The sequence below is a fragment of the Cervus canadensis genome, chromosome 21 (assembly GCF_019320065.1).
Source record: "Cervus canadensis isolate Bull #8, Minnesota chromosome 21, ASM1932006v1, whole genome shotgun sequence".
NCBI lineage: Eukaryota > Metazoa > Chordata > Mammalia > Artiodactyla > Cervidae > Cervus > Cervus canadensis.
Window position 1 is genome coordinate 52,499,423 of NC_057406.1, and position 72,089 is coordinate 52,571,511.

Sequence of the window (72,089 nt, forward strand, 5' to 3'; positions counted from 1 at the left end):
TGTGTGCTTATATGACTTTAATTCAGTATCACTTTTGAAATTCATCCACATTGATGTATATAGATCTAGTTCATTTGGCTTTATTTCGCTCATCCTGGATTACATGAATACAGAGATTTAGTCTGTTGATAAGATCTGGGTCATTCCCAAATTTGGGATGGTGTGCCTAGCGCTGCTCTCGCCGTCACTGTACTTGTCCCTGGGAACGTGTGTGGAGTGTCCCCGGGCTGTGGGTCACAAGTGAACCTCACTGGTGCCAGGGCCAGCTCTACCTGCAGGTTCACTGGAACAGAATGCCAGGCTGTCGTCCCATCCCAGAAGTGCGCGAGGAGACTCCCATTCCCTGCCAGGAGCTGGATTTCTGCAGTCTGGTCAATATCGTATCTGTGTGGTTTTAATTTGCATTTCCTTTTTATATGATTGAACATATTTCTATTTGAGTCTTCTTTTTCCTGTGAAATGTTTTCATGACTTTTTTTAAAATTAGTTTCATCTTTACTGGATACATACGGTAGCTCTGTTTCATCTTTTAAGGAACTTTCATACCATTTTCCATAGGCTATACATTATTAAAACTTTTTAATTAAAAACATTGATTTTGTTTTATTATGTAGATATTTTATACCCTGAATGGTTCTAAGCAAGAATTCAGGGGGCTGTGGCTCTTGAAGCTTGTCAGAACTTACTCAGCTATGAGCTACTATGGTTATGCTATGATTTTATGGTGTATACTTTCATACTGTTTTGACCAGGTTACTGTGTTCCTGATGGTGCCAGTTTAATTTTGAGTTACAAAAGTTTTAATCCATTTTAAAAGCAGCACCTTTTAAAAATTTGGCCTTGATCACGTTATTCCACTTACCTTGCATAATACATACCCTCTGCTGTGATTTCATTATGTCCTGGAGTTTGGTTTTTGTTTTTTTTAATTAACTGTTAAAGCTACAGAAACAACTTTAGTTTGCTTTCATGGATGTTGTAGAAAATAACCACAAAAAGAAACAGAGTGATAGTTTTTATTTGCTAGCATTTATTGCTAGGTTAATTTATTACAAAGACAGTGGTATTTCTGTTGAACTTGGTTATAATTAAATACACTGCATCAATTAAAGATCATTATGCTTATTTCCTAATGGGCTAGGATGTCTGGAACCTGTGTGTCAGGGTACTTTTCTACCAAGCCCCACGGCCAGCTGTGCTTCAAGTGAGTTTAAAAATTCATTGGTCCCTTCTTTAAGGAGGGTCTGGCTCAGAAGAAATATAGAGATTGGTAGAGCTGCACACTGTCCATGGTGCTCCACCCCTAAAACAGTATCTAAAGGCCCATACACTCCAAATGCTGGTTCATTAAGGTTCCACTGTAAAATCAGACATCTTCTGTGGTACTTATCTGCTTGTCTTTTTGTTGTGTGATGTTTGAACAATCACCAAAACTAGACCTGCGTTCCTGCTAGTGCTCGGACTTCAAAGCACAGGGCTCACCACCTGACTGCACAGATTAATGCTGTTAGGTCGAAATGATGAGACAGACTTGATTATAAACAGACCAATTTCAGAATGACAGGCACTTTCAGTTTCATTAAAATACAAAAATAGATTATATTAATAGGAAATACTTAGTGTCTATCAAATTATAAATCTAGACTTTTACCATTTTTTTTAAAGGATACTGGAAACTGAAAAGAGATGACATTGAAATAAAGTGAACAGTGTGTTTTTTTCATAGCTTTCATTCTGAGCACTGAACAATGCAATCTAAGAAAAGGACTTACCACAAAGCACCTAAAATAACATTTGTAGATGGGTATGTTGTCAACCATTCCTTACTGTTTCCCTCCCAAGTCTCAGTACCAAGGCATCAAGAGTACATTCCACAAGCGATTGTCAGCATTCTGAAACCAGGTGGTGTGCCTGTATGTATCAGAGAAGTTGAAAACCCTTAAGGAGGTAGCTCTCCTTCCTGGGTGGTCTTCACCCAAAGGCGCAAGGAAGTTATGCTTCAGATTCTGCGCCTCTATTTTCACTTGGACTTCCGTCATTGTCATCTGGTTGATCGTTTAATAGTACATATTTTCCATCATTGGTTAGTGGTATGGACAGCATTAATTGAGCCAGTGCTTCTGGATCCTGAAGTTACGGGAGTTTAAGAAGGAGAAAAGAAAACACTTAAAATGCACTTAAAACCCCTTTGGTTTGGCTGTCATTATATTCTGTAATCTAGCCTCATTTCTTCTGACTCTTGTCTTAGGTATGCCTTCTTGCATCTCTTAAAAAAAAACAAAAAAAAAACCACACCTCAGTTGTATTACTTCTCCCAAAAACTAGGCAAAGGTTCTACCTGTCAGCCAAAATATCATTTACATAGCAAACTCAATCATTTTTGTGGAAGAGTCCAGAGCGGAATTTTTCACAGCCCTGACCGCTGTCTTTAAAACTCCTGTTTTTCCTTTTACTCTATTTCCTTTTACCAAGAAGTGCCAACTATGACTGGTTGGCTCAGCACTTGTCTTTATAAAGTTTTACTGGAATATAGCCACGCCAGGTCATTTACGTACTATGGCTGCTTTCGTGTTTCAACAGCAGAGTTGAGCAGTTTGGCAGCAGAGATGGTGAGCCTGGAAAGGTTTGGCCCTTTACAGAAAGTTTGCCAACTCTGACCTACACCATAAAATACAAACTTGCCGTGCGTGCTCCTTTTTCATCATGTTGGTCCTCGTCCTTGACCTGCCTGCCCCTCCCTGTACAAGTGTGATACCCACTAGCTACATGTTTCTATTTACATTAGGTAAAACTAAAAATTTCAGATCCAGTTCCTTAGTCACACTAGCCACATTCAATCTGCATACTAAACAGACCGTCTCTGTTACTACAGAAAGTTTACAGAAAGTTTTGCGGGGCAGTGCTGAACTAGAAGCCCCTGGGGGCAGGAACTGTCTCTGACTCACTGCTATAACTGCAAGGATTTTTCTTACACAGAATCTGCTATCAAAAATTAGTTGGCTAAATGAAAGATGATAAACTACTGATAGAGAGGTCTGAGAGTCTTCACTTCCAGTTTCCAGATAACATCTCAGTGTTGCTGGGCCTGTGGCCACTCTGGGGGGTGAGGCCTTAGAGCACACGGCAGATACTGGTTGGTGTCCTTTAATCTGAAACAGGAGACCTAGCCAACCACCGCAGGAGCTGTAGCCGTGGTATTTGTTAGCAACGCCACGTGTTTCCAGTGACAGAGGACCCCAGCTGACCAAAAATGCCTGACACACAGAAGGCCTAAAAGGAAGCCCCAGACGTGGCCACCCTGCCTACTGAGCATCGTTTTTGAGAGAAAGATAAGTGTACAGATAACTTTTGAGTTGTTCAGCCAGCACTAAAATGAACCTTACCTTCTGAACCTCAATGATTTCTTTTCCCAAATTAATAGCATAACATATCTGCAAAAAAAAAAACAAGAAAAGCAGTGTTTGGCAGAGAAGGATAAGAACCTGAGAAGATGATGTGATCCTGAAAGTACAGTGAGGTCACAGTCTGCTTCCGTCACCGTGGAGGCAGAGGACCTGGCTGCAGGAAGTTGGTCAGGTGGGGCTTCTGAACACCAGCATCCACCTGTACTGGTCTCCTGTTGCCACTTTATGTTAAGTGAAAACTGACGTTATTAAATAGTCTAAAATTCTTACCGGATGCTTTTTTCCTTTCTCTCAACCATATTTAGCCACTGCATGTTCATACACACAGTGCTTAACAGATACTTCCTGAAAGAAGGGTTGAATCATTTTGATTACTTCTAAGTAGCAAAGGCAGCCACAAAGTTTCATACTAAAGAAAAGAACAGTTAAGATGTACTTTCCTGACATCTGCTTCCTTGGTTTCCTCCCTGAGAAAAGATTTTCTCCACTGTAACTTTTAAAAAAAGAACAAAGTTTAGGTGAACTGCCTTTTAACATTTCCTGATCTCTCCTAAGCAATTGTATTTCACCCTTAAAGTTCTTCACTCTTTCGCTTGATATGTACTTTCCATATGGAAATTTTACTCCAGTTTTCAGTGGGGACCTGAAGAATAGTTAACTAAATGTTGAAGAGGTTTGTGCAAAATAACCCTTTAAATATCTATTTTTGGACTGAAATATTATGGCATCTTCAGTCTAATGCTCTCCCAACTGAGCTGCTATTTTGGCCACCTTTGCAGCATCTTAAGATGAAGAAAAGAACAAGACCTTTTCGCCTTCTGAGTTGCTTTCAAAAATATATGTGCTCAGAGACTCTCCGCCTGTGGATTCAGGCAAGCGGACCACAAAGCCAACCAGTCTCTTGTTTTCTTGATGAGCAGCAAACTGGGTGACACTGGTGAGTTCAAACTAGAAAAAAACAGGAATAGACTGTTACGACGCAACAAACTGGAGTTAGGGTCATTCTCCATGGAAACAGTGCACACTACTAGTGACGTTTAATCTGGCAAGTAAATTTTAAGTGCACACTGGGTGTTTCCGGTGACTTAAAGGGGAATTAAAGAGTAATCACTGCAGTTAGCACGCAGCAGGTACTTACATTGGCCCTTGTTACTTGAGTCTGGGGGTCTATCAACCTGAAATTTTAATAAGAGATTCATTATATCACAAATGTTGGATAAAATTATATTCTTAGATGAGTCGGTAGAACTTCAGAAGGAAACCATATAACACTTTAAACATGAAAACATATTTTCACATGTTTTTGTCTGGTTGAGGGCAAGGTGAGCGCACCCTGTGACCATCAAAAGGGAGCGGAGTGCCCTGGTTTCTGCCTTGATTGCACCTGTGCAGTTAAACCTCAGGGCATCTTTAATGGAAGATGATGGCAAACAGTGGGTTTCACGGCATTTTAGTGCTTATCCAAAGAGGCAGCATTATAATTCTCCAGAAAAATTAATGTGGATGGATAATACTCTGCAGCCGCCGCCTTAGAAATTCCTATCAGCCTGTTTCCCGTAAGTATCAGAAACAGATGCTTCTTAGTTTTAAGAAGTTTTCTCAAACACATGGGGTAGAGGTGAGACCAGTTAAGAGATTTAACGGAACTGTTCCCAAATTTAACCAAACTGTCAGTCTGGGTGTAGGAGGAGTCACTGTAGGAAGGCATTCTAGATACTCTCAACAGCACTTTAAGCGTCATCCATATCTGATCTGAGAAAACTATAGAGAGTTTACCGTCATTTTATAGATACAAATTTCTACTTTCTAAAACATAGTATTGTGTATATAAATTATTATTGATGTGCTGTAAGTTTCATAAGTGAAAGTGAAATATCTATTCTCTTTATTAAAAGATGGCTATAATTCTATTTATATGGAATGTCCAGAATAGGAAAATCTGCTAAGACATATTAGTGGCTAGAACTGAGCAGGTTGCAGGGGAAAGGGAGTGACTGCTGATGGGTCTGAGTTTTTTGGGGGGATGATGAAAATGTTCTAAACTGTCTGGGTGACAGTTGTGCAAATTGTACATACTAAAAAACACTGCAAATCGGTAAATTGTACAGTATGTTAAGTTATATTTCAATAAAGCTGTCCCCCACTCCATGGTAACAATTTGAAAAATATACACTTATATTTGTTAAAGCATAGGATTTATCATCAGAGGGCTCAAGACTAAATTCCTGCATACTAACTTCATGATCTTATGCAAGTCACCCTGCCTTCTCTCATCTGCTTTGTAAAACTGGGATAAGAACCTCGGTAAACTTCAAAGAGGTGATTAACAAAACATGCATGGAATTTTAAGCTACAAAGCTAAATAATTACTTATGTCTTCATTAGTGAGTGGCTCAGTAATTAGTGGTGGCTTAGAAGGTAAAGCATCTGCCTGCAGTGCGGGAGACCCGGGTTCGATCCCTGGGTCGGGAAGATCCCCTGGAGAAGGGAATGGCAACCCACTCCAGTACTCTTGCCTGGAAAATTCCATGGACTGAGGAGCCTGGTAGGCTACAGTCCATGGGGTCGCAAAGAGTCCGACACGACTGAGCGACTTCACTTTCTTTGACTTTCATTAGTGAGTATGAATTTAATGATTTTTAAAATATACATCATAAACAATTTCCCTCAAGTTGGGATAACCAAAGTATTTTGTAAGTTTTCTATAAATGGAAATTTAAAACTTTTAGTTTGTTGTGTATATCAGGTAACCTGTATTTGCTTCTTAAGATCTGATTTCTGTGTGACTTCTAAAAACATATGAATTCCCATACAAGGATGTGTGTGTGTATAGTGGTAAAATATACCTAACATCAAATTCACCATTCTTGACATTTAACACAACACAGTATTGAACAAGCATCACCACTATCTAGTTCTAGAACAACTTCATCACCTCAGAGGGAAATTCTGTATCTGTTAGAGCAGTCACTTCCCATTCTACTTTCTTCTCAGCTTTTGGCAGTTCTCACTAATCTTTGTCTCTGTAGATTTGCCTATTCTGGATATTTCATATAAATGATCATACAATAATATGTGGCTTTTTCGTGTCTGTCTTTCAATTAGTATGTTTTCAAGGTTCATCTGTGTTGTAGTATATACCAGTACTTCATTCCTTTTTTTAAAATTTATTTTTAATTGAAGGATAATTGCTTACAATAGTGTTGGTTTCTGCCATACATCAACATGAGTCAGCCACAGGTATACATATGTCCCCTCCCTCTTGAACCTCCATTCCTTTTTAAGGCTGGGTAGTACCCCACTGTACATATATACCCTATTTTGTTTATATATTCATCTTTTTGATGGACACTTGGATTATTTCTCTACCTTTTGGCTATTGTGGACAGTACTCTTATATGAACACTTGTTTTAAATTCTTTTGGCTATCAACCCAGGAATGGAATTCTATGTTTAAGTTACAAAGGAACTGCCAAATTACTTCCCACGGTGGCTGAACCATCTTACATGCCCACCAGCAATGGGTTCCAGTTGCTTCACATCCTTGCTAACACCTGCTATTTTCTTTTTTTAAAAAATCTATAGTCATCCTAGTGGGTATGAAGTGGTTCTGGGTAAGATTTACATGTTATTCATGACATGAGCATATTTTCATGTGCTTGTTGGCCAATTACATATCTTTGGAGGCAGAGATAGTCCTCTGTCCATTTTTAAACTGAGGTTTTCCTTTGTTGATTTGTGAGAGTTCTGTGTGTTAGATAAGGAGGATCTGACAATGTTCTCTCCCTTTCTGTGTGTGGTCTTTGCCCTTTTTTTGGATCGTGTTCTCTGATGCACTACTTTTTCCTCAGTGCTTTTACATATATTTAATCTTTTTGGTGGTGATTATAAGAACAATGAGCCAATGCCTATGAAAGGTCCAGGACATACTTGGAGAAAAGCTTTAAATAAATGTAAGTTTTTATTCGTAAGAACCTCAAAGCTGGTGCCCTGGGACAACCCAGAGGGGCCGGGGGGGAGGGTGGAGGGGGGTTCAGGATGGAGGGACACATGTACGCCTGTGGCTGATTCAGGCTGCTGTATGGCAGAAACCACCAATTAAAATGAATGAATTAATTTAAAAAAACCCTCATTCTAAGTAGGTTTGTAACAAATGAAAAGGACTGATTTTAATAAATGGAAGAAACTATATTCTGATTTTGCCAAAGTACTGGTTAACTGTTTTGAAACTTACCATTTATTGAGCACCTTCTATGTGACAGTCATGGCTGTATTTTACATGAATTAACTCATTTATTCCTCATGACAACACTATGTGGTGTGGATATGGTTGTTTTCATTTTATAACTGAAGAAACTGAGGCACAAAGGTTAAGTAACTTGCTCAAGTTCAAACAACTAATAAATGCCAGAGTCAGGAATAAGACTCTAAAGCAGTGCTGCTGTCCCATAGAAATTTAATGTAAGCCTTATATGTAATTCAAAAATTTCTAGCAGCCACATCAAAAAAAAAAAGTGAAAGTGTAATTAATATACTACTATAATAGATCAAAAATCTTACCAGCCAGAGGTGTTACTAACATAACAATTACTTTGCTTTCTCTTTGAGGTGGGTATGACCCTGACCCTAACCCTAGTATGAGAGCTTAAATATTGGCATGTGTTTTACACTTCTCAGCTCAGATGAGTTAGGTTTCAGATGTTCATGTAGCTGCAGCATGGACAGTGCAGGTCTTAATAAAACCTGTGCCAACCACAGCTTGACCACTGTTTGCCATCATCCATACAGATCTTATTATTTGAAACCCCAAATCATGTAGTTGGTATGGCTTGACTTTATTTTCAGCCCAACAAATATTAACCAGATTTTCCTTGTGGTGGTCTAGTTATCTCAGGCAGGCTCATGTTCTGTTTTCACAGTTTTTAAGGTTTTATTAAACAGTACTCTGAGCTGAGGTGAAGGAAAAAACAAAACCCCTTTCATTTGCAAGCTCAGAGAGAGAGTACACTCAAAGGACAGCATCTTTATGCACAAGGGGTGGGATTCACTCACCACTGAAAATGCCAGTTTCTAAAAGTACCAGCTTTCATCTTAAAGGGCACTTCTTTGAGCCAGTGTATCTTATGAAATCGAAATGTATTATAAAAAGCAAAGCAGAAATATGAACCGTGTCTTCACTTAATCCAATCAAACAAGTATTCTACTGTGAACATTCTAGATGGTTAGACGTGCCTTAACAGGGAGTTCGTAGAAGCTGTAGGAAGTCTGAGAACGAAACTGAACGCACCTCAGGGCCTGACTGGTGACCATCAGGTGGGACTCTGTCATCCGGAAGATGTTATGAATAGCCCGAGCAGCCAGTACTTGTCTCATCGCTTCGTAAATCACTTCCGTAGTGTTGTCTGTTTTGACTGCCATTGATCCCAAAAACCGAACTATAAACATCTGCTGCAAAAGAGAATCTGCGAGAGAGCATTTTCCGCTCAGGATCATGTTCCTTCCTGCCTGCCGACCCACGCACAAGAGGCACACGTTCTGGTCTGAAGACAGGCCAGCTTCAGATTCTCCTTGCCTTCTGGAGGGCTTTCTAAAGCCAAAACTTCTCAGTACTCTGATTATGTAAACCACAAACTGCCAAAGCTCTGAATCTTCTACTGTCTACATTTTGTCTGTTTGGAACTATTCATTAGACTAGAAAAGCACCTCTTTTTCTTCATCTATAAAATGAAACCAGATGAATGTCCTTCTAGTACTAAAACTCTAGGGACCACATGTAAAAGAAAGTGTATCATCTTCCTTTTGTCCGAAAATGAGCTTTTCCAGATAATAGAATATTCATTCATTACTTTGGCCTGCTGATAAAATCCTCTTATATAAGAAAATTTATTTGAAGACCTGATGTTGGATCTCACTCAATTTATGCACATCATCTATTACTGAAGGGCAGTGATGACATTCCATAAACTCTGGGAGATCTCACTTAACTTATTTGATGCTGATGAGCTTACAGTATTGGCTTCTTGATAATGACACATAACCTGACAAGCTGAGTGACAGCAATCACAATTGGAAAATCATGAAGAAGGTTTGGAAGATCTTATTTTCTGTAAGAACAACAGTTCTCCTTTCTACCATTTGAAAGTAAGCAGCCTACATTTTCTTCACTTTTCTTCCCTTTTAGTATCCTAGCCCCTAAAAAATAACTAAATGGTTAAAAAACAAATTAGGAAAATATAACTGACATGTTATAAATGGTTACTCCCATATGAAGATACTTTTTACAAGTTTGATGTTTTCTGTATAGACCGGTAACAAAGTGTGGACTGTGTGAAAAGTCAGCTAGAGAGTCAGATCTGAGGCAGAGCCTATTTAATAACATCATTTTTCCTTTTTCTGCCTAAAGCTGTGAGAAATGCCTCTTCGCAAGTCCTACTTTTAAATTTACATAAGTGGCATTTCATTCTAATGACATTCTGTGGCTTCAGTCAGGAAGCTGTGTTAAAACAGAAGGCCTTGCCAGCACTTCTGAACTGTCCTGGCTGGGAGCCGCACTCTGTGGAGTAGCAGGTTATGGTTAGCTCTATTGGGTATGTTCTTATGTACCTTACAAGAATGTAAATCAGACAACAATCTGAGTTACAATGAATTAAATACCTTTTATCCCCCCCCATCTTTCATATCATCTTCAAATTAAAGAATGAGTTTTTGTGCTTTTATTTTTCTAAAATGAAACAGCCTATTTATGACGCATCTGGATTTTACCCTCTTGGAGTTTGTTTTGCAGTAACATGATAGCAGATTTAGATTCGGCAACATTGCTCTGCAGGAGCTACAAAAAGGTTATTGGATGTGGCTAGATGGTACGATGCTTGCAGAGAATGTGTCAGCCACCCCTAAGTTTCTACGCTAGACCTGTCCTAACATGACTTCACATCTTACTTCAAGGGCCCTGATAATTCTGTGCTGGGGAAAGAAAAAGCACACAAAACGAGCCACTTACCTTCTGCTTCTGGAAATGTCGCATCCTCAGTTTCACCAAAGGGGTTGGTACGCCTAGGGGGACAGCCAGAGTCAAAACAATCCCGAGGGCTTCAGTTCAAACAACACTTAACACCTGAACTCTACGCCAGAAGGGGACAGTCTTTGGGGAGGGGGGGCGGGGGGGGACGACATTCTCCCAGAGATAACCCCCCTTTTTAGCCCATACCTGCCTCCTCTGTTCTGATCAAGGAATTCTGTAGCGGGAAGTACAATGTCAAACTGAATAGGTGTTCCAGGTGCAATTAGTTGTTCAGCTTCAGGTATAATGACTGTTGCTTTTGGAACTATCTTGTCATTTTCCATCTCTGAACTTTTCACATTCTGGCTAGAGTACGAAGTTGGAAAAAAAATTTTTAAATGCCTCTTGACCTTAAGTTTTTACAATCAAATGAATACATGTCGAATGCCTATGTGACTTTTACAGGTAGATAAGGGAGAAGATCTAACTTACTCTACCAATAAATCTTTTAAGTTGTCATTCACATCCGTGGTTAAAATTCGTTAGATACGTTCTGTGCATGACATTCCACATGATGCTAGACTGCTGCTTATATTACCTATTAATTTCCTGTATCTTTCTCTCTTTAAGACAGGTTTTTGAGGGCAAGAGCTGTAGCTAAATCATATTTATTGCTTGGTACACAGTAGGCACTCACAAATGTTTGCTGAATGAATACTACATTTTGGCCTAGCGGTCACACCCTGGCTGTCCTTCCTCCGGAGGGCCTCCCTCTCCCCCGCTCAGCGCACCCTCCACTGTGCTCCTGCCAACTCTGCCTCAGTTCCACTGCTCACCCTCTCCTGCACTGCAAACATCGGCTCAGACCGCCCTCCGTCCACCAGGCCTTTCAAGCCAGCCCGACCCTCTCCCTCTGCAGCCCTGTGGTGCTTCTCAGGAAGGCAGGAGGATAGTCGTGGACCTCCGTGTGCCTCCGGGGCTTAGCACTGGACCCACACATGCTGTTTGGAGATTGTGGCCAGAACAGTAGAGCACTGTCTGAACAGTGATTCACCCTGTCTGTCCTCTTCCAGTGTCAGCATGCTGTAATTTAACCTTTCGTATGTTTATAATCTTTTCTCCTGAGCTAGAGTGTAAGTGCCTGTGAGGGGCAAAGAATGTGAAAGTATTTTGAATTTCTTACATTATTTGAACCAAAAGAAGACTCTCAGTATCTTTCCATTCATTTGATATTTTGTGTATCAGTATTTCAAATTTCTCAAGTATGTCAATAACTTAATACATTGTAAGAACTATTTTATAGTATCATCTGACAAATGAGCATAATGAATGGAAAGTGGACAGAGATACAACAGACAGAATAGTAGATAGTCACTACAAGGAGAGACACTTAGTTTAACCTCCACTGTTAACAGAAAAGGAATCCACAGCTTCTAGAGAAGCTGATGATCCTGAATGCACTCGGTTATCTGGTGGGTGAGCTAGATTAAGAACTGAGTCTTTCCCACAGTGTCACACTGCCTTAGTAAGCAGAATGACAGAATCACACCTGCTGTTCAATGCAGTCTTTAAGGGGGAAGTATGATACAAGTGACTCACTGGAGGAAGGTGTGAGTCTGACTTCCTTTACAATCTGTCCCTGTCTCCCTCTTTCCCAAGTGCATCTCCTCTCTGGCCTCCCTTGGCTGACCATCATCTAGTTACACTGATATCCTTTCAGTTCCCAAAAGACACCAAGCTCTTCTCTGCCATTCAGCCACCACAGCTGATGTTGGGAATGCAGTATGTCTGGCTCTCTGCAAGAGAGGCTACTTCTCATCTCTTACTTCTCAGTTTAAATACTATCTCCCCAGATAGGCCCTAAATTGGTCTACTCTTTATTCTTTACGACAGCATTCTTATCTTGACCATAATAGTGCTTTCCTGTATTTTAACTTATTTACCTCTTGCCTGTCTTTCCCTACGAGTCTGTAAGTTTCATGCCCTAGCTCATTGCCTGGCCACATACTGGACATTTAACAAACGTGTTGAACAACAGGATAAATGAATGAATATTAGATATAAGTAACTGCAGAATAAGTGAAGGCCACACATGAGATTTGCTTGGAAGTGAACAGCAATTTGTCCCCAAGAACACAGTTTGTCTGCTTCATCCCCTCACTGTCATCAGAACATTTCTTTATCCTTAATGAGTTGACCCTAAGAGAGTACCCTGCCCCTCCACTGCTCAGAGGCCACCTGGCAGCCACGTGTCACCCTGCCAGTCTCTGGGCTGATTCAGCCAGCTGGCTACAGTCATTTTTTTCTAGGGATTCTTCTATAGGGTCCTTTCTAAGAATGTAGTTTACATATTCTAGAACAGAAGAGAAAAATCAGTTACTGAATCTGAGGCTGCAAACTGTTTTTTCAGAAAGCCAATCACACCTAATTACTAACAATAACTGAACTTTGGCACCCCAGACAGTATTTTAAGAGTGGGAAGAGGCCTCGGAGGTGGTCTAATTCATTTCATGTCAGAGTCAGGACAGAGGCCTGGAATGTTGATAACTCACTCAGGGACATCCATCTGTGTTCAGAGCAGAGCTGTTGGTAAGACCACGTCTCCTAACTCCAGTCTAGGGCATGTTCTCCACTCTGTCCCCCTCACACTCTTGTCCCCTCACACTCGCATGGCTTTACAAAGAGAGGACAGACACTGACCCAATCCGAGGCTCAGAGAGGAGCCCCACTGGCTGGATCTGGATTTCCATTTCCATTCATAAAGTGCTTTCCTTAAAGCTGCACTTGATAAGCATGCTACTTGTGTGTAAACTGGTATCCTTAAATTAGGGCACTGGAGTGTTCTCAAGACTTGCTGCCTCTTCCTCATTTTCATTCCCTTGGCTCAGGTTCTCCTCACAGGACATCGCATGGGGCCCTCTGCCCTCCTCCTCTCCCACCCCACCCACTCTCTCCTAGGAAGGGCCACCAAGCAGTCTGGCCACGGCGTTCAGACTGCCCCCCCTTCTCAGAGCCTGCCGCTGCCATTCTTTCACGGTTGGACTCAACCTGTCTTGTTTCACCGTGTGCTCTTCCTCCTCCCGTCCCCGTGCTGGGTGTGTGAACACTGGCTCCACACTGCACCAGACTGAGACCCTGGCAAGTTACTTAACCACTCTGCGCTTTCTGACAACTGTCTGCTGGAATCACTGGACAGCAGCCGTAAAACACATAATGGGGTTCTTCCTCCCATGCCACTGAAGATGGGTGCCTGATACATCCATGATTTAACTCACCCCTTGATACCATGCTTTCATCAGCATAACAGATAAATCGGCCTGCTATTATTTAACCAGTGGAAAATCCCGTTTAGATAAAGGGCGGCATTCCTAGAATAAATCCTAATGCAGCATTCAAAACAAGAGGATAGCTGTCCATGTGAAAATGCTCACTATAAATGACAACAGCAAGTAAAGGAAGGGAAGACAAACCAATGTACTCAAACAGACAATAATAATAATTGATGGAATAGTGTGGAGTTAAAGGAACAATTATGAAAAAAGTAAAAATATGTATGTGAAACATGCAGATATGAAAATACCACTGTATGTGCTGAGAAGGCCTACAGCTGTAACATGGACACACAAAAGGTGACTTTCTTCCTTATTTTAAAAAATTTTGTTTTGGTTCCATAACTCTGCTGATACTGACACCAATGTGGGGAGAACTCCTGACTAGCAGACATGCTGGTCGGTGCACGTGCCATTTGCTCAGGCTGTAGCCACGTGGACCCAGGGAAGGCGGCCGAAGTTGAAAGCAGGCAGCTTTGAATCATGGCTTGGCCCCCCATCTGTGGTGTGACCCTGAGCAAAGTGTTTACCCTTTCCTGGTCAGAGTTACTGTTTCTGTAGAACAGGGCTGGACTGGGAGGTCTGGAAGCATGAAATTTCTAGTACATGTGAAATTCCTAATACACAGTTTGGCTCCAAAAAGCTACTTTTCTTTTGTCCTTTAGTTACCTGGGGCATGGACTTTCTTGTTTTTTTGCAAAGCTTGTAACTGGAGTCACTGCTTGGAGAGCCGTCTGATTCAACTTGATGGCGACCGCCTAAAAATCCACAGGAAGACACACTCAGGTCCAGGAGGTGGATGCTTACCTTTCACACTGAGAAAAGTGCTGAGATGCAGGCGGGGTGGCTGTGAATTACCTCTGGGTTGTCAGTCAGGTAGATCTGTCTGGAGATGTTGTTTATTGCACATATCCACTGCAGACGACATAAAAAAAAAATCCTGCTGAATCCCAAAGTCACCCACCATACTACAACAGAATAGAACAAATGAAATCTTTACCTCTTCGTTTTCCTTTCTGCTTTCTGCCTGGAGGATTATTCCCCTGAAATAAAGAACATCTAAGTAAGTGCCTCCCAGATCTCTGTGACTGGGACATACTTCCCTCTCCTGGGCCTCAGGTTTCCCATCTCTACAATGAACAAGCTGGACTCAGACCTGCTAGCCCAAGGTCATGATTCTGCAGCGTGGACCATCTTGTGGCCCTGCGTAGATGATCCAAGGTGGCCAAAACTCTGGCCTCACCACTCTTCCAGCCACACCCAAAGAAGAACCAGCAGCCATTCCACACCTTCCTAAAACTGAATAGCTGCATGCCCTGGGCTGGGAGTAAGACACAAGTCACACTGCCCTAACTCCATAAAGGCATCGCTCCTAAAGGGACTCCACACCTGCCGGCTCATGTGTTCCTCATCTCATCTCTGGGAGCTGGGCAACATGGATCGTATTTCTTACCTCAGGGAAGTGAAGCCCAGAGGAGTTATGTAACTGCCTGGGACTGTGGCTAGAATCCAGAATCTTCATTCCCAAGTCATTCCCCAACACCCAGGGAGGAAGGATGTCTAAATATGCTCTGCCATTCTGGGAGAAGAGACGGTCTACACCATACAACACTGCCCCTCCCCTGAGAACGTCAGTTCAGAAGCCCAGTGGAGAAGGGAAATGTAAGCAGAGCAGTTCTGAGCACAGGGCCGCTCCTCCCACAAGCAGGTGAGGCCTGGAGCACCTCACGGGGCTCCGGACTCCGCGGAGCAGTTTCAGAACAATGCTCTAAATGAGAGGGGATCCCGCCTGGACAGGGTCTACTGTGATGACACGAGCCTGCCGCTGTGTAAGTGTGTGGTCTCTTCTGGGCCTGAGGTGCACAGCAGTATGTGGGGACAGCGGGTTAACGAAACAACACTGCTGCAGCTGAACGTCCTGCTCACATCAGCTGGGTCAGCTGGAGGAGTGGACTCCTCAGGCGGGCACCCACCTTCCCCTTCAGCTGCACAGCCAACCCCCATGATGCAGACACAAAGGCTTGTCTAGTAACAGGAAGAGCCTGGCACCACCCCTCTCTCTGAGCTGCTACTGATCAATAGCTCCTTCCATCGCTCTCTACACATGTAGGTCACCCCTTCTCCAAAGTCACAGACAAGTCCTGCCTGGGACTTCTTCTTTTTGGCTGCGTGGCATGCAGGATCTTAGTTCCCTGAACATGGATCCAACCTGCACCCCCAGCAGTGTCATAAGCATGGAGTCTTAACCACTGGACTCCAGGGAAGTCTCCTCCCTGGGACTTCTTATATAAGGCAGGCTGGACTCTAATTAACCAAGGACACAGGACCATATAAAGAGAACATAAAACCAGCCTCTGCAAAGGTCGACATCACTCAGAGCGGGGCCTCCCCCAAGGAGGGCCACCTCGCAGAGTGACCTAGGAGGCCCTCACAGAGGCGGACTCTGCCCACTCCTCCCGCAGGAGCCCATGTGGCCTACGCTTTTCCATTGGGAGTGGTGATCTGGAAGCAGTATCGCCGATCCTCACAGTCCACCGCCATCACAGAGCAGTTGTCCAGGTCCTGGATCAGGCCCCCGGCCACGGCGCCCCGGGGCTGGCACATGAGATTCCCGCCTTGGGTGAAGAAGTAGAGTCTCTCCCAGGTGGTGGAGACCAGCCCTGTTTTACTGTGAGAATTGAATTGTGAAAAGCCCGTCAGCGCTAGGAAGCATGAACAGCACCTCAAGAGTCTTGCTGCCTCTTTATGGATATTGGTAGTGTTTTAGAAACAATGGGTTTCTTGACATTAAAGCAAAAGTGCTTTGAAAAGAATTCAAGTGCAAAGACTGGCAGGGGAGGGGCCACGCGGCCTGAACGAGTGGGGAGAAGACAGGCTCTGCTGGTCCCAGGGCCAGCTCCAGGATGTGTGCGGGTAGACTGCAGGCACCTACGCCACGGCAGCCAGACTGCTTCTCAGCCCAGTGTCAGCCATCGGACACTGAAAACCTGGATGGCCACTTCTCTTAAGACTCAGAGCTGAACTGCTCGAAATCTAGTTATAGAGTTACCAGGGTCACCTCAGCCCACAGCACATACCCCAGAATCCTGGGTGCCTTTTATCAGACTGGGTTTTGTTCCAGCTTAGGTGTTATTCTTGTTTTTTGGGCTGTTTACAAGAGAAAAATCCAGTTCCTGGCCAGTAACACCAGAACCTTGTGGCGTTTTCTGTACAGAACTAAAGGAGATGTGTGGCTTGTGATCTTGACTAGCTTTACAGACTCTCAAAGCTCTACCCTGGAAGGAAAACAGCTGGCTATTCCTCTTCATACACCCTCCATTTGGGGGGCATTGAATATATTTACTTCATTCCGTGTGTATGGAGTGGTGACTATGTATGGGACACCAGGTTTCCTGCCTCAATAATTACAATTTCCAAAAATGGTAACAGCTAACATTGGAGTGCTTGTACCTGCTAGGAATTACCTCAGTTAATCTTTGTAACAATTTAATGATGTAGGTTCAATTTTCAGCTCTATTTGACAAAAGAAGTGACGGGGCCCGGCCAAGCCAGGGCGTCTGACCAGTGGGAGTTCACCACTGCACCTGCTCTGCTCTCAGGCACAGGTAAACCCGAGTGTCTCTTTAATTTGAAACGGGCAATTGGAAGACCTGAAGGTTAAATGTGAGATTCAGTCGATAGAAATCTAGACGACTCTGAAAGGTTCCTTGCCCTCAGACTCTGGCCTCAGTGCTGGGCCACTGGCACGCTGCTCTCACCCACTGCGGGTCTGGGGAAGGGTCTCAGTGGTCTAGGACGATGACCGGTAGGCGCTGTCTACCTACAGACGGCCTGGAGAGCAGGAGGGGGTGGCCTGTGGTGTCCTGGACTAGGTCTTACTGGGTGAGCCTCCCGGGTTCTCACTCCCACGACTGTTTCAAGCCCACCTCTCAGCACAGTTTGGGACCCGGCCCAGGTCCTGTGTCCCAGGCAGGAGGGGCGCCTGGTGGGAGCTCTTCCCCACCCTCACACACCCTCACCCTTTGATGGGGCACGTAACAGGTGCTCTTCACTGCTAGGGAACACAGCTTTCAGGAGGAGGCAAGCAGAGCACTCTTACTTTCTAAGATTAAGGTAACCGGCCTTCTGGATAAGGTTCCTGTTGATCTGGGGCGCAGCCACATCAAAGTCTGGGGTGTAAACAGCTTCATCCAGAGAAAGTAATTCTTGCTGGGATGCCCTCATCTTCTCTGCTTCCACTTCTAGTTCCACCTGGATGCTTGGGACAGAAGGTGTCAGGTCAGCTGCTTGTCACAGCAGACGGCTGCGCCTCCCCATGGCTTCCTGCCTCACACAGGGTACACAAGGCTCCACCTGAGGCCCTGAAAGCTGAAGACCACAGGGACTCCAGTCTGTGTTACCCCAAGTGTCAACAGGACTGCTGTTTCCAAACAGAGCGTAACTGGGCAAGGCCTGAATCCAGGTAAGCGGTTACTCTGCCCACACAGCGGTGTCCAGGCTCAGAACTACCAGCGCGAGCTTGAGAAGGCAAGCCCATCCTCGGGAGCCACAGGTGCTGGCAGCCGCGGAAGTGCCGGAGAGGCGAGGAGGAGACGGCCGTCACTCATGCACCCACCTACCCGCCATCTAGGCAGGAGTGGAGGCCCAAACACAAACGCAAGGCCAATGCTTCTGCCTTGTGTGATAGCTACTCAACTGCTTTTGAGTTGAGACGGCACGGGCTGGCAGGCCAGTTTGCCCATGGTCTGGCTTTCATTTCCTTGTGCCCTGAAGTGTGGAAAACCTGGAAGCTTTACCTTGAAACAAGCAGCTGCCCTTTCTCCCCCATAAGGTGAGGCCTCAACAGCTACCCCACCCAGTGAGGACAGCCTGGGTTATAAAGTCTTAAACACAATCTGCCAGGATGGTCCCTCCACCCAAGAAAACAAACTCTGGAGGTACTGTTCCACGTCCCCACTGCGGTAAGGAGGCAGGACTGAACTCCAGTGTTGGTTTCAGAAGGAAGCCTGGGGGCCAGTGAGTCCAGGGTTTTAGAGTGAGCTCCTCAGCATTTCCTTTCAAAAGCGTTCTGCAGGTGAGTGAGCTCGGGCTTGGTCATTCCACATTCTCCTCTCAGAGGCTCACAGTGTCTACTGCCTGGGTCTTGTTTAATGTTGCCCTGATACAAGCAGTCAGTCTGAGTTAATTTTGGCTATTGAGACATTTGAATGGAATGCCTGGGGCTCCACCAATGAACCTCATTAGTTTAACCTGCCTGTCACTGCCAAGGCTGAGAGAAAGAAATGAGGGAAAAAAAATTAAGCAGTAAGGACATAGAAAGAGGATATACAGAACCTCGTAGGCTCATCAGCTTTTGTGAGAAGCCTCTGAAGATCTCATGAAAGGTAAGCATGCCTTCCCCCAGAAAAGCCCTCATGTGAACCAACACAGCATCGTGCGCACATCTGCAGGGAGCTTTTAGTAACTGCCCCCTCCCCTCCCCACCCATGTGGACTCAGGCTCAAAAACTGCGCTAACGCAGGAATTCAGAGAACAGGGTAGAAAGGTCACCATCTTCATATGTTCCCTTCAACGTTTTTTGTTTTTTACAAAATCATGTTTTATTTAGTTAAAAAGTGTGTGAGAGGAGAAACCAAGAAAAAAGGCTGAAGTGTTATCACTTGGAGTAGGCATTAAACGCAAAGCCCCTGGCACCAGGGGTGGTTTGAAATACCACCCATTTGGGTTCAGGCTAGGTTCTGAATCCTCTCACTCCTGATGGGAGCCCAGGCGTCCATCTCCCGGGGGAGCCCTGCAGAGCCCAGAGCCGCCACGAGACACTGCTCGGCCTCTCAGGTGGGCTGGCTGCTGACACACGGCAGGCAGTGCAGCGGTAAGACCCCTCCCGTGGGGTGGCGGGGGGCAGCAGTACTTATCTACTCACCAGAAGAAAACGGAAGGGACAGGAAAATGAGAATTCTTCACTGAATGCTTTCACTGTTTGAACCAGGAGGTGCCGGGGCTCCCGGGTTCAGCTGGGAACCCCACCTGCTGCCTCCGTAGCAAAATGCCTCGTCAGGCAGCAGAAACGTAACGCAACTCACAAAAGTAGACCCAGCCCTTGGGAGCAAGCTGTGTGGCCAGGGCCCAGTCACGAGACTCTGGGAACAGCTGGTGCCCTGGTGATGGTTCAGAGAGAGGCTGACAAGGAGAGAGGACGCGAGCACTGCAGCATGCCGGAAACGGACACAAACGTCCTGCCATCTGTTAATATAAAAATCTAGTCCACGAGAAAACCCTGAAGCACAAGTAATTCTCGCAGAGACACAGAAAACCACGGGACTCTGAGAGTTAAGGCAGGATGAGAGAGGTGGCGAGATAAGGGAGAGAGCGTTTTGCAGTGAGAAGTTAATGGGCTCCCTATTTTCACTTTCTCCTGACACTCCTAGGGGCTCACAGTCAAATTACAAGGCAGGAAACCGAATTCAGATTTCACAAGCCGCTCTCTAGCATAATTATAAACTTACCCTGCATCCAGAAATTGGGGTGGGCCGGGGGGGAAACAGCTCAGGGACTTTCACGAAGGAATATATGCTTTCCTAAACCACAATTCTCCTCGTGTTGCCCAAATAAATTCTGCTCCCTGGCCTTTTAAAGATACTTTGAAATGCAATGTCCTCAAGAAAATGAACAACTTTCATTTTTCCACACAACATAAGATCCTATACTTTTTTTACACTGACTTATCAGTTATACATCTATATATATAGAGAGACAACATTTCTATATTCCAGCAATCGTGAGGGGTGCTCAAGGAACTGCGCGTCTGTGCTGTTAATGAAATGAGCCTGGTGTTGGCGGTGCCTGGGCGCCTTCCATGAGCTTACTACCGGGGACACTGATGGTAGGAAGCAAGGAGACTCCGAGCAGCCGCAGCCTCAATTAAACGTGGGCAGGACGGTCTACATTTGCAAGGCTGAACTGCAGTCTGTTAAATGAATTTTAAAAAGGCTTAATGTCTTATTTATCTATTTGTCATTCACAAATGATGCCAAGTTTCCTGAAAAGCTGCAGCACTTCTGGCTGATAACCCCATTAATTCTCAAGAGAAAAAAGCAAGCATCTCTTCTAAACCGAACTTGCTGGCTTATAATGTGAAACTTGAGTATTAACAAAAGAAGATCTTAAGAAGAGGAACTTGGACTTAATGGGAAAGTACCCTTGTGGACGTCTTAATTTTTATTTACAATTTGTAGTAGATAGGACTCTGGCTCCATACAAGTCAAGAACTGAAGATATCATGACTTTCCAAGCACTACTACTCACAAAGAGCACAGTGAAGAGATGGGTGCTGTCTCTGAGCATTTACGGAGTGGAGGCGGTCGGGGTGGAGGGCTCTGGGGGCCCTCCCTCCACCTTGCAGAGAGACTGACTCAGGAGAAAAGACAAAAGGCAAAGGAGACTCAAACCAGAGCACAGCATTACCTTTGAACCATGTCTGCGACGGAAGATAAGAAGCCGTCCATACTCTGGGAAAACATCTCTGCTCCCTTCTTAAAAAAGTTAATCTGAAAGATACAATTATCACATTCTGAAAACTGTCTGGCAAAGGTGATTGATAAAACTCATGAAATGTGAGCTTGACAGCACCAGGGCAGAAGACACTAGCAGGCCCTCCTGCCCGCAGCACTGGCTGCCTTCTAGCTGAGCCCCACCTCACCAGCTGAGAGTCACTCCCAAAGCCCTCAGTGCCTTGGCAGAGGGAGGGGGATGAAGCCTGCTAACTCGCCGAAAGGCTGTGAAGACCAGAGGTGGTGTAAGTGCTTGGTGCATACTCCCCTCATCAATAACTACTACTGATAATTATTTAGATATTATCATCCACCTTTTTCCTGTGTGAACTTAGAGTCATTTCTTCAGGGTCAGTATTAGGTCTTATTCACCTCTGAACCTCCAGCAGCTACCACGGAGAAATGCAGAGCACCAGCAAGAAGCAGAGGCAGTGTGTGGCTCTCAGTGAGGGGCAGGCCACACTGACCGCCCTGCTCACCGAGCCACGTGTGGCTCTGAACAGGCCGGACAGACGGTGACCTGGCTGCCAGCTTGCAGGGGGAAAATGGGGCTGAGGATCCTGAAAAGGCCCTTCCAACTCTGACATCAACTTAAAGGGGATCGTGCATGAGAAGGACACAGCAGGGCTGTGGCACTGCATGGGTGCTGGACCCTGGGGGCGGGGTCCTCCTGCTCCCCTACATTCTCATCTGGAAGCAGGTCTTGTCTGGGTGGTGGGCATGGAAATCGACCTCTCACCTCGAAGAGGCTAGGAGGTGTCATTGGTACAGTCTGGCATCCTTATGCCTGGCCCCCCAGACGCCCTGCGGAGGTACGTACACCAGTGTACTTAGCTCTCACAGCACAGAATCACAATGCTCGGGGTATTCCTAACGCAAGGGATACCTGCAAGGAAATGCCCTGGCTCCATGCCCATACAGAGATCAACATTGTAAATGCCACTCTGAGTCCCAGAAATGTTAAACTAATCAAAGTCTGTTAAATGAGCACTCCACATTTCTGAGGACACAGCATGAAGGTGGTTTTCCTCTGCTTCCCCTCCCTGAACTCCTTGGAATTGATACTCTAAGTCCATACCTCAGCTCCTCTACTATTCCGTAAATGCCGAGGGCAGAGGCTCATGCAATTCTTAAAAAAAAACCTGATGGAAGGAAGGCATTCGTCACTGGCTTCTACAACCACATGATGTACAACTCACCCTGTAAATACAACATTTTTTGTGTTCTCATGTGCCTGTACACAGATGGCAAAACCTCAATCTGTAGGCAGGCATCAAGCCTGAATCATGGCTTAACTGGAAAGCTGTTTACTGAGGGCCAGAGAAGGAAAACATGGAGTCAAACCACCCCTACTAAAGTGAGTGGTGCTCATCTGGGGCAACGTCATCCGAAGACCTCAGTTTGTGGCCCTTTGTGAACAACAGAAGTACTGTGGTCATGTGACCATCGCTACCAAAGCAGGTGCTCCGTGGGCAGTGGGTACAAAGGGCTGATGAGGCAGGAGGACAACGAATGCTTCAGAATCATTCAAAGATTCAGTGTCAGGCAACAACTTCGTTTATAGGAAGGAACTATAGTTTTTATCAGAATTTAAAAGTCTGCAGGGTGAGACTTTCATCCAGCCTTCTGTCTTGAAATCTGCATACTTTTCATATAAAAAATTAAACATGCCATCCTCAGTCCTCAAAAATGATGCTGCCACCATCAAACAAGGATGGTGTGTGCTGCTCTGCCTTCCTAGGTTCGAGGGCTACACCAGCGCTACTGCTCCCGATGTCTTCCCCTCCGCGGCCAGGTTGGGAGACGTGCTGGAATCCTTGGCGGTGAGAGCCAGTGAAACCAGCCAGTATCAAACCCATCCTTCTTCAGGCCTTGTGAGGACCCTGCTCTGACCAACCCAGCTCCCCAAGCACTGACCCGTCAGGGCTGGAGCTGTTCATCTTTCTGAGATGCTGAGTTCAGGTCCTTCCCTGACTCGGGGCCTCTAACTGAGAAGGAATTACTGCTCCAAAGACAAGAACTGCTAATCAAGGAGGTCAGATGTAAGAAGAGGTATCAGTCAGAGAGAGCAGGGAGTCCTGGCATTGTCTAACTATGCCAGGACAAGGGCAGGGGCAGAGGGGCAGTATTTAGCAGGAGAGGGGAGGGCAGCACGGTGTGAGGGAGTATACACGAGTAGACACACGTGCCCCTTCGAGGAAGCTGGCCAGCGCCCAGGGATTTGCTGAGGATTGGAGCCCACAGCTGGACAGCGCCAGTTTTTGGTTTAATCCAGCTTTACTCAGCTGACACACAGATTATATTGCTCTAGTTAAATATTACCTCTGAAGACATAAGCTGACCTTACTGTCCCCACCACTAAACAATGTAACAAACGTATTGAGAAGATAGCTGAGCTTAAATGTTTGAAGGTTCTTATTCTTTTTGTATGAAATGAATATTTTATTTTTTGGAAGTATATGTATTTTTAAAGTGTATTTTAAAAATAATAGATGCTCACATGTGGGGTTTTTTTAAAGTTGCCTTTTTCCTTCTCAATGTTTTGCTTCCTCACATTCCCTTCTGTCCCTAGAAGGTTAACTGAGAGGATTCCCAGGTGTGTTTCTCACTTGCCCAAGTGAGGTTCTGGAGCCAAGCTAAGTGGGGCAAACGCAGGGCAGGGGTGGAGGGTGAGGGCTGGTGCCCCAGGTCAAGGCCCCACCCTGAAACTGTAGCCTCCCTGCAGACAGTGTTCAGCAGCCCGTGAAGTGGGAGGAAGAAGCTGGATCAGTATTCTACAGAGACTTCATCAGGCAGTGGCAACGTTTCCCCATGCCCCAGAAGCCAAGGTGCTGGCAATAACCTCAGCAAGGTTATCTTGTGAGAAGAGCCCTTCCCACACAGAATACAAAGGAACATGCAGAGTCCTGGGTTGCAGGCCTAGCTCCACCAATCTGGGAGTCAGAGGCTTCTCAGAAAATTGAACCAGGCCTGGCTTTCATTGGAATCAGACACAAAGGCCATGCTGGCTCCTCCCCACGGGAGTCCTGGGAATGGGCCATTGTTTCCTGCACATACAGCCTAACAGGTCCAGCTACTGAGGACCCAGCCCCTCTGGAAGCTCTCCAAGTGCTGCATCTAGTAGCTTCCAGGAAGGCTGTGCACCTGTGTTTCTTTCTCTGATGATGCTTCCATGTCTCCTAGGGGCTACGTCAGCAGAACACCACGCTGTTCTCCACAGCTGGTCAGGTCTGAGGCCTCGGGGCAGGGGGACCGGCCTACCTGTCCGTGGGCGAAGCCCAGCATGGGCTCCATCATGGCCACGCGCTTCCTGTACTGCAGCGCATTGAGGGCACAGTAGTACTGAAGGGAGGAGAGGTGCTGTTTCCGCCGGGCTGCGGCCACCTCCTTCACGATTTCAGTCTTCACCTGGTTAAAAGGGGAAAGCAAGACCGATGGCAAGCTGTCCAAAGCAAGAGGCAATTCTGTACAAGCCGGCAACTTCAAAACATGTTTGTTTACTCATTAGAGCAATATCTGTGACAAAAAACATAAGGTTCTCCCTCAAGTTTTTAAAAAGTCAAATTAAAAATACAAAAATTAATGGCATCTCAGTGTTTGGGAGGGTGAAGACAAGACTTTCTGCTGGCAGCACTACAAAGATCTACAGTCCTTTAGGGAAACAATATGGCAGCATGCAATCAAAGCCATAAACATTCTGGTTCACTCATAAGACTGTATTCCCAGGAAATCATGGAATGGAAGTAAAAGTTATATACCTGAAAATATTTGATATTCTGTGTGTGTGTGTGAGTCATTTAGTTGTGTCCAACTCCTTGTGACCCCATGGACTGCGGTCCACCAGGCTCCTCTGTCCATGGGATTCTCCAGGCAAGAATACTGGAGTGGGTTGCCATTTCCTTCTCCAGGGGATCTTCTGGACCCAGGGACTGAACCCGGGTTTCCTGCAATGCAGGCAGATTCTTTACCATCTGAGCTATAGGGAAGTCCCCGATATTCTCTATAGCAGCTAAGAAGCTAGAAAGCATGAGTTAAAGAATCAGAGTCTACATCCAGGGCAAGGAGATCAAGTGCCTGAGTATATATGAGTCAGATAATCATATGAGGTATCAAGCTTAAGTTAGAATCATTAAATGATTATCATTTTACAATGGTTCCAAGTTCATGTTTAATAAACCAGTTTGAAAAGCTAGAACAGAGGAGCAGAAGTCTACTTAAGAGATTCAGAATAAATATTTTTAAAAATCCATATGTAGGAAAAAAAAAAAAAGAATTCATCAGGATACCCTCAATGCCACAAATTTATAACAGAAAAACATAAAAGGAGCTTAAATAAATGAAGTGAAAAATAACATGGAAGGTAGGTTTTCTTACCTTTTCATTCTCCTTTTTTTTAGGAAGCCTACTATATTTTGCCATTGAGAGGTCGTGCTCTAAAAATAAAGAGATATTTTAGCACCCAGATGGGCTGAAAGGCAAGAACATTCATTCAGCATCTCTACCCACAGACAAACTAAACCCTCATACCAAGACCAGAGAAGATGCTTACCGCTGCTGGCGAGTCCAAAAAGATCCTTTAAAGTGCTTACTTCTGAACGAGAGAAAAGAATCATCTTAAAACAAGGAAAAAGAAAGTATGCCAACCCAGAGCTCTGTGTTTTCCCAGGAAAATAAAGATATGTACATGGAAGGGAAAAGTCTTCACCAGCACTCCCAGGTCCTGGTGACTGGGGACGCTTGCTTTAATGAAAAACATCTGAAGTGATGTAGTATACTGTACTTGCAACAAGCCAACACCAATAAATGTTACCCCATGTAGGTGCCACACACATCATATATAAAGACAGCTTAACAAAGTCTAAGACCAAATAATCAAAGTCAATGTTAAGACAGCAATGACTGTCCAAGGTTAAAAACTTAAAAGCATGGAGATATTTAAAAGGAAGTGACACTTTCTACAATTCTAAAATAATCCATTTTTACTTTATCAACAGAGAAAAGCATTTTCACATTTTTTATGTTGTTTTTTGTCTCAAAACTGCCTCCAGCTTACAAATTTCTCTTCACATTTTTGTTCTTTCTAATATGGGGGCTACTTTCTACCTTTCTGTTCTTTAATTTTTCTTTCTCATCTTTTACTTCCCATTGGAGCAGTTTTAGAGTTTTTTCCTTATCAATTTTAAATCACTTGCTTAAAACTTTTGTATTATCTTCATTCAGATTATGTACTTATACTGGTGGGTAAGCAGGCTTCCCAGATAGTTCAGTGGTAAGGAAGCCCCCTGCCAATACAGAAGACCCAGGTTCAATCCCTTGGTTGGGAAGATCCCCAGAGGAGGAAATGGCAACCCACTCCAGTATTCTTGCCTGGGAAATCCCATGGACAGAGGAGCCTGGTGGGCTACAGTCCACGGAGTTGCTAAAGAGTTGGTATGACCCAAGGCAAACCCTTCAAATCTCTGTCTTGGTGTCATCAGAAAAGGATAACAACTTCTTTCATGGATACTAAGAGACTTCTCTTTTCAAAACTACTACTGGATATTTTTATTCTCTTAAAATAAAAATTAACATCCTGGTAAATACTACTACTCCACAAGTTGAGCCCTCTGGACTAACAAAAGCCACGTCATCAAGGCTGCGGGGCACTCTCAAGCCGAGGTTCCCATCAACAAACCTGAGAAACATCAGTCTGACCGTACAAGTCGTCAGGGGAAATTCTTCTGTCTCCAAGAGACTTAGAGTTTGTTTTTTAAATGACACTCCTACACGTTTCTAGTATTTTCATTTAGAGAAAATCTTTTTTTAAAACGCACTCAATGAAGTTTTCAGTTACCACTGGATAAACAGCACACAACACAATTGTATTTAGGTCTGGGATTTACATGCGATTATAGATGAGCAACACTAAAAAACATAAAAAATTCTGCTCAATCGAGATTTCTCTTCGTACAAGCTGACATACTATGTATTATTTTTTATTTATTAAGTGTTACTGCTGCCAAACTGCTCTTGGGTGGAGTTTATGCCACTTCTGCCATCTCTCTGGTAAGCCTCAGGTGATATGATCACAGAGGATCTCAAAGTGAGGGGGAAGAAAGCTTCATATTTAAGATTTGGCCTTCCATGAATGGTATCTTTTCTGCCTAAAAAGAACACTTTAAGGTGTTGTATTTTTAAAGAGGAAGTACTATCCTAAACAACAGATCTTTCAGTACTCAGGTTCAGACTTTCTGTTCTATAATTTTTTATATCGGTGTTGTAGAAAATACAATTCTTTACTCTCTGAGCAATGAATATTTTCAATGAAATAAAAATGGACAAAAGGACTAGAAAATCCACATTCCCAAAAGTAATATCAACTAAGTTTTTTCAAGATTATATTTATTTTTTCACTACCTTCATTTCAAATGATATAAAATTATCCTAAAGTTTTATTTTAGTTGAAGAACCAAAATTAACCGAAAAGAGCAACTAGGTTCTCTGAACTAGTCACAGGTACTCCCTCCCACTAAATGAGCTCCACTGTTGTTGTTCATAGCTGTATCCCAGAATCGAGCACGGATACTGCATGGTCCCTGCCGGGAGCCGGCACACAAGATCCCACCCACGACAAGGTCATGAGGGAGAAAACCTGACAGGCAAGGCAGATCAGGTTTTCAGGGGTTTCGAAAAGGCCAGCTCACGAGATCCCACCCATGACAAGGTCACGAGGAGAAAGCCTGACAGGCCAGGCGGATCAGCTTTTCAGGGGTTTCAAAAAGTGCCCCCGGTGCTCACCTTAAAGATGATATCTGTCTTTCTGATGCTTGCTTCAATAGACTACTCCCTAATTTCCGTGACACAGGCAGAAGGGCTTCCCCGATCTCTTTCCAAATAAGAATCAATTTAGAACTTTCATCAATAATTTTCCCAGGTGGTGGTATCTTATGAGATTATCCAGGATGAAAGGAGTGTTTCAATTTAAACTCCTTTGCTGGCATTCTAGTTTGTTTAGCAAATGCCTTTATGCCCTTGGTACTAATATGCATGACTGCTCATAATACCCTAATCATAAAATAGCATAAAGAACCTGATCATATAAAGGCCCTAATAGACATAGAGCCTTTTTGGGGGGTGGAGGAGTCCTATTAGAAAACATAAGAAAAATTATTCTAAAGGTGGTTATTGTATTAACATTTGCTTGCTGTGTTTTTGCTCTTAATGTGCTAAGGTTGTGTTATGGAAACCATTGTTAATATAGTTATAGATCTAGAAAAATAAGAGATTAGCCCTAGTGTGGTAACAATGAGATGGTTGTGAATTGTCACCCAGGAGTGCTAGGCAGAGGCTGCCTCACCAAAGTCGCAGAGTCAGTGTGGAGTAAACTCCTTAGATAAACTCAACTGACAACATCTGCAGAAGGATTAATTTTTATGTTAACAAGGTTATACTTCTACTCTGTACTGTTGCCCTATGAGATTGCTACCTTTCAGTTAAGGTCACCACAGAAACAGAAAATAGGTTTACATTCACCTGACCTGCATAAAATGTTAATGGGCCCCAAGGCCAAAAGATAATGTACAAGACCCTTATAAACAAAGAAGTATGCAGAAAACACCCTGGTTTCGTGAAGAACAAGCTGATGTAATGTTAAACCATCTTCCCCTTAGAAATGTACTAACTTATGGTATAAAAGCTACAGTAAAAAATAAAGCATTGCCAGACCCTGCAAACACCCCCGTCTGGTCTCTCCCCCTCTCTCTGTCTGTCTGTGTCTGTCTGTCTGTCTGTCTGTCTGTCTCTGTCTGTCTGTCTGTCTCTCTCTCTCTCTCTCCCCGTCGCAGACTTGGCCCCATCAAGGCTGGTCTCATGTGTCTTCTCTCGCTGACGCCGTTCACCCCGAGGATACCCCCTGGATCCTGCCAAGGCTGGACCCCGGAAGGTCCCCACTTTGACGTTTCCTCCTGAAGCTTCCCACTTACATTCCAAAGTATTCATTGGCTCCACAAGAACAGCATGCCTTTAACAAATGCCCCCAAGATGAGTTTGGGCAAACTCCGGGAGATAGTGAAGGACACGGAAGCCTGGCATGCTGTAGTTCATGGGGTCACAAACGTTGGACACGATACAGCGACTGATCAACAACAACCTGTAATATGAGCCTTGTTATCTCCGTCTATTTGGTAAACATTTATTTATCAAAACCCAGCTCAGAGATCATCTTCTCTAGGAAGCCTACCTTGGCACCCCACCCTCAAAAAGGGTAATCGTGCCTTTCTGTATGCTGCTTCTGTTCCCTGTACAGCTCTACCCTGCTGCCCTCATCACATTACAATTGTTTCCAACTCTGTTTTCTTATTAGCCTTTGACTTCCTTTAGGTGAGCCAAGAACACTGTGAGGATTTAATAAAAGCTGAAAAAGAGGATATTTCTCAATGATCCACACACTTAAATAGTTGCAGAAAAAAAATACTAAAAGAATTAATATTCTGAAAGTATATGGCATTGAACTCAGATACTTTACCTGTAAGATCCTTTTCTCGAAATTGTATAATTGGTAGAACCATTGTGTCTGCCAACTGTTTAGCCAGCTCTGTATGGAGAACATTAAGCTGAAAGAAAGAGAAATCTATTGAAGAAAATTATACCTACTATTTCTGACACTGTCTTATTTCACCAAGCCATCACACTGAACACTTCCATGTGGTTAAAGAGCTCAGTTAGACTTCTTAGCAAACAAATTACCCTTCATAAAGCAGTAAATGACATAGGCTAAGAGGTATTAAAAACTAAAGGCAAGGTTCTAACTGACCAGAGCACCACTTAAGTTTGCTAAAGGCATTTCTGAGCCCATGGTTATTTGTTTACTGTGCAAATTCTGGCTCTGTGTTCTCGATGTGAGCCACATGCACCTGGAGAAGGAGAAAGTTCTGATGTGCGGGCAGTAAGGTTAGCACTTTGCCAGGCCTCTGTGCGCATGCGCTCTCTCAGACGGGGCTGAGGTCATACCTTAAAGACTGGCCCACTGGGAACCTACCTACCCTGCAAGTGTAGGCACTGGGGACCTGGGAATTGCTCTGGAGAGATGGAGACAACCCAGCCAGATTGCAGACCTTTTCAGGAGCAAGAAGGCTATATTCAGATATGCTCCTCCTCACCAGATAATTTTAACAGCTCTTGATTCTTTCCTCCCTTCCATCTCAAGGCCTTACTAAATCTTGTCTTTGTAAAAGGTCTGCTGCTGCTGCTAAGTTGCTTCAGTCATGTCTGACTCTGTGCGACCCCACAGACGGCAGCCCACCAGGCACCCCCGTCCCCGGGATTCTCCAGGCAAGAACGCTGGAGTGGGTTGCCATTTCTTTCTCCAATGCATGAAAGGGAAAAGTGAAAGTGAAGTTGCTCAGTCGTGTCCGACTCTTAGCGACCCCATGGACTGCAGCCCACCAGGCTCCTCCGTCCATGGGATTTTCCAGGCAAGAGTCCTGGAGTGGGGTGCCATTGCCTTCTCCGGTAAAAGGTCTAGGAGAAACAAAAATCATCCCCACCAGCACTAGCTCTTTGGAGCACCTCATGTACCACTGTGTGTGCCAGCTTTCTGTGCTTTTGCATCACTTACTTCCCATCTACTCTGTCAGATGGGTATTATTTATTATCCTCAGTTTATAGGTGGGCAAATAAATCTCTAAATCTAGAGAGCAGATAAGTGGAACAGCTAGGATGTTAATCTCTGGCTACTGGGATCTAAAATTCACGCTCTTCTCAAAACAATGTCTAGGATACAGAGTTTGTCTTTCACGCTCACAAAGTGGCCAAAACATTAAACGTGTGATAGCTGGTAATGAACACAGTGGAAGGCCCAGACTTCCAGATACTATGAGGATGCTCTGGGATTCCTGTTGGGTGTATAAGGAGCAATCACCCAGCGACTATTTTTTGGGGTAAATGTTAGGCGAAGTTTCTTTCAGCAGTGATCAAAGTCACACGCCCGCATCCCCCTTTTGCACACAGATCTCCCAACAGATCTGGTCCTTCAGGGTCTTGCTTGCAGGGGCTACTCTGATAAGATTAAAAACTGGCCTAAGGTCAACCATCTGTCAGGCAAGGGAGTAGCTGGCCAAACAGTCAATGTTCCCCTTATCTTTCAATCAAGCCGAAGAATGGCAGTTGTTTTCTCTTCTACCTGTGGGGGAACACATGAAGACAGCCATGCCAAAAAATACATTAGGATAGAATGTGTTAACTACTTTTCCTGAATAACTGCAATAAGAAGTGTACCTTTTTTTGTTTTAACTAATTAGATGAATTCAATGAATTGGCTCTGCATCGAATGCTCTAATTATTTAATCGTTATAACAGCTTGGCTAAGTGGACTATCCTGCTTCTGTCATTTACAGATGAAAAAAACCAAAACACAGAGAGGTTAAATGGTTTTCTTTCCCAAGGTCATAAACCTCAGGAATGGCAAATTTCCGAATTATTCACTTTCTTCCTAATTTCTTCTTAAGGACCAAGGGATCTGTGTCGCCAACTCTTTCCTTTGGGGCTTTGGGAGGTAAGGGATAACCACTTCCAAACACACCACCTCTGCTGAGAAGTGTGCAAAGAGCACAGACCACCTCTTGGCACTTCAGTATCATCACACAGAAAATGGGCATCACAGCATGTCCCTTGCATGACTCTTTTGAGGATAAAACAATGTGAATAAGTAACACTCAGAGCAGGGGCCTGACACACATTAGGCAATGGAATCAATAATGTAAAAAATTTCCTGTCTCAGATGCACTAAAAATAAGTAATCTAGAAACCTTGCTTTTGGTGAAATCATCCAGGATAAAAATCTCTATATGCCTATAACATCAAAGATCTGAATCCAACACATCCTATTAAATATAAGTGACACAAATCTCTACTTTTAGTTAGATTTTTCAATTTCTGAGTCAAATTACTTTCGAAAAATTGTCAACCTGATATAGACCCAGGTAGAGAAAACTACCTCAAAAGTTACTCTCCACTTCCCACCGGAGTTAACTGCTTTTACTGGCTTAAGTCTTGACATCAAGAGGCTTGTGTGAAAAGTCACAGTGCTAAGCTTCCAGGAGGCTATGATACTGCCTATAAAAATCACACTTCCAAGCTTCCATCCTTTTGGAATGATCACTCCCCACTGAAAGAATCATCACTGGCCAATAAGCTCATGAAAAGATGCTCAACATCACTAATTGTTAGAGAGATGCAAATGAAAACTACAATGAGGTATAATAAATGCTGGACAGGGTGTGGAGAAAAGAGAAAGCTTCTATACTGTTGGTGGGAATGTAAACTAGTGCAGCTACTATGGAAATCATATGGTAACACATCTACATGGAATTTTAAATATGATACAAATGAGCTTATTTACAAAACAGAAACAGACTCACAGACATAGAAAGCAAAGTTAAAGTTATCAAAGAGGAAAAGGTGTGTAAGAATAAGTTAGGAGTTTGAGATTAGCAGATATAAACTACTACATATAAAATAAACAGCAAGGCCCTACTATGGAATCACAACTATATTCACTATTGTGTAAGAAACTATAATGGAAAGGAATATGAAAGAAAAAATATGTGTCTCAATCACTTTGCTGCATACCAGAAACTAACACTGAAAAATCAACTATGTTTCAATAAAAATCAATTCATTTAAAAAAAAAAAAAAAGAATCATCATTCCTGCCCAGGAAAATATAGTCATGAGCAAAGATCTTAAAGTAGAGATCCTAATTTAGGATTTTTAATCCTAATCCACATTTCCTTAGCAACTCTCTTTTGGTCAAGAAAACATAACTTCAGTGAATGGACTACTGCTTCTCCCCCTGAGTTATTCATTTACTGTTAATTAAGAAAAATTCTTCTCACTTTCAACAAAATTACTTGTTCAGTTCAGTTCAGTCACTCAGTCATGTCTGACTCTTTGCAACCCCATGAACCGCAGCATGCCAGGCCTCCCTGTCCATCACCAACTCCTGGAGTCCACCCAAACCCATGTCCATTGAGTCGATGATGCCATCCAACCATCTCATTCTCTGTTGTCCCTTTCTCCTCCCGCCCTCAATCTTTCCCAGCATCAGGGTCTTTTCAAATGAGTCAGCTCTTCGCATCAGGTGGCCGAAGTATTGGAGTTTCAGCTTCAACGTCAGTCCTTCCAATGTACACCCAGGACTCATCTCCTTTAGGATAGACTGGCTGAATCTCCTTGCAGTCCAAGGGACTCTCAAGAGTCTTCTCCAACACCACAGTTCAAAAGCATCAATTCTTCGGTGCTCAGCTTTCTTTTCAGTCCATCTCTCACATCCATACATGACCACTGGAAAAACCATAACCTTGACTAGACGGACATTTGTTGGCAAAGTAATGTCTCTGCTTTTTAATATGGTGTCTAGGTTGGTCATAACTTTTCTTCCAAGGAGTAAGCGTCTTTTAATTTCATGGCTGCAGTCACCATCTGCAGTGATTTTGGAGCCCAGAAAAATAAAGTTAGCCACTGCTTCCACTGTTTCCCCATCTATTTGCCATGAAGTGATGAGACCAGATGCCATGTTCTTAGTTTTCTGAATGTTGAGCTTTAAGCCAACTTTTTCACTCTCCTCTTTCACTTTCATCAAGAGGCTCTTTAGTTCTTCTTCACTTGTTGCTCTTCTCTAATTCCATTTTCCATTCATCTTCCTCCTCTTCTGGACTAGACATGCATCCATATTATTATACAAAAAGCCCCAGAGTGGAACAGAGGACAAAGCTCACTACCAACTGGACAGTTTATATCTACATCCCCAGTGCCTCGAAATGCCATCTGCTAAATACCAGGTGGTCAGTATTTGTTGATTGAATATCGACTTGGTGAACTGAATGAACAAACAATTGGCACAAATTTATGTGAACATTAGTTTCTCATGTTATAAGCTGAAGACAGTGTCACCTTCACATCAATGGTTGCCCAGTGAAATGGCACCTGTACACTGTCTTGTTTGCTTGTTCTCTGAAGACATTCTATTGTAAGTACTACAAACGCCTGGAAAAATGAAGTCGTTTATGCTCATCTAATTTGGCAGAGGGTGCTGCCCAGCACCAGTAGCACCTGAGCTCTGAGTTTTTTACAATTAGGATTTAGGCACTTTTCACAAATATTCCACATATATCATACAACAGAGCCATAAGAACAGCTGTCAGAATCTCTGTAGTGGGCTGACTCACGCTCCTGCAAAGTTATGTCATACCATGTGAATTTCAGGGAAAAGGATCTTTGCAGATACAATAAAGGATCTCAAAATCAGATCTGGGTTATCCAGGTGGGCCCTCAACCCACTAACAAGTGTTCTAATAAGAAGCTAAGACACAGAGATGAAGAAAACACATGCTGGTAGGGTAGGGAGAGAAGGCCACGTGAAGTCAGGGGTAGAGACTGGAGTGATGCTGCTGCAAGTCAAGAACACCCAGAGTCACCAGAAGGTGGGAGAAGCAAGGACAGATTCTCCCCTGGATGCTCCAGAGGGAACGTGGTCCTGCCAACAACTTGATTTCATACTTGTGGCCTCCAGAACTGTGAGAGAATACATTTCCATTGTTTTAGGCCACCTATGTGTAACTTTATTATAGCAGCCCCAAAACACTAATTCTTCCTCCTTAGGAAACTGAATTCTCAGAAGTCTTTCTTTCAGTCTATTGCTTATGTGTACCAAAGCCCCTCCCCTCAAGCCAAAATCAAACATAACCACACACAACCTCATTTATGAAATGAGCCTTGGAAGACAGAGTTGAGATACCTTCTCAGATATTTAAGTAGATATCTAAAAATAAAAAGTAGGCAGAAATAAAGATGAAAGAAAGTTCAGAAAAAGAATCAAATAAAAATTTGCTATGTATATCTATGGCTGATTCATGTTGATGTTTGGCAGAAACCAGCACAATTCTGTAAAACCTTTATCCTTCAATCAAAAAAAAAAAAAAAAAAGTTTGCCATGTTGCTATCTTACCTCATCCACTACTTTGGAAAAATAGTGGAGTGTAGAAATTACCTCTTCATCACCTTTGCCAAGAGCAAAATTCTAAGACCAAAGAAAAAAAGGGCCAGGCGTTAGCTGAATGCCAGGGAATTCAGCACTACAGCATCATCCCACAAGACACTGCCCTCCACATCGACCTCCTCTCCTCCCAAGAGCACATGACGTCAGAGGTCTGACTGCAGAGAACCAGAGCTCTCCCTTGGTCTGCCCCGGCCACGCTGTCAACTGCCCTTCCCAGGCTATCCTGTTGGTGGTCATCACCCCTCTGTCTCGATATAATGGCATCTTTCAGTTTATTGACTGGAATTCTTAGTGGTGATGCACTTGTAGTCCCTCAAAAAAAATGAACCCTCAGGGCAGTTGATTACTTTTGTAAACTAATTTTAAGCATACATAAGAATATATCATAAAGACTTTGGGATAATCATCAGTTAGAACTTATCAGTGGATAGGAAAAGGCAAGAAAAAGAAAAAATGGAACTGGCCTATGGAGAAAAACAAAGGAAAGAAGGAAGGTCTCTAAAGGATGCCCGTAGAAAATTCCTTTATAAGAACTCCACCTAGGACTCTCTTAAGACATTTGCCACATATATATCTGTTACCTGCTTTTCATATGCCAGCAGTTGCTTAGAAAGCTGTTGAGTAGCCAGGCACATTTCATTCTGTAGGGAAAAGAGAAAAGTAAGTAAGATTTGTCCAGTGCACATACACTGAAAATAATGCCACCTCAGAAAATCCCTTAAACATAGTATGTATCTATGAAATAATAAAATACTTTGTTCAGAAATTATTTGAAATACAAGACCAAAACAAAAATTTAAAAAAAAAAAAGCTTTTCTCATACCCACCATTTATAAATCAGTGCTCCTTCTGGTCATTCAGTCAGTAAACAAATGTAGTAAACCACTAAAATGTGCCAAACATCCAACCAAGGTGTGGTCCCTGCCCTCACAGGGTTTGTTGGGGAAGAAGACATTAAAAACTAGTTACAAGCATGATGAGACCCACAGAGGAAAGACTGGGTGCATTAGGAGGCTCTGACTGGAGGAGCTGGATGGTCTCTAATGAAGAGATGTTTTAAGCAGACAGACCCCTGGAGAAAGACCAGGAACTGGCCACAGGGATGAGCTTTCCAGGAGGGATGGGCATGTAGAAAAGCACCCAGCATGTTTGAAAAGCTATAAAGCAGGGTGTAGCTGGAGCTTCAGAAAAGGCAATGGCACCCCACTCCAGTACTCTTGCCTGGAAAATCCCATGGACGGAGGAGCCTGGTGGGCTGCAGTCCATGGGGTCGTGAACAGTCAGACACGACTGAGTGGCTTCACTTTCACTTTTCCCTTTCACACATTGGAGAAGGAAATGGCAACCCACTCCAGCGTTCTTGCCTGGAGAATCCCAGGGACGGGGGAGCCTGGTGGGCTGCCGTCTGTGGGGTCACACAGAGTCGGACACGACTGAAGCGACTTAGCAGCAGCAGCAGCTGGAGCTTGGGGTACAGGGTGTGGAAGTGAGACAAGCCTGGCAAGGCAGGCAGAGGGAGGGCATGCGGGACTCTGCGGCCCAGCTGTAAGCAGCATCACGACAGGACACATAGTCGGATTCTACCAAAACCACAGCACTAGGTCAGTGTTATCCACGGGTTATCACTGTGTTACCAATGATGGATGGTAACTCAGAAGCACAGCTACAACGCCTGGGAAGGGCCCTTTGGTACTGTTTTTCACTGGCAGACATGGTCCACTTTCATCTTGTATTTCTCCCTCTAATCTCTGGCTACACAGCAGCTGTCTACCACTATCCTCCCACAATCAACACATCTGGCCTAGAAAATGTGTCTTACATTTCTATAGCTCAGTTAAGGCTTCTCTCTAGGTTTGGGGTATACTCCTAAGAGAGGAACAGTGCCAGATGAGGGGAGGGTACTGGCCAGCCTTGACCTCCACTGCTGTTCTAATTCTCCTGGGTTTCTGTGCCTTAGGGGTGAAGGCCTGAGTTCTGCTGGGGCTTGTTTTATTTTTCATGGGCCTCCTTTGCAAGATCCATCAGAACCCAATCCTGTGGTTTTTTTTGGCCTTCTTTGCAGATAACTGGTCAACCTGTTCCCCAATTTCCTTCATCTGTCCCAAGAAACAGACATCAGTAGACCCTGAAACATGGTATGCTCTCTTCTCCCCCATAACAGAGTCAGGCAAACATAATGAAAATTCCTAGCTTTGGCATCCTACCGGGGTGCCACCACTTTGAAAACAAACTAGAGCTGGCAGTCAGGTAGCCAAGAGGGAGGCAAGGAACAAATCCAGAAGCACCGTGTCCTGGATCTAGACAGGAGTGTGCAACTGTTCTTGGCACAGAGAAGCGCTCCCCAAGTGCGTGATGAATGGAGGGACAGAGAGGGTTAGAAGATTCACCTAAATTTCAAGTTGTTAAACAACACCTGGGATCACAGTATAAGGGCAAAAATACTTCCTCATCGTATAAGGCAGCATCACAAACAAGGGGGAACAGGGTACAGAGTGGACAGGGATGATGCAGTCAGCCAGGAGACGGTCTGCTGACCATCTTCAGCAGTGCTGTTCTGACGATCAGGGCGCAGGGGAACAAGGTCTGAGCCCATTCACTGAGCTGCTACCCTGCGGTATCAGAAAACCCCCGACTCCTCTTCTCTGAGTTCATGGCAGTGGGTCTGAGATGCATCTGTTCAAGTCACCCCAGACAGCACAATGGAGACTATGATTTGCAGACCCACAGAATCATCCTAACTATAGCAGTGAACATTTACAGAGCACTTAATTCAAGCCAGATGCCACACTAAGTGCATTCTTGGCATTGTGTCATTTCATTCTGACAACCCGGTAAGACAAGTTCTAACTATTAACTTGATTTTACAGAAGAAGAAGAGACATTAGGCCATCTGCCCAAGGTCACATAGCTAGTTAGTAGCAGGGCTGGGATGTGAGTTCAGGTCTGTCTGACTCTAAAACCCATGCTCTTAAACACTATTCTCTAAGATCCTAAGTCCTGCTAAGAGGAAAGATCTGAGAAGACCACTACTTTGGGCTAGAGATGACACACTTTTCCTATAAAAGGCCAGACAGCAATTATTTTTGACTTATTGGACAGATGGTCTCTGTCATGACACAAAAGCAGCCATAAATAATTCACGGGCAAATGAGTGTGGCTTTGTTTCCAATAAAACTTTATTTACAAAAATAAGAGGCCAGTCCAAGGGCCATCAAGTGCTGGTCCTGTTTAGACAGTAAACGTCTCACAAGACTGTCCTCTGCCTCACCTCCCTCAGGAGGCTCTCCATGAAGCTACAACCCTTCTAGAGTCAGGAACAGATTCTGCTCTTCTAGTCCATTCTTTTCTTTATTTTAGCTAAGTCTAAAATATTACTGCCCCATATCTGCCTCCTTAGAGACCAATCAACATGATAACCACACTCCTTGCTTTCATAACAAGCAAGGGCCACAGGCTGCTTGAATCCTTCTCTACCTCAGAGGTCCTGGCAAGCACCCTCACATGTGATGGAGATACCTGCCAGGGAGCCGCCGGCCCCCGACTGTGCCCAGGCCTGCGGGGGAGGGGGGTGTTCACGGGGAGGGGGTGGTGCAAAGCTCCAGAGGCTCGGGGAGACAGGTGGAGCCAGCAACGCACACGGCCGCTTCCAGAACTCCTGTGCACACTGGCCTCTGCCAGGTCTCTACTAGAAAGAGTTTCTGAAAATGCTGTGCATCTCATGTGTGTGATTCCAGGCAGCAAGACTGTTCTACCAGCGTGACTCCACCAAGGACAAAAACAATACATGCTACAAAATGGCCTGTCACCTGCCCTGAAAGGAAATGAAACTCCCCTGTACAGAGCACACAACATGAAGTCTTTTTAAACTAGACCAACTTTAATCTTAACTCATACTTAATCTATTGTACTCAAAGGTTTCATAAACGCTTTACCAACATCAATTAATTAATCCACACCCTGTGAGGTAAGCCTGCTTAATTATCTCTGCAATAAGACCTGTAAAACTGGAACTTATGTGAAGAGTAAATATTAGCAGTAACAATAATAAAAGTAGCTGCTAATATTTACTGAGTCTTTTCTAGGTACCTGAACTGCTGTTACGCATTGTTTATATATCATCACATTTAATCCTTATACGGCACTTACAATGTACAGAATATTCTTATTCTCATACAAATGAGGAGAAAGGTTCTTCTATAACTACACAATTAGTACCCGGAACGGCAACAACTCAACTCAGATCTGTCAGACTCAAAATTTAAAGTGCAAGTTCTTAACAATATATTGGGTTAGCCAAAAAGTTCATTTATAAAACCCAAATGAACTTTTTGGCCAACCCAATACTATTTCTATCCAAAGTCCAAAACTGCACTTAGTTGTACTCTGTGGACAGGCCTCATAGGGCCTATAAATATCAGCATAAATTCTCTATTTTTCTAGCTGTAGTTCAGCAAAAGCAGTGGTCTAAAATGTAGACTCTATGAATAATGGAGTTCTGGGAGTAGCGTCCTTCAGCACTCTGGAATAGCTCTCTGGTTACTATCTACTCTATCAGATGTGTCATAAGAATCCTTAAGAGAGAGAACCTGATGAAGGGCTTACTGACAGAATGTTCTATTTTAAACAGCGCTTCGCAAGGCTGGTGTGGAGCAGAAAGACCATTGGTAGACAAACTCAGAAGGAAAACTGAGATTTGGACAAAGGACAGTTCACCTCATGGTGGCAGGGAGCACTCCCCACGTGCAACTGTCACCTGAAGCCACCTGAAGGCCCCGGACAGGGGGGAGAGGCCGGGGCGGGGCAGAGGAAGTCCACTGGTCACTGTCACAGCGAGGCTCTGCTTGCATCTCCACCACACATTTGGCCAGAAGCGTTGCCTAAAGTCAAGTGGTTGAGAGCCTCATTCATCACAGCATTACACCCAGGCTGACGGGATCGGGAGCCCTGGCTGGAGCGCGGCAAGGAGAAAGGTTAGAGAGCCCTGACGGGGCAGACCCTGAGGGGTACCCACCGAGGACTCTGACAGTACTCTGCAGGTACCAGGGAAGCCCTGAGGAACCTGGGCAAGAGAATAACAAGGTCAGATGTGAGCAGAATTTCGTAAGTGGCTGTGTTGCAAAAGAAACCTTGAAGGGAGAAAGAGGATGACATGAGGGTCAGGAGACCATTTGAAGTTGAGTGAGACAGAGAAAAGGCTGAAGCCAAGCCAGAAAGTAGAGAAGGTGGCAGAGATCTGCCTGGTATCGCCCAGGCAAAAACATCAGGCTTGAGTGAATGGGGGAGGAGGAGGAGTCCAAGACGGCTGGACCCTAGACCGGATGACCCACGATGGCAGTGTCCCAAGCTCCGGTGCTGATGGCGGGGCACAGATCTAGGAGGGACAATCAAGTACACAGTGGGGGTACGCGACATTCCAGTCGGTCCTTCACTTAACACCTAGTTATCAAATGGTGAATGAGGCCAGGCAAGGTGCTGGGCACTGGAGACAAAGAAAATCTGCTCTCGGAGCTCACAGTGCACAGAGAGGCAAAAAAAAAACCCCACACACTGTCCCTCAGAGCTCTGACCAACAAGAGTGCAGGGTATCCGGGTGCTTCGGTCAGAAGGGAGAAAAAGAACAAAGGAAAGGCGTCAGACACCTCAGATCTGAAGTCAGTCTCAAAAGTCATCTGCTGGGAAGGTCATTTGCCAGGACAAGGGGCCCATGGGGGTTCCTGGCTGCAGGAATGGCACAGCAAAGTCTCGAGATGTGTGGAGGGCCTGGCACACTGGCCCAGCTGAAGACCAAACTAGAGGAGTAGGCTGAGACTCAGCTCACAAAGGGCTTTGCGTGCCTTACTGAGGGGTTTCATCTCTGCTGTGTGGTTACAGGGAGCCACAGTAGCATCTGAAGACAGGGAGGGAGGGAGGGAAGGTTTGGATGTGGTAGCTTGAGGGTAAAGAAAGGACCGAAAAGCAAAAGACAATCCTCTGACTAAAGGGAAACTGCTTAGGACGGTGCTGCAGTAGCCCAGGTAAGAGCGGAAAACTCACTCTCCACAGTGACAAGGGGCAAAAGTCATTTGTAATAAGAACCTAAAGATGAGGGCTAGAAATAGATTCTGAAATGGCCAGGCTGTGCTGCAGTGACCTTGCCCAGGAAGCTATAGAGACTAACCAGAGAAGGGTTCCTGTGGAATTAGACTTAAGCGGTAGACAGCAAAGGGTGCCAGCACAAGAAAGCAATCAAGAATGGTGGGCAGAGACTCGGGAGAGACACTGTCACGGGGACCAATGATAGTTGTGCAGGGGCCGCTGGTACCAGCGTCAGGGGCTGCCCCGGAGGGACGGTGGACCGGGGCTGGGAACCAGGCACCAAGCGGCCTGTGCAGCCAGCGGGGGACGGAATCTAGAATGAGGAGCAAACATCAACGATGCAGTGAGGAGTTAGAACGCAGGTACACTGCTCCTTCAGGAAAGTCAAGATCAGAGGACCAAGTTCTATTTAACCCAACCAGTGGACCCAGGGTACAGTGCTATCGTAACTATGATTATTCTAATGCTTAGAAGGTGGTTATGTTAACGGTGAGCACTTCCTGCCAAGAACTGATCTTATACTTTACAGGTATTAGCTCCATTAACCCTCACAACAACTTATGAGGTGGTTATTAATATTAATATGACCTCTGTTTAACTGATAAGGAAACTCAGGCAATCAAGTGACCTGCTCAAGGTCACCCAGCAAGTGGCCAAGACTGGAACTCAGAGCTGATACAGCTAAGGTCACACACTTAACCTTGTACCTAAGGAATGAGCCTGGCCCAGAATAATCTTCTCTACCCATCTGAAAGCCTTCAATGCTGGCATGAGGGAAGGCTGTAGATTCCATATGCAAACCCAGGTCTTTGAGGTTGCTTCCAGGAACCATTCAGGGGCTCTCTGCTCCTGTACCTCACCTCGTACCTGTACCTGTTCCTTGAGCTACACATACTCCTCTGTCCGGGTCACACGAACCTCAGTGTGACTGTTTTTGAGAGCTGTTAAAATGCACTGATTGAAACCATTACGAATAAATCCAATTAAACAAGGGGAGTTTCCCCGGGACACAAAAAGGAGCTGGCTCCCACCTTTAACACTACAAAGCTGCTAGGCTGCTAAGCAGGGTTGTTCCGTGATGACAAGAACAACTGTGGAAGACTCCCACTTCCTTAGCCTCGGCTGCCACGTCCAGAGACCAGCATGTCAAGAGGGGTGGTGCAGAGTGAGAGTGCAGTAAAGTTTCACAGCCAAAGACTGAGTTCAAATTCTGATCCTGCCTCTCATCGGCTGTGTGATCACAGGCAAGCTGCATAACCTCTCTTCGTTTCCCTGCCTGTAAACACCTACTATGATAACACCTCTCTATTGTGAAAGCTAAATGAGATTACACACAAGAGGTGTCTCACCAAGTGTGTGGTACATTTATGTGTCTCATACTATTTTTATTATTAAAATACACAGTTCTAATCCTCTTTGACTCCCAAATCCTTCTCTCTCCCCCATTAAGGCTCACACTCCTGGATGCCCACCACTCTGTTTCCCAAGAGGAACACTGACTTATTTAGCTTGATATCTATCTATCTACCTATCATCATTTATAAAGAAAAGTATTTTCCTTTTTATAATAACAAATGTACGCACATCTTGCAAAGTATTTTACTCCTATCCCCTCCTGCTGTCTAAACCCAATTTGAAAAGATATGATTCCCAACTCCAGTGTAGACTTTTACATTTTAGAATCAGGAGTTCTGCACTCCAAAAGGTCTGTTTAAGAACAGCTGCAAAGGGACCTTCCTGGTGGTCCAGTGGTTAAGACTCTACCTTCCAATCCAAGGGGTATGGGTTCGATCCCTGTTCGGGGAATTAAGATCCCATATGCTGCAGGGAGTGTTTTAAACTTGTAAAAAAAATTTTAAAGAAAAAAGTTAAATAAAAAAGGAACAGCTGCAAAGATAAGACCATGTTTAAGCAACCCAGTTTTGCTGAAGGAAAGGCAAAGAGCCTGAACCATGGTTCTCACATCAAAAAATTCCATCCAAAATGTAATTAAAAAACAAACAAACAGAACAAATGAAAAAATCCATCCAGACTGAAGGCATCAATTACAGAGACTTGTCATCTGTTGGAGGAGAAAGACAGGTTCTAGGAGACGCCAGGTTTCACTAACACTGCTGGGAACATCATTTGACCTCCCCCTGTTTCCTCAGTACAGTGTCTGAGAGGGGAAGGTATCTTACCAAAGTAAACTTGCCAGATCCCTAATAAATCCATTAATCCTAACCTTTCTAGGAAAGAAACAAAAGTAAGGCAGATATACAAAATCAAAACAAATATATGAAATATATCAAATGCAAAACTTGGGCAGATTTTTACTGAATATGTATACACGTGCATATATTTAAACACTATGTAAGTTTTAAACTTACTTAGTCAATAGTTTCAAAGACAGAAGAGATTTCTAAGTATGTAAACCACCTCTGCTGCAGGAGACGAGTTCTTTCATTCAGATGACCCACAATAGAGTACTCAGTTCCTGCGTGTGCAAAGTCATGTCTAACACTTAGGAAACCACATGTGATCCAGGGACTGCTGCAAAACGCTGAAAACAGCTTAGAGCCCACAGCTTCATTCTACTGCTTAAGACAAATAAAATTACAGATTTTCCCCAAACCAGCCAATATCAGCAAAACTGCCCACAGAACTTTCCTCTAGTTTTTTTTCACTCTTCCTCTTTCTAAAACTAAGGCCCAAATGGTCAAGTTCACTGTATCAGAATCTAGTAAATTACCATGTGGCTTGACTTAAAATATCATTTATGAACATTTATCATTTATTAACAGCATTAACCTGGTTTAAAAAATGTAATAATGAAAAACATCTTGCTAAGCACCTGTATTTTAAAACGAAATTACAAAAGTCTATTAATATAATTAACAGGTCTAGGTGTAAAATATTTAAGGAAGAATGTTAAATAAAACCAAGAAAACATAACCTAAGGGGGAAACGCTGAATGAAAATATTAGCAGCACTTTCTCTTTCTTCCTCCCTCTCTTTCTTTCTCTGTTTCTTCCCAACCACATACAGAGACATAAACAAATGGATCAAAGAGGAGTTAGAAAAGTTTTCTTTTTAATTTAATTAAAAAGAAACAAAACGTGTTCAAACAAACCTGAAAAACAAGTAGCCCTGACCCAACTAGCCCTGACCTCAGCCAATCTGAGCGCCTCTGGACACTGCCAGCATCCGTCACTGAGCTGGCAGCATCAGCCAGACGTTCCTGCTAAGCTTCTGCCACAGGAAACGCCGAGGCAGAAGGAAGGGTTTCTGCCAGCACAAGAGCCCATGTGACGATCATGTGGTGTGAGCTGAAAACTGGTTACAGTCTCTTGGAATGAAAGACCCACTTAATTTTGGAAAAATGCAGTTTTCTGGGCTCAGAAGAAAAAAAGCACATAAGAGAGTGTCTGGACATCTCCAAGTAAATGATTCTGACAGACATGGAGAAGCAGAGCAGAGCCTCCTGGGAGTGGCGGAGTCGTAGTCCCTTAAGTCTTGGGACTCTTAAACCTTAAACAGGAGACCAATCATTTGACAACAATATTCAAATTCCTGAAGAGCAAGCAAATTTCAGTACAAGCTCAGTAAAAAAAAATTTTCTATTCTCTTAAATTTTGAATATTCAGGGAAAAAAATACAAAAAATGTAATTGAAATAAAGAGGGTTTTTAAAAAACTGACAAAGTGGGTCTCCCAGTTACTGAGTGCTTTACCTGAACAGACAAGCAAAACCACAGATAAGTGTGTGATTCTTTTGGTCATTAAAATTAGTTCCAATTAATAAGTAACACTTTTATAACACAGTAGTTTGCAAATCTCTTATCTCCAGCCTGAACTCTGGATCTCAGCTTTCAGCATGATCTCTTTCCCCCCTTTGATGTCTCATGGACATCTCAGCCTTTCAAGAACTAAGACCGGCATCTCTGCCATTCCCGTCACGGCCACACACCCCCACACACAGCCCGCTCCTCCTCCTGTGTTCTCCCAGCTGTGCACCCTGCCGTTCAGGTCAGAGACCTGGGCGTCACTCCCGATTCCCTCTTCACTGACCTGACCCTTCACATTCGGTCAAGCACCAATCTACTCACCTACTGCCACCGCCCTAGCTCAGGCTACCACCCGTATGTTTAGTAGGTAAGAGTCTGGGCTTTGGCTTCAGGCTGACTTGCTATACCACGTATTAATAGGGTGGACTTGTGAAGCCATTCATCACCAGAATCCTTACATCTCCTGACCTAGAAAATGAAGAAAATAGTAACAACACTCACCTCACAGAGTTGTGAGTGAATTTAAATGAAATGATTACAGGTAAAAGCCTCTGAAACTGCGCCTGGAACTTAAGAAGCAGTCAATAAATCTCAACTGTCACAATCCTCCTCCTTTTGGGTGTCCCAGCACAATTCCTCCGGGTTAGATGCCCTTTCTGGCCCAGCACCTCTATACTCTTTGGTAACTGTTTTGTCTCCCAACCCAGCTGTAAGCTCCCTAATGGCAAGGACTGAGTCTTTTTCCCATTTATGATATGGACGAATGATTAATAAAACAATGATAATAAGTGATTATACATGAAGAGTAAGTATGTAATAATAAATGACTACACACGATTACTAACATATACTATTATACACTGAATGTGGTCTTTATTTAGAGATCATAAGTGAGAAAAAGACAGATTTAAGTCAACAAGGAATTAATAACGAAATTAGTTGCCATATTTTGATGTGTAACGTAACAAATTTTATTTTTAAGTTAACTCTCAAGTTTTATCCTAGAAAGTAACATACATAGGCAATTCTTAATCTTAAAAAGATTCACTTTTGCTACTCAGCAGTTTATTTTCCAAGGTTTTGCAAGACAAAGATACTTGTTCCTCAAAACAAAGAACCACCCAACTGTTCTAGAACTGTGACTCAAGTCTTTTCAGAGGAAGCACTTGAAAAAAACATCTCTACGCGCCTGCGCTGACATCTAAGACTGACCATTTATGAGAAAGAAAAGAGCCATGCCTCAGAATACTGAACCCACTCATTCACAAGTAGGAAGAGGAGACTCAAACGTTTCCCTTTGGGACTGCATTTTTTTTAAGTTAAATAAGCAGTGATGTGGTACCTTTCTACTGGTTCTACTAGTTACAGGAAAATCACCCTCTTTCTTAGGCTATGAAAACAAACTGTCTTAGTTTTTTGAGGTGAAGAGAAGAGAAAAACAATTGTGATTTCATTTCAAAAATTTAAAAGGGGGTGTTCTGACTCAAATCTCTCAACCTCCTGAGAGAAGTTCAAGACGAGGGCAGCGGGCTCCTACTCTGTTCCCCTCCAGCCGAGTGGGCAGGAGCATACCTGGGCTCCATAGACGCGCTGCATCGCCTGGAGCAGCTGGTTGGTGTAATCTGTGAGAGTGCCGGCATCTTCCTCAAACACACTCAGCAAAGAGCGAGTCTGGAAGAAAAGAGGACAATGTTATTTCTAAGTGGGAAAGTTACACAGAAGTAAAACAAATACACAGACACACACAGAAATGGGGAGGGAAGATGCCTGTTCTCTGGCTTTCTTTTTTTATTCCTAATACTGATACAAGTCGATTCCTGGAGCTTTAATTTAGAATTCCTTTTCTAATCCTTTAGACTACAGTGCAAGGGCAAACTGAATACAGTTCGAGTATTGGGAACAGAGAAGGAAAGCCAGTTTCTAAAGGGTTAAGACTCAAGGGCTATTATCTGTCTTGACTTTAGCCTCTACCTAAGCACCAGTCAAGTTCACCCAATAAAGCAGTGTTAGAAAGGGCGGCCTCTCCCTTCAAGCCTGTAAACTGAGTTCACCGCCAGTCCTGTCTGTGTGCCTGGGGCGCGGTCACCCGGCACCACATCATCACAGCAGTTAACCACCTGTCTGGTTTTCTGCAACCCTGAGTGTCTTGCGGGAGTGTGTCATTGCTTCCGCTTAAGACACTACAGTCAATCTCCATGTCTTTCATCACATTCTAGACAACCAAGTTTTTAAACTCATGGCCAGGAAACTTCGTGTACGGTGGGCATGCCAGCAGAAGTTCTGGGCACAAAACTCAAACAAAAACTTAGGAACGCTAGCTCCATTCCTTTGGGAAGACTACTCAGTGTTTCAAGAACAGCTGACCAATGTCTTAGATGAAAGGTATTTCCTATCATTTTCATGCAGAGTGCCTGATCTGCTGAGCACTAAGAAAATATTTATATATTGGAAGATGTCTAAAGAAGTATCACGGCATTACATAAGAGACCATGTCTGTTCAAGGGGCTACTGTTAATGTGTCCAGCACAATGGGAAACATTAGTGACAATGGGATCTCTATTTCAGAGAACAACCCAAGAGGCACAGAACAGAGAGAAACTATACAGAAATGTCTTTAATAAGGTGATACCCGGGCAGCTTACAAAGAACAATCCATTAAGGTGCACAGCTTCCCTGCAAATGAATTTCAATTCCTTCTTTCTTTTTCTAACTTATCTCAGGCAAGAGAACAATAACTGACCCAAAAGCATCCCCCAGTAAACTAGAAGAGAAATCCAGGCGTTTGAATCATCCGACCTTTGATTTTGTTGACAAACTCTGGGGCACTTCACAGCAGTACATATTATCCTGGTTTTGCCGGAGGTCTTTATGGCTAAAAATACCTTCTCTGAAACCAGTGAACTCTCTTCAGTACCAATTCCTATCAACAGAAGGATCCGAACAAATCAAACAAAAACCATGGCTGTGACCCACCGGATCTCTTAATCCATCACTGGGTGTCAATGAGTAGGTGAAAAGCACTGGCTTACAATTCTTCATTACATCTCTTTCAAATATACTATTTGAAGAAAAGAAGATTGCTAAAAGATGTTTTTAGAACCTACAGTGACTAGTCTATTACTCTGGAGTCATTCATTCATGTATATACTTATGCCTTCATCCAATATTGGATGAAACACTGTGATGGGAATTGAGATTCAGTGGTGATCAGAACCAACTCTGTTCTCCAGAAGCTTATAGTCTATTGGGGCCTCTCAAAGGCTCTGTGATCCCCTTGGGACCATGTCAGTCCTGGGTCCTAATTCAGGCCCTAACACTAATCTGCAGGTAGCCCTACAAGTAAAGAAAGCACTTAAGGTGCCTACCAGCGTCTAATACATAGTGGTATCGGAGGATAGTGATCATGAAGAAGAAAATGAATGTCGGCTGCTTATTACACATTGGCTTCACATGTATGATTTCATTTCAACACTATGGCAACAACATCATCTACACAGTTAACTACTGATATAAACATCAGCTAATAGGAGAGAACCATTCCGTATTCATGGTGTCAATGATGAAGGAGTCCTTCAATGTTTATGATGATTCGGGTTCCCTTCTTTGCTGTAACAGTATGTCTAAGAGAATGAAAAATAGTGATACAACCAGACTGAGGCTATTTAATTTTTTAAAACACTACTGACATCTATTTAGTTGACTTCTACTTACTGTTTTTAAAACTCTTAGGAACAAAACAGAATGGAAAACGAGCTGTAGGATGAAATGAGAGGGCTTGTATAAATACCCTCCACAAAGAGAGCAGAAAGAAAACTAAAAACTACCATTTACTCTGTACGTCCTAAGTGTCAGACACTGTGTCGAGCACTAAACACTACTTCATCTAATCCTTCCACCAACTTTACTAGATACCACAGTTAAACTAACTCCATTTTACAGATGACAAAACTGAGGCTCATCAAGGTTAAGAAACCTCCCCAAACTGGGAAGCAGCAGGGCTGCAATGTAAACCCAGGTCTGGCTGGCACCAATGGCCAACCTTTTTTCCACCATAGGAGTCTGCATCCATCACCCAGCAAAGATGGGTCTCATCAGTGGGCATGCTCCTTGGCCCACAGCCCACCATCCCGTCTGGAGACAGGATGCAGCTGTCTGGAGCTGGCTTCTCTTCGGCCATCCTACTATCATGCTCTCACCTGTGATAACAGCCAAAACTACATCACAAATCTTTTTTTCTTTATATCCTGAACATGTTTACCATGATACTCATTAAAACTAACAAAAACGCTCCAATCTTCCCTTTCTAACTGAACGAGGCCATGATCATCCTTGAAAAAAAAATACCCAGCTATCTCAGACACTGTTTTAACATCCACATCTATCAGCTCTATATCTGTTTAAACTTATACATGGAACAACAGGAATGTTCTGAGATATGAAGAAGGAACAGGACCAGTCAAAGGTACACTAGTTGCTGGAAAGTTCTACCAGAAAATCCAGAGGACACTGTTGCATATAATTATAAGGACAATAACAGCAATCCTTTATGGAGTTACTGTAATATGCAAGCATGAAGATACTGATACTTTACATATGTTACTTATTCTCCGTAAGAATTAAGCAAGTATTTTATTCTGATTTCACACATGCTGAAACACAAGCTCAGAGAGGTTGAGTCACCTGCTGGATCAAGATTTAAATTCCATCCTTTCTCTACTAGTCTGTACTCTCAAGAGTATGCCTGGATAGAAGAACAAAACCAAACACCTTAGCCTTAGCTCCACACTACCCTCTATCTCAGAATAAAGAAACCAAGCACCATCTAATAAAATAGTCCTAAACATTTTTCATGCCTAAAAACAGCATCTAATTATATAATGGCACATTTTAATAGCTGTGATTATAAAATATACACACACATATGTGTATGTATACACACATATGTGTATATTTTATATATATTTAAAATGTTTCAATATTTATCACATATACTATATACAAGTATAAATATTACATATATATGTTTAAGGTAAAAACAAAACTCTTATTCCCATATTATGGGAGAGGGAGAGAAATGTCTTGGTAGCACCAAGTCTACTGAAATAAAAATGTATTATAAACAAAGAGTACAGCAGGACAAAAGTCTTCCACAATGAAGACAAAACCACTAGGTAATGTTCTGATGCATCTTGCCTGAGTTAAGAAAGGCCTGGTTTCCCAGCTGGACCTCTCACTGTGTGATCTCAGAACTCAATCTTTAAATTGTCTGTGCTTCAGTTGTGCCAACTGCAAAGGAAACAAACATCATAACAAAACAGCAAGCAACCGCGCTTCCCTTTATCTCAAAAGCACACCACGTACAGGCAAAAGACCAGCCCCTGGAGAGGGGCAAGCTGCAGCAGCTCACGGTTGCATCTGTGTTCCTATCACAGTGGTGCTCACTCAGTGCTGCAACTGCTGCGTCCTTATCTGTCTCCCAGAACAGACTGTGAGCCAGCAGAGGGCAGGCACTCTCGTCTTATTTGTCACTACATTCCAGCATTTACCGGCACTCAGCCAGGAGCAGGGGGCTTCCCAGGTGGCTCTAGTGGTAAAGAACCCGCCTGCCGATGCAGGAGACAAAGGAGACGCAAGTTCAATCCCTGCGTCAGGAAGAACCCCTGCAGAATGTAATGGCAACCCACTCCAGTATTCTTGCCCGGAGAATTCCATGGACAGAGGAGCCTGGCGGGCTACAGTCCATAGGGTTGCAAAGAGTCAGACACGACTGAAGTGATTTAGCACAGCCAGGATCAGAGGCTCCCAAACAGCAACAGAGACAAGTATCTTAATCCCTAAAATATTCTGTCTCTCATATAGCAGAGATCAAATTGTGAACATCCGTTGGATCACTGAGAAAGCAAGAGAGTTCCAGAAAAACATCTACTTCTGCTTTATTGAATAGGCCAAAGCCTTTGACTGTGTGGATCACAACAAACCGTGGAAAACTCTTGAAGAGATGGGAATACCAGACCACCTTACCTGCCTCCTGAGAAATCTGTATGCAGGTCAAGAAGCAACAGTTACAACTGGACATGGAACAACAGACTGGTTCCAAATCGGGAAAGGAGGACGTCAAGGCTGTATATTTGTCACCCAGCTTATTTAACTTATATGCAAAGTACACCAATCAAAATGTTGGACTGGATGAAGCACAAGTTGGAATCAAGATTGCCAAGAGAAATATCAATAAACTCAGATATGCAGATGACACCAACCTTATAGCAGAAAGCAAAGAACTAAAGAGCCTCTTGATGAAAGTGAAAGAGGAGAGTGAAAAAGTTGGCTTCAAACTCAACATTCAGAAAATGAAGATCATGGTATCTGGTCCTATCACTTCATGGCAAATAGACGGGGAAACAATGGAAACAGAGAGATACTTTATTTTTTTGGGCTCCAAAACCATTGCAGATGGTGACTGCAGCCGTAAAAATAAGACACTTACTCCTTGGAAGGAAAGTTACGACCAACCTAGACAGCATATTGAAAAGCAGAGACATTACTTTGCCGACAAAGGTCCATCTAGTCAAAGCTATGGTTTTTCCGGTAGTCATGTACGGATGTGAGGGCTGGACTTTAAAGAAAGCTGAGTGCCAAAGAATTGATGCTTTTGAACTGTGGTATTGGAGAAGACTCTTGAGAGTCCCTTGGACTGCAAGGAGATCCAACCAGTCCATCCTAAAGGAAATCAGTCCTGAATATTCACTGAAGGACTGATGCTGAAGCTTCAATACTTTGGCCACCTGATGGGAAGAACTGACTCCTTAGAAAAGACCCTGATGCTGGGAAAGATTGAAGGCAGGAGGAGAACAGAATGACAGAGGATGAGATGGTTGGATGGCATCACTGACTCGACGGACATGAGTTTGAATAAACTCTGGGAGTTGGTGATGGACAGGGAAGCCTGGCATGCTGCAGTCCAAGGGGTCGCAAAGAGTTGGGCACGACTGAGCGACTGAACTGAACCAGAAATAATACATGTACACCCATCAACTAGTCCTATAATACGTTGTGCAGCACTGTGAACTATAAAGAAAAAAGGATGTGAATAGATGTATCTAAGGTCAGTGAACTGTTATTCAGCTCCTCTTGGGTCACTGAGTTTAAACATAAAAGCTTCTGTGTTCATTAATGAATCCTGTGCAACCAGGTTACTAGAGTAACCCTCATAAATACTCCATTTAAAACAAGAGGAAACAAACAATAGACGGTTTCTTAAGAACACTTCCTTTTAGTGAAATATTCTAAGTCACCAATAACAGAAAAGCCAGGTGCTAGGTAGCTGGGCCAACTTGAACAACACAGGCAGACTGCCTGGGTTCCAATCCCAGCTCTTCCAGTCTATAATGTATAATCTTGGGGGCAAATTATTTAACTTCTCTGCTCCTTGGTAATTTTAATAGAGGACCTACTTCAAAGATTGTTGAATTAGATGAGTTAATATACGTAAAGTATTGAGAAGAGTGCCTGGCACATAAAATGCATGTATGATACAGGTGTTTGCTATGGTTTTTATTCTTTATAGATAAAATGAAGGAGTTGGATTAGATTCCTTCCAATTATAAGTCTATGAATCTCTTGGGAGGAAAGCTGCATTAGGCACAGGCCCCACACAAGAACACTATGCTTTGATGTGTCCTAGAAGTTAGCTTCCTTTCAAACCTCACCAAGAACCCTTATAAGTAACACTCATGTCTCAAAAGCAATGACAAATTCATCACATAAAGAGGAACATTAAAGACGAAGGACAAGGCCTCCATACCTCTTCTTCCTCGCGCATGATAAAACTTTAAGCCCCTTAAAGATCATCTGCTTCTCATTCTGCAGATGAGAAAAACCAAGCCAGTCACACGCTTGGGCTCGTGCTGTCGCTCGGTCATGCCCAACTCTTTGCAACTCCATGGAGTGCAGCCCACTAGGCTCCTCTCTCCATCCATGGGATTTCCCAGCATGAATACTGGAGTGGGTTGCCATTTCCTCCTTCAGAGGATCTTCCTGATTCAGGGGTTGAACCGGGTCTCTTGTGTCTCCTGCATTGGCACGTGTGTTTTTATCACTGTGCCACCTGGGAAGCCCCAGTCACAGGACAGAAATGAGGAATTCACCCAAATCAAACGGTGAATTAATGTTAGAGCCACAATTAGGACCCAGGTGTCCCGACTTGCTTGCCAGTCCTCTTTAGCCTGCCTCACAGCTGAGTACATCCCGAAAACCACTCAGAACTAGTGCAAATTCATTGATGTGAAAGCCAAAAATTCTGAATGTTAACTCGTCGGTGAGGGCAACACTGAGATTCAGTTAGTGCAGCCTCTCTAACCTGGCTCGGCCATCACCATGCTCCATTAGGAAAGCAATGTATCTTTGCATCTCAGTTTCTCCAACTACAAAGCAAGGGGAAATCCTTGTTCAAAATGATAGAAATCCCACTTCATTATCTTCAGATCCCATACAATAGGTGTGAGGATGGACAAAATGACTTCTACCAAGGGCTTTTGTCCCATCAAAATGCCAGAAGTACAGAAACTTCAAAGCAGACTGAAAAAAGTCAATCAGACCAGAGGATGCCAATTAAAACACAAACAGACAAAAAAAATCACAGCTTCCTTACAATTTCTTGACTATGTAAGGAAGATCACAAAGAAATGGGCACAAGTTTCCAAGCAGAGTCCTTTGACTACTAAGTCTGAAGTGGAGAGATGTAGAGTGGGTAAGTTCATCAAAGGATCATCTCCAGGAGGCCCAATTCATTAAGAAGGAAATCGAAAGGAAGCAAAAAGGGAAGAGAAGTTGTGAGAGAAAAACAGTTTTACTCTTAAAATCTCATTCTCATTTTTCAAGAGTTGAGACAGTAGGGAATAAAGAGACCTACTTAAATAACCCAGGGATGCAGAGCCACTAGGGTAAAGAAGCAGCTGGGGAAACGTTAATGAAGGTGAACAAAGGTTCCCTGGGGAAAGGTGCACTGATTTAGGAACTAAAGTCATTCTGCACTCACTATATTTACACACCAGCTTTCTGCAGAGCTCAAAGGACTTGAATCTCATCTCGGGAGTGCTAATGAAGTTTCCCCGTGCGACAAATGAGAGAGGTATTGTATTGTTACAATTTCCTCTTCACAAATAGGAAAACAGGGCCAAGGGGAGGTCTGGCACCGCTGGGAAAGAGGTCGAGGCTCTCTGTCTCTCACTCTGGCCCTAAATCCACCAGGTCTCAGCATATCAGCAGCAGTAATAAGACTGCCTTCTTATTCTGTGTCAGACATTACTCGCTAACAACTTTACAGGCATTTCTTTAATTCTTACAACTCTAGGAGGCAGGTACAATCATTATCCCTATCTTACAGATGACGAAACTGAGGCAGAAAAAGATTATCTGCCCGGGGCACTCGGCTAGTAAGCGGTGAGCCCAGGTGTAGGCCAAGCAGCCCCGGTTTCAGCTGAGTTTGGAAAGGGGTCGGGACACAAAGACAGAGGGTTGCTTTCCCGGTGTCTCCAGCTCTGCCTGAGGGATGCCATGTCCCGGAGCATCCCGGGTTCAGGACGCTGGGCCGGGACCCGCCCCCTCCTTGCCCCCAAGGTGGCCCGGCGTACTCCCCGCCTCCACCCCGGGGCTGGAAGGGCCTCCTCGGCCTCAAGCCCTCGGGCGAGTGGGACCCGGGCGGCGGGAGGTACCTGGGGGCTGTCCTGCAACGCCTCCTCTAGCAAGAGCTTGTCCACGGCGGGCATGGTGCCGCGCGGAGAGCCGGGGGCCGGATGGAAGCACGGAGGGCGGATGGCGCGGCAGTCGAGGGTGCTCCAGGCTCAGGCGACGAGCGTATGCTCTGTGCCCTGGGTGGCCCCGCGCGCGCCCACGCCTGGCCAGTGGCCGTCGCCGTCCGCCCGCCGGCCCTCCTCTCAGCCCAGCCCTCAGCTGAGCAGGATCAACAGGAAGTGTGGCGAGCGGCCGACGCGGCCACCGGAAGTGTGGCGGCCCCGCTTCCGCCAGCGCCCTTCTCTCGCGGGAAACCGCATACCCCGCCGGGCCGCAGAGAGCCAGTAGAGTGTGAGGGTCGGTGGGAAGGGGCCGGTGCTTAAGCTCCTCAGTGCTTCTAAAGCCCAGGAGGGGGAACTCAAGAGCGGAAGCGAGTGAAAGTCGCTCAGTCGTGTCCGAGTCTTTGCGACCCCTTGGACTATTCAGTCCATGGAATTCTCCAGGCCAGAACACTGGAGTGGTAGCCTTTGCCTTCTCCAGGGGATCTTCCCAACCCAGGGATCAAACCCAGGTCTCTCGCGTTGCAGGCAGATTCTTTACCAGCTGAGCCACAAGAGCGGAAAGATAAGGTTTTATCTGCTTGTGGTACCCAGACTTTTTGAGTAAACGAGATTAAGAGTCGATAGGTTTTGAAAATCTGTGAAATGCTCTGTGACAATCTTAAGCTCCCCGCACCACTTTTTCTAGAAAAATCCCCGTGCCCTCGGGACAGCTCTGAGAGCAGAGAGGTCAGTTAGTTCTAGGGGAAAAAAATAAGTAACTGAATCATCTGTGGTGTTTAGAAGTAACCTTTTGGCGAAACCACAGCTATTTGGCCAACATGGTTAGGTCTCGTCCTCGTGAATTGCTACGTTTTATCATTTTGGAAAATGTCCTAATTAAGTTTTTAGGGTAGATGATCTAGTTCAGTGTTGTCATTTAGAGATTTTTTTTTAAGGGACCCAAAGAATGATTTGGTCAGAGTCAGTTAATGGAAGCTAGAGGAAGAAGAGAAAGCTTTCAGGGAAGAGGAGGTGATGGTGAAGACTGGCAAATGAAACTTGGTATCTTCTTATACCAAAGGCAAGGGTTTCAGAATCTCCTCCTTTAGGAATCTAAGATTTTTGTAATAGGACATGTCACCACAAACAAAAACACCAAAACCAAACCAACAAACAAAAATGGCAAGCAGAATATGATTTTTTAAAAAATACAAATTCTGTGTTTTATAGAAACACCTGGGTATATTAAGGCACAGTCTGAGTTGCAAACACCTCTGAAAAGCCAGTGATGTTCTGCCTGATCACTTGAAAGCTCCAAGGCCATTATTCCCTGTCTGGCTCTAGACAGCACTAACCTTTCCTGAGCCATGGTGTAGGCTCCATGGGGAAATCGTCCACCATCCTTCCCCCACCATATTGTTTCTTCTTGTTGGGTAGCATCATGCTCAAACCGTGTTTCTTCCTTTTCCTGTATTTTCTATCAAGTATCATTCAGAGCTAGTGGTAAAGAACCCACCTGCCGATGCAGGAGGTGTAAGAGATGCTGGTTGGATCCACGCGTCTGGAAGATCCCCTACAGGTAGGGCATGGCAACCCACTCCAGTGTTCTTTCCTGGAGAATCCCATGGACAGAGGAGCCTGGCAGGATGCAGTCCAGAGGGTGGCAAAGAGTCTGACACCACTGAAGTGGCTTAGCACTCATGCACATCATTCAGTTAATTTCACCTCACACACTCTCCCAGCTCTTTTGTGACTGAAATCCTTTTCCACAAGGTCAGACTCAAACACTTTCTTCTCCCTTCCTGGCACCAGAGATTGCTACCTCCTCTGAGCCTTGACCGTCATCTGAAGTGACTTGATTGTCATCCAGCATGACTTACTCGGTAGGACCTTTTCTTTCTACATGCAGGTCTTACTCTGTCTATAGTGAGTCTCTCTCTATCACCTTCCCTCTATTCTGAATACTGAGACACATAATACAAGTTTGCTGTTTATAGCACATTCATTTCTTCCAGTTCAGTTCAGTTCAATTCAGTCTCTCAGTCGTGTCCGACTCTTTGCGACCCCATGAACCGCAGCACGCCAGGCCTCCCTGTCCATCACCAACTCCCGGAGTTTGCTCAAACCCACGTCCATTGAGTCGGTGATGCCATCCAACCATCTCAGCCTCTGTCGTCCCCTTCTCCTCCTGCCCTCAGTCTTTCCCAGCATCAGGGTCTTTTCCAGTGAGTCAGCTCTTCGCATCAGGTGGCCAAAGTATTGGAGTTTCAGCTTCAACATCAGTCCCTCCAATGAACACCCAGGATTGATCTCCTTTAGGATGGACTGGTTGGATCTCCTTGCAGTCCAAGGGACTCTCAAGAGTCTTCAACACCACAGTTCAAAAGCATCAGTTCTCTGATGCTCAGTTTTATTTATAGTCCAACTCTCACATCCATACATGACTACTGGAAAAACCATAGCCTTGACTAGATGGACCTTTGTTGGCAAAGTAATGTCTCTGCTTTTTAATATGCTGTCTAGGTTGGTCATAACTTTCCTTCCAAGGAGTAAGCGTCTTTTAATTTCATGGCTGCAATCACCATCTGCAGTGATTTTGGAGCCCAGAAAAATCAAGTCAGTCACTGTTTCCACTGTTTCCCCCATCTATTTGCCATGAAGTGATGGGACCGGATGCCATGATCTTAGTTTTCTGAATGTTGAGCTTCAAGCCAACTTTTCACTCTCCTCTTTCACTTTCATCAAGAGGCTCTTTAGTTCTTCTTCCACTCCTTTCCAATTAAGAGGAATTTCCCTCAACCTTCCATCTTGCTTTGTTTCTACCCTTCCATTCAACTGGAAACACAACAGTTGTTAATTCCCTACCAAACAAACAGTAAAAGTCCTTCTGAAGATAAGAATCGTACAAGATTGTACCAAGGGAGAGAGATTGCATGCATTTTTATTTGAAATAGATGTAAAAAGGGGACAGAATACTTGAAAGGTCTCAGAAGTCCCATTGGGAATTACCACATTTTTCATGCACCCCCTCATCTCCTGATTAAAGTTACTTTTCCTCAAACACCAGTATTCAAAATTGTTTAAACTGTGCCCTTACATGATGCTCTTACTTTTCTACGTTTTATTGCTACACTTTGGGCTAAACAGCTTTAGTGGCATTTCTTGGCACTTAAGGACCATTTATAAAATTGTTTCTATGAGAAAATGCATCCCAAATTCAAAACAACTCAGTTATAAAACCAACCTGGGAATACAACACATTTGTAAATGGTTAGTTCATTTCATTAATTTATCCAATTATTCGTTCATTTAATAAATATACCCTGCTAGATGCTAAGCACTGTGTCTCCCACTTATTTTACTGTCTTTTTTGTGGTTCTCATTTAAATTCTGAAGCCAAGGATTCTCCTCTTCAATAGTTAATCTGTACAAAACTATGTAAGAGGAGTTTTTATGTAAACAAGAGACATTTTTCATTATAAGTATCTGTCCCTATAAACCTCTTATGAGGATAGACTTCAAACATCCACCCAGCTGTATCTGAAATCCCTGGACAGCTGTGAGGTTACTGACAGGAAGAAGAGAAATGGACAATTTAGAGTTGTCATGTCCTCTGGGGAGAGACACCTGAACTCTATGGAGCTACAATCTTTTTACCCATTGAAGACCAATGGGGAAAAGTACAAGTGTTGTTTCCATAGGTAACTATCTGTGTGTCCTGTATTAGTCAGGACTTTCTCAGTTGCAAGTGACAGAAACCAAACTCCTCTTTGCTTAAAGAAAACATAAAGGTATGGGAGAAACTGAGGGGTGAGAAGACTGTATTTCTTAGATTATTTGTACACTGATGAGGATGAACCAGTGGAACAGGGGAAACAGATGATACAGAAGGGTGGAGAGATAATTGCAGGAATACAATCCTTGAGCAGACAGAAAGGAATGGCAACGTAGTCACACATGGGGGGAATGGAAGCAGGGACAGAGCATTCAGGTTGATAGATAAGGCAGTAGGTTGGTAGAGTAAATGGAGAATGATGCAGGAGCTCTTTTCTGATTGCTTTTATTTTCACAGGCCTTACTTCACACATCTTTATTTCTTCAACACCAAGCTCAGGACTTGATTTATAATTGGCTTTCAATGAAAATTTGCCCAGTGAGGTATCAGTAGGGTTAAATATGGCTGTAACTAATAAGAAAAAGATTATGGTGTCAGACACCATATAACTTTATTTCTCTTAAGTACTTAAGAACTCTAGAGGTGGTAACGTGGCCTTCACTGATTCCTTCTATCCTGTCCTCTGGCTTCCCTTCCCAAAGTCACTCCATGGCCCAAGATGGCTGCTGGTATTCCGGTCATTAAGTCTACCTTCCAAACCAGCAGGTTGAATAAAGCAGCAGGGGACATGCTTCCACCAGAAAGTGCACGTACCACTTCTTATATTCCATCACCTAAGCCAGAACTTAGTCTAATGGCCACACATAGATATGTGAGAAGCTAGAAAATTGACCTTTTCCCAGGATTAGTATGCCCAGCTAAAACCAAAGACTCTCTTTGTATACTGCTGGTGGGGATGTAAAATGGCATAGCACTGTGGAAAATAGTTTAGCAGGTTTTCAAAATATTAAACATAAAGTTATCAAATGACCCAGCAACTCCTTCCTAGTGTAAACACAAGAGAATTGAAAAGATCTGTCTGTCATTATATGTGAATGTTCAGGGTAGCATTATTCGTAATAGCCAAGAAGTGGGAAACAACCCAAATGTTTATCAACTATCGATAGATATGGCTTTCCTGGTGGCTCAGGGGTAAAGAGTCCACCTGTCAATGCAGGAGACATGGGTTCAATCCCTGGTCCAGGAAGATCTCACATGCTGTTGAACAAATAAGTCCATACACCGCAACTATTGAGCCTGTGTTCTAGAACCCAGGAGCCTCAACTACTAACACCTGCACACCCTAGAGCCCATGCTCTTCAACAAGAGAAGCCACTGCAATTAAGAAACCCGCACCTCACAACTAGAGAGTAGCCCCCTCGCTGCAACTAGAGAAAAGCCCATGCAGCAACAAAGACCCAGCACAGACAAAAATGTCAATTTTAAAAAATTTATTGAAAAAACTATTAATGGATAAATGAAATGTGGTATTACGGTATACTATTCTATCATTGAAAGAAAAGAAAGGGGAGTAATAATCTGGGGACAATGATTTTTGCTATAGTTGATTGATGTGTTGAATCACACATCAATGTGATTGTTGAATGTGTTGATTGATGATTCTCTTTGGGCTGCATTTAGGCTAATTTGAACAAACGGGGAAAAAATTCTGTAAAGAAGCATATGTGCCACCTCACACCAGTCAGAGTGGCCATCATCAAAAAGTCTACAAATAATAAATGCTGGAGAGGGTGTGGAGAAAAGGGAGCCCTCCTACAGTGCTGGTGGGAATGTAACTTGGTGCCAGCACTAAGGAAAACACTGGCAATTTCTTTAAAAACTAAAAATAGAGTTCCCATATGATCCAGTAATCCCAATTCTGGGCATATACCTGGAAAAGAGAAAAACTTTAATTCAAAAAGATACATGCACCCCCAATGTTCATAGCAGCACTATTTATAATAGCTAAGACATAGAGGCAACCTAAATGTTCATCAACAGATAAACAGATGAAGAAGATGTGGTAAATATATGCAATGGAATATTGAAAAGTAGTGAAAGAGTTAGTAGCTCAGTCATGTCCAGCTCTCTGCAACCCCATGGACTGTAGCTCACCAGGCTCCTCTGTCCATGGAATTCTACAAGCAAGAATACTGGAGTGGGTAGCCATTCCCTTCTCCAAGTGATCTTCCCAACCCAGGGATTGAACCCTGGTCTCCCACATTGCAGAATCTTTACCATTTGAGCCACCAGGGAAGCCCCAATGGAATATTCAGTTCAGTTCAGTCACTCAGTCATGTCTGACTCTTTTCAACCCCTTGGACTGCAGCACGTCAGGCTTCCCTGTCTGCCACCAACCCCCAGAGCTTGCTCAAACTCACATCCATTTAGTCATTAATGCCATCCAACCATCTCCTCCTCTGTCATCCCCTTCTCCTCCTGCCTTCAATCTTTCCCAGCATCAGGGTCTTTCCCAGTGAGTCAGGTGGCCAAAGTATTGGAGCTTCAGCTGCAACATCAGTCCTTCCAATGAATATTCAGGACTGATTTTCTTTAGGAATGGAATATTACTCAGCCATGAAAAAGAATGAACTAATGCCATTTACAGTGACGTGAATGGACCTAGAGATTATCATACTAGGTGAAGCATTTTCGACAAAGCAAACATATGATATCAGTTATATATGGGGTCTAAAAAATGACATAAATAAACTTATTTATAAAAACAGAAATAGACTCACAGATAGAAAACAAACTTACAGTTACCAGAGGGAAAAGGGGAGGCATAAATTAGGAGTTTGAGATTAACAGATATACACTGCTGCTGCTGCTGAGTCACTTCAGTTATGTCCGACTCTGTGTGACCCCATAGATGGCAGCCAACCAGGCTCTTCTGTCCCTGGGATTCTCCAGGCAAGAATACTGAAGTGGGTTGCCATTTCCTTCTCCACAGATATACACTACTATATATAAAATAGATAAACAAGGACCTACTGTGTATTTGATATCTTATAGTAACCCGCATTAAGAAGAACCTGGTTGTATGTATGTATCCTGAATCACTTTTCTGTATACCTGAAACTAACACAGCATTATAAATTAACTATACTTCAATTTTTAAAAGAAGAAGAGTACGTGACATGAACAGAGAAGCAGGCTTGAGAAAACTCCCAGAGAGATATTCTCAAGTTCTAATGCCATGGGCTCAGTTTATCATCACCTCCTTGCTGAAGATTAAAGACTTGACTTTCCATTTGAACTCATAAAACAAAACAGTTTAGGAAAATAGTGTCTTGGTCATAAGGTCACTGACTTTAAACTTCTGCAAAATGAACAACTTGGCTCTCTGTTACCAGTGACTTTAAAATTGGAATAGTCAGAGCCTGGGAAATGCTCCAGAGAAACCGCTGTCTGGTCCTCATAGCATTTGGTTATCAAGCAAGAAACTTGGATGTTCAGTAGGAAGACCATCCCTAAAGTTGAAGCCCCATATTTATAGAAAAGAATGCTAATAATGAACAGATTAAGAGGAAAGTGTGGCATTATAAAAAGATAACTGACTTTGCAGTTAGACCTGTATTCAAGTCCTGGCATCGTGGTTTGCTAGCTGTGAAACTTTCAGGCAAGTTATTCAAGTTTTCCAAACCTTCTGAGCCTCAGATCACTTCTCTATGATATGGGAATGATAGTATCTACAAAGCCTGTTTCCATGGACACCTGGCCACCTGTACTGTTTTAAGTAGGACTGTTTCAGTCACACACGGCAGAATTCTAACTCTGATTAACTTAAGGAAAATATAAACAGCTGGGAGAAAGTGGAGGGGCATGAGGGAAGGCTGGATTTCTGAGACTGTCTAGCCAGGAAGGGCAGGCATGAAGCTGGAAACTGTTGGAAGGAGAAACTCAAAATCCTCAGGGCTGGCTCTCCACCAGTCATCCTCTCCATCTGGGCTTTCCTCTCTCAGCCCCGAATCTCAGGCTCTAGAATCATGTCTGCTGGCAGCTGCAGGCTCATCTCTGGCAAGATGAGCAAAGGGCTGTCTCCCATCTTTTTTAGTTAAGGACTCTGGTAATCCTGCTTTAGGACCCCTACCTAGCCACTCCTTGGATCACTAACTGTGGCTGTGTGTGCACATGCTACCTCGAAACACAAGGGGCTTGGCCCAGGTCAGGACCACACCCTTGATGCCGGAGGAGATGGGGTTAGTTACCGGAAGACAACAGAGGAAGTACTGCATAAATTCAGGCTTAAGGAGTCTACCCCCTCTCCCAGACCAACCTCAGCCTTCAACCTATCCCTCCTCCCTCACCATCCCTACTCTTTCTTCTATTCCACGTCTCAGTGAATAATTTCACCCAGTAGCTGAAGCCAGGAGTCCGGAGTCGAGCTATCTTCCCCTCCCCCAGTGGAATGACTCACCCAGCCCTTGAACTCTGCCTGCAAGTTCCTCCCACATCTATCACTTTCTCTCCATCCCCCTCCACAACCCTGGCCCAGGACTGACCATCCTTCTTCTGTGTGACGCTAATAACGGGTCTTCTTTCTTTTTGTTGTACCTCCTTCTATATTAACTTCCTCACTCTGCTGAGAGTTATTTTTGTAAAGAAAAAATAACTAAATAACTTGTCTTGTGTATTTCTTCCCTGTTCAAGATTTTTTAATGGCTCCCCATCAAGGCCAGCTACATAGCTTATGGGACCTGGTGCAAAATATTGAGAAAGCAAGGGGAAAGTGCCATTAAATTTACTAAAATATAAAGTTCTCCCCTTTTTGGTCATCTCTTTTTCAACATGTCATGGTATCTTTATTTGCCACAATGTTCTAAGAAAAGAAAAATTTGAATGAGAAATGGTTAGCATGAACTTCACTGTTCATCTGCGCATGCCAGTTTTAAATGGAAATATGAGTGTTTAAGTCATATGAGGATTCACTGAAGTGGTATAATTTGTAATTATAGCCCACAGAACAAAACTAGCCCAACTGTTTTATCTCACTTCTTAAAATGCACATGGTCTATCAGCACTCAGGGGCAGCTGGTGCCTTTCATAATATGCTTATCTTGTTCTTGCTTTGAGGGGCTGAGAATGCCTAAGGGGATATATTATGCCTACTTTAATTTTGTGCTCATGGTTCATCAATGAAGGCCATATGTGAGTGGAGCAGCAAGATAATTCAGAAGTACACACAGCATACACCGCCTCTGCTTGTGTGTATACACCATTGTCTTATCGGACGTCACTTACAAAACACAAGTTCAGAGATAAAACTATTTCCATCAACAGGTGAATGGATAGAAGAAGATGTGATATGTATGAATATATACACGATGGAATACTACTCAGCTGTAAAAAAAGAATGAACTTTTGCCATTTGCAACAACATGGTTCAACTTAGAGGGTCTTATTCTAAGTGAAATATATCAGACAGAGAAAGACAAATACCATGATACCATATATATCACGTATACGTGGAATCTAAAAAATACAACACACTAGCAAATATAAAAAAGAAACAGACTGACAGAAGAAACTAGTGGTTACCAGTGGGGAGAGGAAAGGTAGGAGGGGCAACATGGGGGGTTGAGAGTTACAAACTACTATGTATAAAGTAAGCTACAAGGAAAATAATCATCCCAATTAAAATAAATTAATTTTTTTTAAAAAGAAATTTAGAAAAAGTAAGTTACAACACAGGAAATATTAACCAATATTTCATAATAACCATAAACCTTTAAAAATTGTGAATCACTGTATAATACATGCTAGTGGTAGAGAGTCCGTCTGTCAGTGCAGGAGATGAGGGTTCAGTCCCTGGGTTGGGAAGATCTCTGGAGTAGGAAATGGCAACCCACTCCAGTATTCTTGCCTGGAAAACTCCATGAACAGAGGAGTCTGTTGGGTTACAGCCTATGGGATCACAAAGAGTCAGACACAACTAAACGTGAGCATAACTGAAGTAATACTGTACATCAGAAACTGTACTTCAATTAAATAAATAAATAAGAAGAAAGATTAAATTACTGAGAATTTCAGAACAGCTGGCAGCAGAGCGTTAGACCAAGCATGGAGCCCATCCAAGCATGAAGCCCCGTGGGACTGTACCAGCTACACACCCATGAAGCTGAACTTGATTTCAATTTTCTGTAGGGTGAGTTCAAGCTGTTTTAAATGAAATACTGGACCTTTTATGAGTAGCTGGAAGCCTCTTCTTTCCTTTCTCTATCCATTCTCCCACTTCTTTGCCGCACAGAATTTTTTTCGCTTCCAAGGATGAGCTTCTTGTAGCAAATAAGTTTCTCCCACACCATCCTAATTGCCTGAAATGTCTGAGATCCTTCACGCATTTTAAGTCTCAGGTCAAAGGCTGCCTCCTCTGTGGAAATTGCCTTTGTTCTTCCAGGAAGATTTAAGACTTCTTCCATGCTTCCCTGTGCTCTGATATACAGCCTGTGGTCATTATATATTGCATCACCACTGCCTGTAGGTCTATGTCCCTAAGACTGTAAGCTCATTGAGGTCAAGAACTGCCTCTTGTCTTGGAATCCATGGTGTCCAGCAGAGTTCTTGGCAAATGATAGGAGCTCATTCAGTAAAACATTTGCAAATTGAATGAAAGAATGACACAGTGCCTGGCATACAGTGGGTATTCACTTATTGATTCATTCCTTCAAAAATAGTTAATGGTTGCCACTGCTTGGTCTGTCCTTCCTTCAACAAATATGAATGTCAGGACCTATGCTGGGAGCTGGAAACAAACTAGTGAAAAAAACGGACCATCTCCCTTCCTTCTAAGACCTCATATTCCAGTGAGCTCTCAAGAAATGTGATTTCACTTCCTCCCTTTTCCCCAGCCTCCTAAGAGGTAACCAAATCAGTCATACATATTGTAAGACTTTATCTCTGTTTCCACCTTCTGCTCAGGATTCTCTTTCTCTGCTTCGTTGTCAGGTACCAAGAGATGGATGCTTGATCTTGCCAGAGTTGTTTCGTTTCTTTCAACCACTGCAGAGATCAATGTGGAATGAACATGAAATCAGCCTTTTGGCCTCTGCACCAGCTCAGGCCATCTCATTAAATTATTCCAGAGATAATTCCTCCTAGTTCAAGAAAATCACTCAATGCTGACTACTGTTTTTAATCTCTTCCCCCCACCCCCCGCCCCTGCCAATTGTTTCTATCTCACAAACTAGAGATTTATGGGACTTGCCTGGTGGTCCAGTGGTTAAGACTCCGTTCTTCCACTGCAGGGGGCATGGGTTCTATCCCTGGTCAGGGAGCCAAGATCCTGCATGCTGCACAGCCAAGATAAACAAATTAGAGGTATTTCCTTGTAACACATATTATGTCTGGTAATCAAAACTGTGTGTGTCTCATTTGCTGTGCAATTGGTTCCAGAGCTGAGCTCAGGCTAACAAGCAAGAGAACAGAACTGTTTGGACGCTTGAGTTCTGGGTGACATAGGCCTATTTTCCATCCTCCCTTCACTTCTCTGTGACCTTCTGCCCTCGTGTAATTTCTAAGTGTTCTTTAGGAAAGAGGAATGTCACAAAGCCTCTGTATTCAAGAACTTTGACTCATAACAGAACTGATTTTTCCCTGATGTTCTCCCAGCTGAGATAAAATGTTTCACACTTAATCATGGCTAAAAACACACAAATACTTTGGGAAGTCGGACCAGTCTCACTTTCAGGAGTTATTTATGACTTAGAGAATTGTAGAAATGTTTAAGAGATGAAGTCTCATTTGGGGCATACTATGGACCCAATTATGCACTCCCCCCATTCATATGGGCTTCCAAGATGGCTCAGTGGCAAAGAATCTGCCTGCAATGCAGGAGACACGGGTTTGATCCCTGGATCAGGAAGATCCCCTGGAGAAGGAAATGGCGATGCACTTCAATATTCTTGCCTGGAAAATCCCATGAACAGAAGAGCCTGGTGGGCTACAGTCCATAGGGGTCACAAAAAAGTCAGACACGATTTAGCAAGTGAACTACAACAACTCATTTATATGTTGAAACCCTACAAGGCTGTGATGTGATGTGACCCCTCAATGTGATGGTATTTGGAGATGGAGCCTTTGGGAGGTAATTCGACTTGGATGAGATGGGGTGGGGCCCTCATGATGGGGTTACTGGCTTTACAAGAAGAAGAAAGAGAGGTCATTCCCTCCCCCACCATGTGAGGACACAGTGAGAAGACGATTGTCTGCAAGTCAAGAAGAGGGTTCTCACTGGGAATTGGCCAGCACTTTGATCTTGGACTTCTTAGTCTGCAGAGGTCATAATTTCCACACACATCTGTTAAGTGCTTGTCACTGTCGAACAGTTTGGGTCCCTCCAGGGCCTATTAGAGTCCAGACTGACCACATCTACTGCCTCAGTCTCTCGCTACACTTTTTGCATTTAAATGATGACCCTAGCTGAGCTCTGGCACATTGGAAGTGGCAGTGGGTTGACTCTTTGCAACCTTATGAATGGCAACATGCCAGGCTTCTATGTCCCTCACTATCTCTTGGAATTTGCTCAAATTCATGTCCATTGAGTCAGTGATGCCATCCAACCATTTCATCCTCTGTCAACCCCTTCTCCTCTTGCCCTCAATCTTTTCCAGAATTAGGGTCTTTTCCAATGAGTCAGTTCTTCCCATCAGGTGACCAAAGTATTGGAGCTTTAGTCCTTCAGCATCAGTCCTTACAATGAATATTCAGGGTGGATTTCATTTAGGATTGACTGATTTGATCTCCTTGTTGTCCAAAGGACTCTCAAGAGTCTTCTCCAGCACCACAGTTCGAAAACATAAATTCTTCAGCACTCAGCCTTCTTTATGGCCTTCTCTCACATCCATACATGACTACTGGAAAAACCATGCCTTCAACTATATGGAACTTTGTAGGCAAAGTGATGTGTCTGCTTTTTAATACACTGTCTAGGTTTATGTATGAATATGATAACAAAAACGAAGGTTAAAGTCGTAGAAACAGGTCCAGCATGGAGTGAAAACTAACCCTTCCAGGTTACAGTGTTTACTGCATTGTTCTTGGAGGAGAGGAGTCTGAAACCATCATGTTTTTCAAACACCATGAAAAGTGAAGGCAGGAGCTATGAAAAATGTAAATTTGTTGCAGCATTTCATGAAGTTGATCACTTTAAGAACTACTCTCTGTCCTTACACCTGGGCTCCAGCCTTTCTAAGAAAACACACTTTCTGGAAGGCAACAGGTTCTCTGGAGCCTTGGCACTTGCACCTCCCTTTCTAAGGAGCATTCGCTCCCTTTCTTGCCACTGTTTCCTAGATGTTCCTCTTGCCCCATCATCTTGGACACTCAATGAGCTGAAGATGGCTTCTCACTGTATCTGCCTCCATAAAGGTGGATGGCGCCCTGCAATATAAAGATCTGCTTACAGCTGAGTCTCTTACCTGATGCCACCATCCTTGGAGGGCTCCTTCCTTTCCTGGTGTGACCCAGTCTCTGCTTAGCAAAGCCACTGCATGTTGTAGCCCCTCAATACATATTTCTTGAATGAATGAGTGTTTATGCCTTGGATGATGAAGGGAACATAATCACTGTTCTCTGAAAAAAAAAAAAATTAATAAATAAAGCACAACATGAGACCTGTGAGTTAAGTTCTTTGGAGGCAAAATGAGAATATACCCCAGGGGGCGACAGCTTCTCAGATAGCTCTGAGGAACTGCTTCAAAGAAGCGGAGGCAAGGTCAGTGTTACAGATGGGTTTAGTGGACAGGAGGGCACGTGCAGTCAGACACACGTTTTGGCAGAGAGTTGTTGCTAGTCATGAGGAGCAGATGTCACTGTTAACGATTTTAGATTTTAGTGCTCTTGTAGATATGACAAGATGCAAGAACTCGAGCTCATAAAACCTCCTCCTGAAAATATTTAAGTCTCTGAAAGCCTGTTCTGCCAGTTTTTCCCAGAGCACAGGGTACTTTATTCCTAGTCTCCACCCCGAACTCCTTTCAGCATGTTTGGGGCGTTATCATTGTGGTCAGGGTGGCAAAACGTATAAATCATTTTTTTTTTTTTCCTGAATGCCTCTCTTGTGAATGTGAGTTTCAGGTCCTTGACGCTCTAAATCTTCAGACATGAATCTGATTTTCATTCTGATTTCAGATTTCATTTTCTTAGCTCTGCTTGTGCTGTGAATCCCACTCTCACCTCCCACTACCCCCACCAATTTACTCACCACAAGGTGAGTTCCTCTGGGCTCTGGCTTTCTCTAGAGAGGTCAGCAGAGGGATTCCTTCCTTACTCTTCGGTTTTCTGGATCTCTCCCTGGAGGGTATCAGGTTACCTGGCCAATAGCAGAATTTCACTCCTGGAGTTCATCTGCAGCGTTGGCAGTCAATGGATTTGCAAGTAAAGCTCTCTGACGGGTAGACAGAGGAAGGGTCTCTCCTGAGACCTCCAGTAGCAAGTGTCCAGTGAATACATGGGCTTAGAGGGAAGACTGCCCTGCTTTGGTTACCAGCCAGCCGTTTACTTAGCTTCTTGATCTACAGCTTCCTCACTGATAAGGAGAAGATAATAAAAGTCCTGACATCATATGTTTTTTTATAATAATTAAATAAAGTCATGCACATAAAGTATAACATCAAATCTGGCCTACACTAAGCAGTCAATAACAAAAGCTAATTGATGCCCCTAATGCATGTGTGTGTGTAATTGATGACACAATAAATTTAGTTTTCTAGTCTAGGGATTTCAGATATGATTCATCTAAACCTCTGGGGCAAGGTTTTGGGATATAAGATATTACAAAATATACCAACAAGGAAGCAACAAAATGCAATACAATATCAAGATCAGGTTCAGCAGTAACAGAGACTTCAAATAACTGTGGCTTCTACAACATAGAAATTTCTCTTGTACATAAAAGCCCAGAATTGGCAGTCTAGTGTCAGGATGACACTTTCTGAGGTCCTCAGAGATCTAGGCTGTCTCTAATCCCCTCCCACCTCCAACTTTATTGAAGTATAATTAACAAAAGTATATATATTTAAAGTGTACAACTTGATGCTTTAATACATGTGTACTTTGTGAAATGAGTACCACAATCAAGTCAGTGAACACATTCATCATGTTACATAGTTACTTTTTTATGAAAATGCGTGAGATGCATTTTCTTAGCCTATTTCAAGTACACAGTACATTATTATTAACTACAGTCACTATGATATACATTAGATCCTCAGAACATATTTATCTTATGGCTAAGTTTATACCCTTGGACCAACATCTCCCCATTTTCCACATCCTCAGCCCTTGACAACCACCTTTCAATTATGTTTTTATGATTTGACTTTTTTTTTAATTCCACATACGAATGAAGCATACCATATTTGTCCTTGTCTGGCTTATTTTACTTAGTGTAAAGCCCTCCAGTTTCATCCATGTTGTCACAAATGGCAGGATTTCATTCTTTTTTAAGGGAATAATGTATATTTATCTATTTCTTTACCCATTCATCCATCCACAGACACTTAGGTTGTTCCTCTCTCTGTCTTGATTCTTCATCATACATCGACCCCTTGAGTCACTTCATGACCCAAGAGGGCTGCTCAACTCCATCCATCAAATTTAATTCAAGGCAGGAGGAAGTAAACACAGGAAAGAACAGATGGTATAAACTTGCCCTCCTTTTAGGAGGATTCCTGGAAGCTGTCACATGACACTTCTGCTTAGAATCCATTGGCCAGAACTGAGTCACGTGGCCTTATCCAACAGCAAAGGAGGCTGAGAAATTCAGCCTTTATTCGGTATTGCCATATGCTCAACCAAAAATCAGTGGTCCTATTATAACGGAGGAAATGGAAAATGAAGAGTGTAAACAGTCTCTGCCATAAAAACCCATCCTTCTCCTCATGATATTCATCATAATCAAGGATCTTAAGTGAGGTCCCTAAAACTTTACTGCATTTTTTCAATAAATTCAGTAATAAAGCCTAGCATTATGCTTGGCACTGATATACATGCCATAAATCTAGGCACTGAGGGTACAAAGATAAGTAAGGAACAGTTCCTCCCCAAATAAAAATAGTACAATGTTTTATGTGCTGTACCAGCGGTGGTTACAAAGTATTACTGGATATGGAGGAAGGAATGATTAAACTTTCTGGGGGAGAAGGTTACAGGGGATGGCCTGAGGAGGCCTCATGGAAAATAATTTTTGTTTGGGACCTTCATAGATAAAGAGAAGCTTCTTAGAAATGAGCAGAATTGAGCCCAAAGCCAACTGCTGGGAACATTCTCCACTATAGGAAAGGGATGCTCGGCTTAAGTAAGTGGATTCAAGCAAAAAGTTAGAAATGGAATGCAGAGGGAGAAGAAAAGAATGTAAAGCAATGATCATTTTTTACTTTCAGTGATGAAACTTGGCTGGACCACTTATAGTCTTAGCCTAATTTTTTTCCCCTGAAATATTGAGTACTTTTCACAAAGAGCTAATTTAGCATACTGTATATGGGGCAGTGAAGAGGAGAGTGAAAAAGCTGGCTTAAAACTCAACATTCAAAAAACAAAGATCATGGCAACCGGTCCCATCACTTCATGGCAAATAGATGGGGAAACGATGGAAACAGTGGTTGACTTTATTTTCTTGGGCTCCAAAATCACTGCAGATGGTGACTGCAGCCATGAAATTAAAAGACACTTTCTCCTTGGAAGAAAAGCTATGACCAACGTAGATGGCATATTAAAAAGCAGAGACATTACTTTGCCGACAAAGGTCCATCTAGTCAGTTGAACTATGGTTTTTCCAGTAGTCATGTATAGATGTGAGAGTTGGATTATAAAGAAAGCTGAGGGCCAAAGAATTGATGCCTTCGAACTCTGATGTTGGAGAAGACTCCTGAGAGTCCCTTGGACTGCAAGGAGATCAAACCAGTCAATCCTAAAGGAATCAGTCCTGAATATTCATTGGAAGGACTGATGCTGAAACTGAAACTTTAATACTTTGGCTACCTGATGTGAAGAACTGACTCCTTGGAAAAGACCCTGATACAGGGAAGGATTGAAGGCAGGAGGAGAAGGGAATGACAGAGGATGAGATGGACTTGATGGACATGAGTTTGAGCAAGCTCCGGGAGTTGGTGATGGATAGGGAAGCCTGGCATACTGCAGTCCATGGGGTCGCAAAGAGTCGGACACAACTGAGTGACTGAACTGAACTGATACGGGGCAGAAAGATTCTTTTTAGAAACAGATTAACAGTACTAAATGTCAGACTTAGCTGAAGTTTATATGATGTGGAATTTCTGCTAAAATATAGAAAATAATCTCATTGAGAAAGTAATCAAAGCTCTGGGGGAAAATCTTCAGTGATAGCAATAAAATCAATATCAGTTTATGATTACAAATGGGGAAATGAATTTATAAAGTTAACAAGCTTTCCCAAATCACTGGGCTTTATTATGGAAGGAACTCAGATTTTCTCATTCCTGGCAATGTCGGGTTCCCTCCGTTACTAAGCCTCTTTTGAACGTGGAT

General features: G+C 43.5%; 1 protein-coding gene and 1 long non-coding RNA gene across 4 annotated transcripts; both read right to left on the minus strand.

The window, feature by feature from the left end:
* Window positions 1–1,010: 1,010 nt before the first annotated feature.
* On the minus strand, window positions 1,011–55,138 carry APPL2 (adaptor protein, phosphotyrosine interacting with PH domain and leucine zipper 2). 3 transcript variants are annotated; one of them, XM_043440967.1, is made up of 21 exons: window positions 54,869–55,138; window positions 46,731–46,829; window positions 35,899–35,958; window positions 35,267–35,338; window positions 29,787–29,874; window positions 25,833–25,874; window positions 25,658–25,716; window positions 24,545–24,691; window positions 21,198–21,280; window positions 17,833–17,991; window positions 16,213–16,401; window positions 14,734–14,776; window positions 14,592–14,648; window positions 14,403–14,491; window positions 10,612–10,770; window positions 10,405–10,457; window positions 8,692–8,866; window positions 4,543–4,579; window positions 4,212–4,352; window positions 3,384–3,431; window positions 1,011–1,911 (listed from the first exon to the last, which is right to left on the minus strand). In XM_043440967.1, the coding sequence occupies exons 1-21, from the start codon at window positions 54,920–54,922 to the stop codon at window positions 1,885–1,887; spliced, it is 1,881 nt and encodes a 626-aa protein (XP_043296902.1). In that variant the 5' UTR covers window positions 54,923–55,138; the 3' UTR covers window positions 1,011–1,884. The 3 variants fall into 3 exon arrangements, with proteins under 3 accessions (XP_043296902.1, XP_043296901.1, XP_043296903.1); XM_043440966.1 differs by having other exon boundaries at window positions 1,011–2,127; XM_043440968.1 differs by lacking the exon at window positions 54,869–55,138 and adding an exon at window positions 45,480–45,626 and having other exon boundaries at window positions 1,011–2,127; window positions 46,731–46,828.
* A 10,684-nt stretch (window positions 55,139–65,822) lies between these two features.
* LOC122423412 lies at window positions 65,823–68,809 on the minus strand. Its single transcript, XR_006264146.1, has 3 exons — window positions 68,788–68,809; window positions 68,003–68,156; window positions 65,823–65,875 (listed from the first exon to the last, which is right to left on the minus strand). It is a non-coding gene; the product is annotated as an uncharacterized LOC122423412 (long non-coding RNA).
* Between the last annotated feature and the right edge of the window lie 3,280 nt (window positions 68,810–72,089).

What these genes read in the sequence shown, in the direction of transcription:
- APPL2 (XM_043440966.1), bottom strand. Translation starts at nt 54,922, where the DNA reads ATGCCCGCCGTGGACAAGCTCTTGCTAGAGGAGGCGTTGCAGGACAGC. An exon ending in TGCTGGCATATGAAAAGCAG is followed by an intron (nt 35,339 to 35,898) that starts GTAACAGATATA and finishes CTTTGGTCTTAG; the next exon opens with AATTTTGCTCTTGGCAAAGG. An exon ending in TCGAGAAAAGGATCTTACAG is followed by an intron (nt 25,875 to 29,786) that starts GTAAAGTATCTG and finishes TCTCTCGTTCAG; the next exon opens with AAGTAAGCACTTTAAAGGAT.